The sequence below is a fragment of the Calypte anna genome, chromosome Z (assembly GCF_003957555.1).
Source record: "Calypte anna isolate BGI_N300 chromosome Z, bCalAnn1_v1.p, whole genome shotgun sequence".
In the NCBI taxonomy this organism is placed as follows: domain Eukaryota; kingdom Metazoa; phylum Chordata; class Aves; order Apodiformes; family Trochilidae; genus Calypte; species Calypte anna.
In genome coordinates, this window is record NC_044274.1 from 43,515,916 (window position 1) to 43,588,004 (window position 72,089).

The window sequence follows — 72,089 nt, forward strand, 5'->3', positions numbered from 1 at the left end:
TCTCATTCATAGAGAAAAATAATTAATTTCTCTAGGGAGTAATATAGATATTATACTGTATTCTATTATAAGATTAAAATCTGGATTAATGAAAATTAAAATAGCATTATTCGGTCTTTTCTTTTATGGGCAAAAATGTTTTCATCTTAACTCAAGGTCGAATAATGTTTTTTTAGATTCCTACTAACCACTTTTTCCCCCCCTCAAAAAATGTTTACTCTCTTTTAATGGGGACAAAATTCATATTAGTGTTCTTGAAAGATGGACCAAGTAAATTCTTGTATATGAAGAATAAATGTCATGGTTTAACCCTGGGCCAGCAATTAGATGGCAGATGCTCTCTCTTAGCCACTCTCCCTTCACCTATGGGGAAGAAAAATAAGAGGGAGAGACTTACATGTGGAAACTAAACTATACATCTTTGAAGACACATTAGTGGTGAAATGGAAAATGATTAAATATCTAGAAATATACACAAATATATATGAAACCAATATATACTCCCCCCTAATAATACTCATGTCACCACTGAGGCTGCAGGACATCCCTTCAAAAGTCTGAGGCTGGAGTCCTGGAGTCAGCAGTAGGTGATACAGGAACACATGGATTCAGGTATGCACAGCTCAGGATTGAAGGCAGACAAAATGGATGGAATCCTCTACGGACTCCAGCCATGGGTCAGGGGAGTTTGATCCTCCTGATCCCTCAGATTTATATCAAGTATGATTGTCCTGGTGTGGTCAACTGTGGTCACTTGTCAGGTCTGCTCATACATAGAGAGGTGTGACCCGTTCACTCCCTTTTGTTTCCAGAGCATAATATGTTTTGCAGTAACAAGCAGTGGACCTGGTTCTGCATACCATTCTCCAGCAGTAACAATAAACATTGAGCATTATCAGTCCTAGTAAAATTGATAGAAAGCAGGGTTCTTCTCTGGCTCAAATCAGGACAGCAAAGGACAAAATTTTTATTTCATTTTGATTTAAAAAACCCAATCAAACAAGCAAATAAAAAAAAGTATCAAATCAAATAATATTTTAGACAAACTGATACTTCTTTTCTTAATTTTACTAATTAGTCTCACATACTCTACAAACATTCTTAACCTGAGTAAGTAATTTCAGCCATATTTATTCTATAAAATATGTTCAATACTATTCCATTCAACTAAAAAGATTTAGTCACTGCACTTAAAAAGCTAATAAAGATCCTGTTCTCCAATTTCTCTCATGTTTCTTGTTCTGCTATGATGTCAATGAGCTTGACAGTGTCTGAGAGATGAAATTGCCCTGCAGTGGCTTCTGCAAAGCAAAGTGCAGAAAATTTAGTCTGTGTCTGTAGTTCAAGAGTTCACTTTCAGCAGGTAAACTTATATAAGTGATTGGAGTCTTTATTACTTTCACCAAAAACAGTCTAGTGCCTGGAGAGAGATCTACAGTTTCAAAATAATGCAATAGAGGTGACAAATGACTGCCTACAGAGAAATGAGTGAGATCAGGAAGAGTGTTGCAGATAGGCATAAAATGAAAATAAGTAGCACTTGTCCAAGAGTTTAAAATAGCTCTGAAATAATACACATCACCATTGCCTCTTGAAGATATATGTAAGATTTGAAAGCAGTATTTCAGAGAAACACTTGACTGACAAAGGTGCAAGATTGGATAGACCTTCCAGAAAGCAGAAAAAATGCTGGTTTTTTTTCTCCTGAATTTACAGAGCAATAAATACAATAAGCCTGGAGTCATGAATTTTACTTGTAAGTGACTGTTTGCGAAATCTGACATTTTTAGCACCCTAAGATAAAGGAACTAAGGCATCTTATAGAGCTAGGGACAAACTTGATATTAAAGCTGGCTTTGTGTTGCAAGCATATACAGTGAAGATACCGTTTTGATTGGCACGTTGTAATGGCTCCTTGGCAACTTCAAGCTCTGAACTTTAATATAGCAAATTGTCTAACATACTTTCATATAGTCATTGAATCCAGAATGATTGTTAATGAGGCCTGGGGAGGGTCTGCACACAGAGATTCATAGAATCATAGAATCATAGAATTAGCCGGGTTGGAGGGGACCTCAGAGATCATCTAGTCCAACCCTTGACCCAGCGCAGCAGTTGCTAGACCATGGTGCTGAGTGCCACATCCAGTCTTTTTTTAAATGTCTCCAGGGACGGAGAATCTACCACCTCACCGGGCAGTCCATTCCATAGCCTGATCACCCGCTCCGTGAAGAAATTCTTTCTAATATCTAACCTAAACCTCCCCTGGCACAACTTAAGACTGTGTCCTCTTGTCTTGTTGATGGTCGTCTGTGAAAAGAGTCCAGTTCCCACCTCGCTACAGCCTCCTTTCAGGTAGTTGTAGACAGCAATGAGGTCTCCCCTGAGCCTCCTCTTCTTCAGGCTGAACAGCCCCAGCTCTCTCAGCCTCTCCTCATAGGGCCTGTGCTCGAGTCCCTTCACCAGCCTGGTTGCCCTCCTTTGGACCTGTTCCAGGACCTCTACATCCTTCTTAAACTGAGGGGCCCAGAACTGGACACAGTACTCAAGGTGTGGCCTCACCAGCGCTGAGTACAGGGGAAGAATCACCTCCCTGGACCTGCTGGTGACGCTGTTTTTGATACAGGCCAGGATGCCGTTGGCCTTCTTGGCCACCTGGACACACTGCTGGCTCATGTTCAGTTTCTTGTCGATGCAGACTCCCAGGTCCCTTTCTGCCTGGCTGCTCTCCAGCCACTCTGTGCCCAGCCTGTAGCGCTGCATGGGGTTGTTGTGGCCAAAGTGCAGGACCCGGCACTTGGCCTTGTTGAACCTCATCCCGTTGGAATTGGCCCAGCTCTCTAGTCTGTCCAGGTCCCTCTGCAGAGCCCTCCTGCCTTCGAGTTGGTCCACACTTCCTCCCAGCTTGGTGTCATCTGCGAATTTGCTGATGATGGACTCAATCCCTTCGTCTAAGTCGTCGATAAAGATATTAAACAGAACTGGGCCCAATACTGATCCCTGGGGGACACCACTAGTGACCGGCCGCCAACTGGATGCAGCCCCGTTCACCACCACTCTCTGGGCCCGGCCCTCCAGCCAGTTCCTAACCCAGCACAGGGTGCTCCTGTCCAAGCTGTGGGCTGACAGCTTTTTCAGGAGAATGCTATGGGGGATGGTGTCAAAGGCTTTGCTGAAATCCAGGTAGACCACATCCACCGCCTTCCCCTCATCCACCAGACGGGTCAACTGATCATAAAAGGAGATCAGGTTGGTCAGGCAGGACCTGCCCTTCCTAAACCCGTGCTGGCTGGGTCTGATCCCTTGCCCATCCTGCAGGTGCTGTGTGATTGCACTGAGGATGATCTGCTCCATAACCCTGCCAGGCACTGAGGTCAGGCTGATGGGCCTGTAGTTTCCCGGGTCCTCCTTCCGGCCCTTTTTGTGGATTGGCGTGACATTCGCCAACTTCCAATCATCTGGAATGTCCCTCGTGTCCTGTGTTCACAGGAAATAAGGTGCCCATCAACAGTGGTGCTGTGCACTTGCTACCCTACCCTATGCTTTCCTCTACCTGCCTGCCAATGCAGCATTAAACAAAGTCCTTCTCCTTTGCCCTGATTCTGATGAGCTACTTATCAAGAAGACAAGAATGAGATGATTGTTTTTATTGTAGATGTCTTTTGGGCAAGATCCCAACCTACTTACTTAAAAGTCAAGAATGAAAAAGCCGTAATCCAAACAAACCTGAGATGACAACCCCAAAACAAGATAGCTGATTCTGTAGATTTGTACTATCCTCTGTCCTGCCCTTTTGGATCAAATAATCTTCAAAGACTTCAAATGTGTGTCTATCACATTTTAGCAATTATAAAGTACCATGAAACTGGTGCAAACTGTCATAGCTCCAACGAATTGTACTGTACAGGATGTTTTGCTTTAATGTCCAAGACTATACAGCGATTTACATTTAGTGAGAATCAAGTCCTCTGTTCTTCAGGAAACTGAATCTGTATTTTCCTGTTTGCTGAAATGGTTTTCATTGTTTACTTGAAAAACAGTCTTCCAATGTTATGAGGTGAAAGACCCGCTGAACTACACTTACTATCATGTCGCATTTTGTTCTAGGTCTTGAAAATGCCAAAAAAACCTTCAAACCCAACAACCTAGCAGAAGATTAATTTTTTTAAAAATTTTTTTCTTAAATTTGTGTTTCTTCATTTATAGCCATGTAACCTGTGGTTTCAAGCATACAATGACAGCAGCACTGGGCAATAATGATCACTATCTTAAATTTCACAGAAAAACATACTCTGTGAGAATTATTGTACCATGCTAATATATTACTGCTTTGTAAATTGTCTTTAAAGAGTAACTACTGACATATTTGCTGAGTAGGTGGGAAACAGAAGCTTAGTGCAAGGAAAGCCACTTACTTATTTATAGAGAAAAAACATCTAGCTAATAGCTACTGTCTCCAGCTCAATTTTTTTCTCAAACACCAAAATTAACATCAGTCTTTCTTTTCACTTTGCTGTAGACCCAGCCCTTCATGACTGATAGGAATTCTCAGTACACAGTGACAAATGGCTTACTCTAAGAAACAGAATGTTATAGCCCCCCTGCCAAGCTATATGAGTTATCTTAACAGCTTTGATGGGACTTAACTTTTATGGGTTAATGGGTGAAGATCTGGTGTTAATAAAAATTTGTGATTTTTTCTTTTTCATGTCAATAGCTTCAGAAGTGTTTTTATGATGGTGTATTGGAAATTATGATTGTGTATTGGAAATCAAGACTGAAAGATGTGAGTGAAATGCTTCCTGATTAGAAGAAAAAGAGGTACTTCTTATTAATTTTAAAAGCCATACATTCCCATACAAAGTATTATTTTGCATTTTTTGAGGTACCATAGATCAGATCTTGCAACTTAGTCAAAATGTAGGAAGAAATCAAGGGAAATTGCTGCAAGTGAAATTGTTGATGATGTACCAGTGGCAGGCTGTCCTTTAAGACACCTTTTGCCACTGCATGGTGCTAAGTTTTGACTTACTGAGGGAAATATTTGCAGATCCATTTTGAAACTGAAGTTCATGTTTGTTATTTATGAGTATCAAAGTTCTAGTGACACTTCCTTGCAATGAAATGATGGAGTCCTTGATCAGCACTGGTTGGAACACTGTGTTATGCCCATTTAACATGTCTCAGTATTTTCAATCAAGTAGGATAGTTCCCTTCATTTCAAGATGCAGACTGTTTTATGGTGCTGCTGCTGAGCCATTTGTTCTGAAAATGGGGCAGTGTTTCATTCCAGTTGTGACTGAAGTTGATATATGTTAAGAATTGATGTTAAGAAGTACTGAGTCCCATAACTCTAGTTAGAGCCCTTGGAAATTTCATTACTGAGCCCTCCTGAAAAATCTCACTAATACTTGATAGCACCAAGGTCACAGATGAAATCTAAACTTTTGATGTGCCTGAAAATCTGCAGAGGTTACTCATACTATCCATTACTATATATTATGAACTACTACCCTGGAAAAACTTGTTCCCTTTTTAAAAACATATTAGCTACTGCGATGTCACAGAAACTGATAGAAACTTGAAACATTAATGTCTAACAAGTTCGGAATCCAGTTATAACTTTTCTATACACTTACACCATCTCTTAGCATTTTTTTTGTGGTATAGGGTTCTAGTTGGGTTGTATTTCAAAAGAAAATCTCCCTGAGCAAACTAGAAAGAAATGCTGACTCACCTCCCATTCTGTGGGCAGTTAATAAAAGGCAACATGATGAAATGCTTTTTGATGGTGGAACTGTCACGAGCTGCTCAGAAACCCTGAATTGAATTAAGTTTTAAAATGAGACAGCACACTTTAATGTTAAAGGGGTCTCACTTTGCAGTGAAAAATCAACCATGAAATCTGATTTAACCTCTATGGGTTAAAATTGAGTATTTATATTTCAGGCAAGGATCACAGAATACTTCCAAACATTATGAGCACTAATGTCTCCAATATGCAGAAAGATTTACTGGTATGTCACAGATATCCTTCAAGACTTCATAATATTACTTTTTAACTAGGAGGCTTGTGGTAAAGTCTGAACAAAATGACTGGGCAAAGGGAATGGTAAGGATTATATGTCTCTAATGGGGATAAACATATATATATATATATATATAAAGCTTCAGATTATGTTGAGCTACCAACTGAGTGAAGTATTCCTAAGAAAGATGATTACTGCAAATACATTTTTTTTTAAGTGTAAGTTCATCTTTTTAGTGTGTAATTGATTTTTATCAGACATAAAGCAGATAACATTTAGATATATATTGTGGCTTACATCTATTCATCTTTAAAGCAAACTTGTTGATATGCTTAGGATAGCTTTCTGAAGAAAAAATGTATTTGAAAATTACTGCATTGATGCAGACTTTGCATAATTCTACTTCCCCCTCTTTAACTAGTTACTTTATTGGGCTTTAAATATTTTCTTTTCTTGTGTTTTTGTGAGATTGACCAACCCAGTTATCCTCATTTTATTTAGCACACCATTTCACCAACAGTACACTTCCAGCCTCCTGGAATCTCAAGTAGAAAATTTCCGTCACTGAACTTTTAGCCTTGAATAGAAATAACTATTTCCTGTTTCAAGGAATTGAGCTACTGGCATGCATTTTGCACAGCCTTTCAGCACATATAAAGAATATTTCCTATGTATGTAGAGATAGACTTGGATGCAGGGAAAACAATGACCTCATATCTAAACAAAATATTGTCAAGTGCAAGAAAAGACAGCTTTTGCAAAAATTTTCTCTAGTAAACCAAGAAGTAATTTCTACTAGTAAAAGAGAAAAATGTCAGTTTCTCCACACTTTTGTAGGGCTTTTAGAAAGCATTGCAGCATTTTTAAAGCATTATGTCTTTCATTATTCAGATGAAAGTTCCTCTCTCAATTCACTGTTTAATTTATGCTGCTTCCTCTCATGAGAGTGCAGGTGCATCTGCCATGTTTCATATTGTGTTTTTAAGGCAGGGTGTGGGTGGCACTGTGTTCATTGTTAAATTGATCAACTAATTCGTATTATTCCATTTAGAACCAGTAGTGTAAAATGAAAAAAAACAATAACATCAAACCTGAAGATAAGACTCTGTAGGTGTACAGAAACAAAACCACTTACAGAAGACAATACTTGTCATGCTAAAAGGGTGTAATTTCAAAAGAACATTGAACTAGCTATAGACTTTTTAGTGGACACTGCAGCTAGGAAAGTTTGAAGAAAACAAATGAAAAAAATATAAGGTGCCAAATCCGAATGACAGCTTAAGGAAAAGCAGAATGCATTAAAAGAAAAAAAAAAAAAAAAGACTCACCCCGTGGGCAGATAAAAACAGGTGATAAGATCATTGTCTGCCATGAATGAAACATGGTCAGGAGGGAGGGAAACAGGCCAGGAAGGCTCCTTCAAGAGAAAAAATTAATCTTTTTGATAAGGAAGAGAAATCAATACAAAAGACAAAAAAACTATTGACATTAAATTTGCAAAGACCTTGTAGCATTTGAACATCATCTCAAAATGAAAGCTTAATATTTTCATACTACAGAGAAAAGTCTTCATAGTCATCACTTTGATAGTTATCAAGCTAGACATTTCAAACAATATATAATATGTCTATGTGCAAAACAAGAGGGTTTGGTTCTCACCCTGCATTAAGTATTATTCACATTTGTAGTAACTACTGAGTTAATTTAGATAAAAACATATCAATATGCTCTACTGATAGAGAAACAATATGTATGAGGCAGTGTAGCACTGGGAGTGGCATTCCAATCAGAGAAAAAGAAAAATTCAGTTTAAAGATACCTGAATGTTTTCTTTAGTAATGTAATTACAGTTTTTGAAAAGGTGTTCAATGTAAAAGTTGAATTAGAGTTTAAGCAACACTTGATCTATCACTGACCTTCTACAGCACATACATTTAATCTATAATAAACTGGCAAGACAGGGAAAACTGTTGAGTCTGAGGAAAGCTAGATTGCTTTCTTCTACAGATCACAATATTACCATTATCCAGTATAAAGCTGTAAAGGAACAAGTGTTGGTATTACAGTATTTAAACACTGTAAAATTTATGAAGAGAAATAAAACACTTAAAATACCTTGAAATTCTTGACCCATCTGTGTGTGTACCTCACATATCCAAGAACTCCTGTTACTGCCAGAAAAGACAGACTTGTCAAAGAGACTGTAAGTGAATCTTGTCAAAATGCTAAATGAATCTGTTTCTTTTAAAGCTAAATATGCCACCCTTGATTTTGGATATACTTGCAATTAATACTTGTTATGGCAAGATATGGCACTCAGAGAAAAAAAAATATATAATAAATAATAATAAAAAATAAGAAATAACAAATTATGGAGTTTGCAATTGTGCTCACCAGAACATTTCCAAGGGAGGAAGTTCTCTTGGACTTCTGTAGTCACAGAATGCCCTGGGTGAAGTGACATGATTTTGACAGCAAGAATCCTTTCTCAGAATAGACTGCTCAGATTCAGGAATAATGCAGAAATTTAGATGGTTAGTTCAACAAATATTAAGACTGAATGATAAGATGAACTTTGGTAAGGCTTTTTCACAATGTTTCACTGAATGCATAATTTTTACACCTGCTTCCACAAAGAAATGTCGGAAAAAGAAACAAAATAAATATGTTATCTGTATTTTTTTTTAATTGTTACTGGAGAGAGATAAAAGAAGATTGATCATGATACTTTGTATCATGTTTCAGAAAAGGTGTTTATTAGAAGAACAGGAATTTGGAAGTGCAGGAATTTGGAAAAAATCAATCAGTGTGAGAGGGGCTAGGGCCTGCTACTCACTCGCCTTTTCGAAGGCATTCCATTGAGTATCTAAAGAGGGGTAAGGAAAAGAATTCAGATGCACAGGTGGCTCTCTCCTTCACTTCACAAAGACCTCTTTGGTGAGATGTCCTGGATATAAGACCATGGTAGTGGTACAAGCTTCATTCAGAGCACCTCAGCCCGATTCCCCTGATGTCTTCAAATTGCAACAAACTTGCATAGCTCAACATTAGTCTGAAAAGTTATCATAATAAAAGGCAATTGCAGCTGTTTATCAATGATCAGCAATTTCTGCAAGAAGTCTCTGACATCTGCAAAGTACTAGCACACTTGAATTTTAAAGTCTCTAACACTACAGATCAGAAAGAAAGGCAATTTTCCATTTGAAAGCATTCAAGTCTTTTGATTTTGTGTGCTTTGCTATAAGTATTTATTTCTTCAGACTATTTTTGCTTTAGAGTTGAATTGAATGAGGAGGATACACTATGCATAAGAGAACAGAAATACTGCTTAGGCTCAGCATGATGGCCAATAGAGATACAGCACCAGGGTTAGGCTTTATAATGACTAGGTGTGGATGTCAGTAGCTAAACTAGTTATTGTAGGTTTATTTTCCAGTCATGATAAATAAATACTTTCAGAATGCCATGTAGTTCTTTCTAAAATAAACCTACAAAAACAGATCAGGTGAAACATTTTCTATTTCCCACCATTTCCTGAAATGACAGCCATGCACAGCTAATTGGGGTGTAGAAGACTAAAGGTAGCTAATATTAATTGAACCTTGAGCTCCTTCCTAAAAGTTTAATTCAAAATGTGTTCCTGAAATTTATTTACTATGTACAGTTGGCATGCACTTGTAGGTGTAAAAATTTTTGGATTTCAATTAGACCCTACAATGATCACACAAAGTGAGTCTTTAAAACATTTAAAGTTTTATGTGGGTTTTTTTGTTTATTTGGTTGGTTGGTTTAGTTTTGGGGTTTTTTTTCTATTTAAATGATGTCTCTAACATGAGCTGTAAGAAGTTTCTCTTCAATGAAATAAATTGTTCACGAAGCTCAAATAGTATCTTACTAAGACTAATGCTATGAGTGGTACTATGAGTCAGATGCACTTACGATATGCATTGGAAGGTTATGAAACTAGATGTATGATCCAACTGCAAGAAAGGAAGAGACAAAGTTTTCTATCATAATTCCTTCCTTGAGTTACAAATGTTAATAAAGGTAGAGCTGAACAGCATCATTCATTGGACTTATGTCATTAAAATATTCTTCAGACTGTTCTTTTAGGCACATTTAACTTCCTATGGGCAGCAATTATGACAAATTTGTATTTTACACTGCTGTGAAATGTTAGGAAAGTTACTTCTGTTTTATACTAGATGCAATAAGATTAGATTCCTATGTCCCTGACCTTAAAAAATAGTTCCAGCAAGGACTTTTTTACCAAGGGAATTAATTATCATTATGCAAAATCCATTTATTTCTCAATAAATGTTAGGAATTATGACTATGTATCTTTAAGAAATGAAATATGTATTGTAATCTACACTGTAATAACAGAGAAATTGAAATCAATAAATAATAGATAAATGCCAACAGTTGGGGTTTTAAATTCTTTAAAAACAGGGAAAATTATTGTTGTGAACAAAATGTGCAAATGAAAAAGTATATATTGCTGTTACAGTAAAAGACTCTTATAGGAACATTTAAAACAAATGAGTGTAGTGGGGTAAAAGGCACGTTATTAAAGCATCATGATAAAGTTGACAGTGAGACTGTAATGGTGGTGAAGTCTGAGATCCCTGAGGCAAATCAAATTTGAGTGAGAGACCAAACGGGTCCTCTGCAGGTCCTAGCAGCAGAAGAGAAAAACTATTTGTATTCAGTCCACCATATAATGTTCTAGTTTTTGTTCCTCAGCACACATGCTGCTCAAGACCTGTGTAACTGGAAAACAAATATGAATAATAAATTAATATATGCAGACTCTCTTTCACAGGAAAACAATTTTTTGTTGCAAATGCTCAGGAAACTGAGAAAGCAGACAACTAGGGCATTTCTATCTTCAAATCCAACTGTAAGGTAAAAAACAGGTGAGTAGGTGTTACAGTGATGTCAGTTTAGCTGTTGGCAGGCACAGAGGCTTTTCTGCATTTTCTCCTCCAGTACGTATGTGGTATCTTTTCCTAGGCACTGCAATCTCACACAGATGACACCTGAAAAAGAGGGCATTTATTCAGAGAAACCACTGGAATTTATAAACACTATTTATAAACACTATTAAAATGCAGAGCATGAGAAGAAAAAGGGTAAAATAAGTCACCTAATAGGGTTAGTATAACGTTTGAAACTAAGTATGACTTAGTTTCAGAGAGTTTTGAAAATAAAGATACTAATTTCCCCACTATTTCTTTTATGTCCATATTTTGAATACATGTCACATTACATCTTAAACTCCTGAACACTGGCAGAAATTATATGTGCTCACTATAGATATTAAACATTTAGAGGTTTTCTTGGTCATGTGATGGCTGGTGTAGGAGATTGGAATTCTTACAAGTATTAAGACAGACATGGGCAGGCATTGACACCAGTCATGAGCTTATCTCATGGAAAAGGTTTATTACAGAACACCAAAACAGAAACATTTGCAATAGACTTTTCCTTTAAAAAGTAGGTTAAGCAGTGCAAATTTCTTATTTTTATAAAAGGACATTTGAAAGACAGATCTTTGTTTTATGTCATATGTAAGATATGGTTTCTTTTTCATAAGAGAGATCTCTGTAGTAATCATCATTGACATTGATTTCATCTTCTGGGTGGACAATTTGCACTATTTTATAAGTGACAGAACAGAGAGCCTGGCTAAGCTATGATTACAGGTTGCTTTATATAATTTAATTTAAATCCAGAAATTTTACTATCTTTTCCCTGAACAACAGTCTGATTTTGAGAGATACCAAGAATTCAGACTTCAAACTTTTTTTTCACTTATTAGCTTAGTTTTGTGCTGTTGTTTCAAAGCAGCATTTAGATAAAGTTGTAATGTGTAATTCAGTGAACTATAGATAAATAATCTTCATATATTTTAGGCAAGAATCAAGGAAACCAACCATTAAGGAAAACCAGTCACATTTTGCACCTATGTGAAATGAGGCTGCTTGGGGCTATTTTTACAACGTATCCAGGGCTCATATGTTAGCCTTACAAGATGTCAAATATATGAACAGCATGGTCAGCTTTCAAATGTATTTGTTACTCAGAAAATTAACAAAAATGAAGAGAAAAATAATTCAATTGTTTCCAGAGTAGTAATCACCCCAGAAAAACAAGAAATACTGTAATAACGATAACAGCAACACTGAGAAAAACAAGAAATTTAACTTCTGGTGGAAGTGTAATTAGATTGTTCTTCACCAAGAAAACTGAGCTCTTGCAATGTATTAGTATCAATATATTATCTTCTAATCCTACTATGTGGAATTTGTCACTGTGCCCAAGAATACTTCAAGATCATTAATTCAGTGGGGAACAGAATGATGAACTGTGCTCATTCTACACAAGGACATCATATCTCATAGAAGCAAATGAATTTCTTGTCAAGAATACCAAAAGAAAAAGTGTATTTAATTTCTTATGGGACCTACTGTGAAATAGAAAGACAAAAGTCAGATTGATAATGGCTTGAAGCAAAAAGACATCAGAAGAGGCCAAGACTGACACATTAATGCAAATCAGCAATTCTTGTGCTAAAAAAGTAGCTCCATATATTTCTTGTATCAACAAAAAAATCTTACGTGACTATAAACCTGGAGGGTCAGAATCAAAAGTCTCTCAGTATTTTTAAATCAAATATAAGCTTTAATGAGATACATTTTCCAAGTCAAATGGGAAAAAAATAATTTTTACAATTTTAGGATATGGCATTTAAAAGTTATAGATACTATGAAACACTTAATGGACTTTGGTTTTTTGCTTCTTTTTTTTTTTTTTCCAGTAAAGCCACTAGAAAATGTAAACAATGTTTTTGTATTCCTGAATTCATTGCAGAGGTTGGATTTTTCCAAGACATCTTTAGTTGTGTTGATGAATATATCATAGTTTGCTCTTGCATTGCAACAACTTCTTATTCAAACCCTCCTTGAATCTAAAGCTGCATCAGCCCAGTGAAGGCAAATGTACTGCCTTAGAGAAAATGGCAGTTAGCACTGAGTCCAACAGATCGAATTCTGCAGGGAATTTCTGTTTGGGTGTCAACATAATCTTTATTTATATTTATATATTTATATTTAACCTTTACAGAGGAAAACTTCGTCTTCACAGGAAGAGTAGTGACAATATGGAGAAGGCTGAGGTACTCAACAATTTCTTTGCCTCCATTTTCACTGACAATCACTTCTCACATGTCCAGGGCCCTGAACCTCAAGACTGAGGGAATAAAGCCTTATTAATTTTAAGAGAAAATCAGTTTCAAGTCCTCCTGAGAAACCTGAGCACAAACTAGTCCATTGGGCCAAAGAAGATGCAGCCCAGGGTATTGAAAGATGTAGTTTTCAAGGCACTTTCCAACAAACTTGAAAAAACATGGCAGTCAGGCTAAGTTCACAGTGACTGATGGAAAGGGAAAAGTGACACCCATTTTTAAAAAGGGGATAAAAATGAGGATTCCAGGAAATAAAGAGAAGTCAGTTTAGCCTCCATGCCTACAGAGCAGATCATCCCAGAAGTTATATTGAAGGATATGGAAGACGGGGAGGTGATCAGAGCCAGCCAACATGACTTCACAAAAAGCAAATTATACCCGAGTAACCTTGTGGCCACCTAAAATGAAGTCACTGGACCAGTGAACAAAGGAAGAACAACTGATGTCATCTACCTGGACTTCTGTGAGACCTTTGATATGGTACCCCAGAGTCTTACCTCTAAATTGGAGAGCTGCAGATTTGATAAGTGAGCTGTCACATGGATAAGGAACCCACTGGGTGGCAGCAACCAAAGAATACAGTCGAGAGGTGAAATTACAAACAAAAGCCAGTGACAGCATTGAGTGGTTCCCCTCAAGGATTCAGAGTGGGACTAATATTATTTAACACAGTGGCATTAATACCACCAATGCCCTCAATAACTCTGCAGATAACACCATCTTGAGTGTTGAAGTTGATACACTTGAGGGAGTTGATATCAACTTGAGTTGATACACCAGAAGGACCTTGACAGGCTTGAGAAGTAGACCTATGTGAACATCATGAAGTTCATCAAGGCCAAGTGCAAGGTCTTGCACCTAGTTGGGGAAATCTTAAATGCTGGTACAGACCAGCTGGTGAATTGCTTCAGAGAAACCCTGCAGAGAAGTACCTAGGGAGAAGCTGTGGACTTTAAAACTGAACATGAGCCAGCAAGGTGTGCTTGCAGTGAAGAATGCCAGTTATAGCCTGATTGCATCAAAAGGAGCATGACCAGCAGATTGAGGAAGGTTATTCTCTCTCTTCCTTTACTCCACTATTATAAGAATCCACTGGGAGTACTGGGTCCAGTTCTGGGGTCCTCAGTCTAAGATATGGACCTGTTTGAGAGGATCAAGATAATGGTCACAGGTGATCAGAGAGCTGGAACAACTTTCCTGTAAAGAAAGACTGAGAGAGCTGGGGGGTTGGGGAAAAAAGAACGAGAGGTTAGCCTAGAGAAGAGAAGGCTCTAGGGACACCTTATTGAGGCCTTTCACTATTTAAGGGTCTTATAAGAAAGACTGAGAGAAAATTTTTACCAGGGCCTCTAGTGACAGGAGAAGGGGCAATGGTTTTAATCTGAAAGAGAGCTGATTTAGATTGGTTATAAGGAAGAAATTTTATGATGAGGGTGGCAAAACACTGGAATGAATTACATAGAGAGGTGGATATCAAATCACTGGAAGGGTTCAAAGTCACATTGGAAGGGCTTTGAGTGGCCTAGTCTAGTGAAAGATGCCCCGGCTCATGTCAGGATGGTTGGACTAGGTGATCTTTAAAGGTTCTGTCCAATCCAAAGCATTCTGTGATTCTTAAGATTCTTAACACTTTTTAGACTTCAGTAAAAACAGTCCTATCTATCACGTAGGAACATAAAATATATATATGTATACAGAAATAATTGCATTTTCAATTTTTTACTATTTTATAAGAATTATGAATTGCTATTTTAATAACATTTATTCCCAAACCACTGTAATTATGTGGTGCATCTACAGTAAATAATACTTCTGCTATGGACAACCACCCTAACAAGTCAGGTGTGGGATCATTAAATAGCTTACATATTGCTTTTGATGTGGTTACTAAATAATTTGTTTACTGATAGTGAATTAACATTAACTTAGTACCAAGGTATAGGTATTTTTAGTTTTCACCATCTATACTGATTTCTCACTTAAAAAAATCTTCATGCACTTTCATAGTGTCATTGACTCAAAAGCTTGTGTTCGTTTCTGTAGCAAAAAAGAAAATGGCTTACTTACATCTCATTCATAGCAGTCAGCATAGTTCATTTCATTTAGACAAAGCTTTAAAGACTCTAAAAGAAAATGAAAATCCATATCATGTGATTCTGATGTGATCTCAAGGGAGTAATCCTTGTTTTTAAAATTACAGTTACTAAAAATCCAACTCGCACCTGCACACATGCAGAACAACAAGACATGCACTTCTCAACCTTATAGATAACTTTTCATTGCCTATATGTAAAACCAAGAATCTTTCTTGTAAGCTGAACCTCTTTTTTTATTTCACTTCTTTAAATACTGTGTGACTCCTAGGAGATCTTGAAAACTATAACCTGAGCACATCATTCTAGTTATGTAATCACTTGGCAGCTTTTCAGAGTGAAAAAAGTCAGCTGCCTTCACAGACTAACACATACCTTTTCCTTATTTGTTCTGGTGCTGGCATCATTTTCCAGAAAACTAATTTGGTGTAGATCTTGTTTCATAACAGCTCTGCTATATCATGCTCACTACAGACAAGCCAGTGACTGATAATGATGTCCACTATCTGTTCTACCTTGTTAGTGAATGGTAGGTGCATCTGTTTGTTACCTCAGATCACGATGTTCTTGTGGCTCCCTGCACTGCCCTGCATGACAACTGGGATTTGTGACACAGAGACTTCCTACTGTGATCTGAAGAAGCATTGTCCTCTTTTTTACCCTGGCTGGCCAGACAATCCCACCATACTGCCATCCTTACTGGTGTGATCCTCTTGCCTAGCCCTATGAGCTCTTACCCTGCCTCTTGCCTGTCTCAGAGACGAGCTCTATCTCAGAGAGACGCTTGTTTCCCTTGTCATTCCTTAGGTCATTCTTGTTTCCATCACTTTCCACACTTTTGTTTCTACCCTATTCTACTATTTATCTTTTCACTTGACTGCAGTTTGAAACCTTACTCTTCCATTTTCCTACTTTAATTCTCTTCCTGGGTTGGTCTACATTTTTACAAAAGAACTCTTGTCCTACTTCAGAGTTAATAAATCTCTCTTCAGTAGTCCTTGATTCTCCCAGGTTCTTTGATGATAAAAGCCAAAACCAAGGTTTTGACAGCACTAGGCTGGTGTAAACTGATGATGACACTTATTGATGACAACCATTTACCAAGTAGAATGATATTTTACCTTCATCTTCTATCAGGGCACTAAGCCTAGCAGTACAGGAGGACAGAAAGCTTAGCCTGGAGAAGCATCAGATGTAGGTGAGCCCAAACCATGCAACAGCACCAATAACAGTGCATTTAATGGTACTGGTAGTCTTCCTGCAGATGAGGATTAAAAAAATACTTCTGCTGATTTGTATTGCTCTCTAGTAAGTTTCTTTCTGAAGGCTTGGATCTGGAATGATTGGCAAATCATGATTTTTGGCAGATGATGATTGGCAAAGGTATTTTCATTCTTCTAGAAAAGCTACATTAATTTATAATATATCTCCTCATGAAAAGGAACAGGATCTCACAACAGATTAGAACATGCTTATAAATTTGAGCAAATTACATGGATGCAGAGTATGTGTTTTGACTTTTTTTCTGTGTTACCTGAAAACACTGACATTCCTGATAATTTTCTCTACTGTTCTACTAAGAAAATTCCCATCCATCCTCCAAACATGAACTGAAATAGAAAGCAGTTTAAGTTAGCTTGAGGGTACTGTTGTAAATGAGAAGCATGAGAACCTTACATTCTGCTGCACCTCATGTGTTGATAAAGGCACATCCAGCAGGAGGTGCAGAAGACAGAAAGGTTCAGAAGCCACCCAAATACTGTTAAAATGTACCTAGCTCATCTACTAAGACAAATGATTGGAAAAGGTATTTTATAATAATGCAATCTAGTAGTGTGCCAGTTATGTACCCTCATAGCCGGTATGAAACATAACTATGAAGGAAATGAAAGTTGAAGTAGAAATACCTGTGCTTAAAATTGCCCAAATTACTAGATACATAAATGTGGCAGGAGCACTCCCAGCCCTCCTCACTGTGGGTCTAATAGTTCCAGACAGGGACCATGGTGGCTGGCTTAGTGGGAAGCACATATACTGTTTGTCCCTTATGCAGAGAACCCCCAGTGATATTCCCTAGATACCTGAGCTCACCATAGACCACCTCAGCCAATAAGCCCACTTAGGAGCACTGTGGGACCATATTAAGCATGGAAGGAGAGAAGGGGGTGTGGTCCTCTGTGTTAGGGAAGATCTTGACTGACTTCAGTATGTTAATGATAGTGATGGTAGGGTTAAATGCTTATGGGTAAGAATCAGGGGGAATGCCAACAAGGCAGATATCATGGTAGGGGACTGTTATAGACCACCCAACTAGTGTGAGGAGGTTGATGAAGTGTTCTATAAGCAGCTGGGGAAGGTTTGAGATTCACTTCCCCTTGCTCTTGTGGGAGACTTCAACTTACCAGATGTCTGCTGGAAATATAATAGAACAAACAGGAAGATTCTTGGAGTGTGCAGAAGATAACTTCCTATCACAGATGGTGACTGAGCCAACTAGGAAAAGCTCACTGCTAGGTCTACTGTTTGTGAACAGAGAAAGACTTGTGGGAGATGTAAAGGTGGTGGTTGTCTTGGACAAATGATATGATTGAGTTTTCAGTTCTTGGCAAACTAAGGAGGGAGGTCAATAGAACTTCCTCCCTGTACTTCCAGAGAGAAGACATTGATAAGTTTAGGATATTGCTCAGTGATATCCCCTGGGATATAATCCTCAAGGACAAAGGAGTGCAGGAACGCTGGACAGCCCTCAAGAGGGAAATCCTTGAGGCATAGGAACAAACTGTACCTGTATATCTTGAAATGAGCTGGTGTGGTAAAAGACCAGCCTGGATGAACAAGGAACTTTGGGCAGAACTGAGGAAAAAAAGGAAAGTCTAATGGCTATGGAAGGAAGGGCAGGCAACTCAGGAAGATTACAAAGTTACTGCAAAGTTATGTAGGAAGAAAACTATAGAGGCCAAGGCTCAGCTTGAATTAAATCTGTCATTAAAGTTAATAGAAAGAGTTTCTATAAATATGTAAATAGCAAAAGAAGAGCTAGGGAGAATCTCCCCACTCTACTCTACTTGACATGGGAGGGAAACTTGTGACCGATGACATGAAAAAGGCTGAACTGCTGAATGCTCTTTTTGCCTCAGTCTTCATCACTGCCAATTGCTCCCTGAGAGTACAGATCCCTGAATTGGATGACCAAGATGGGGAGCAGAACGAAGCCCCATAGTCCAGGAGGAAATGATCAGTGCCCTGGTGTGCTGCATGGCTGTGCACAAGTCTATGGGACCAGATGGGATCCATCCAAGGGTACTAAAGGAGCTAGCAGAAGTGCTCACCAAGCCACTCTCCATTATTTATCAACAGTCCTGGAAAACTGGGGATGTCCCCATAGAGTGGAAACTGGCAAATGTAACTCCCATCTACAAGGGCTGAAAGGATGATCTGGGATCTGTCAGTTTGACCTTGGTGCCAGAAAAGGTTATGGAGCAGGTCAGCTTGAGTACCATCACATGGTACATACAAGACAACCAGGTGATCAGGCCCAGTCAGCAAGGTTTATGAAAGGCAGGTCCTGTCTGACTAACCTGATCTGCTTCTACAACAAGATGACTCTCTTAGTGGATGAGGAAAGAGCTGTGGACATTGTCTATCTGGACTCTAGTAAAGCTTTTGACACTGTCTCTCACAGCATTCTTCTTCAGACACTTATGGCACTTGGCTTGGGTATATACACTCTGCATTGGATAACAAATTGTCTGGATGGTTGGGCTGAAAGAGTGGCAGTGAATGGAACTAAATCTGGCTGGTGACCAGTCAAGAGTGGTGTCCCCCAGTGTTTAGTACTGGGGCCTCTTCAATTTAATATCTTCATCAATGATTTGGATGAGGGGATTGAGTGTGCCCTCAGTAAATTTGCAGATGCCACTAAACTAGGTGGCTGTGTCTATCTGGTGGAAGGTAGGATAGCCTTAGAGTGGGACCTGGACAGGTTAGACCAATGGGCCAGGGTTAACTGTATGAAGTTTAACAAGGCCAAATGCCAGGTCTTGTACCTGGGTCACAACAACCCCATGGTAAGCTACAGACCTAGGGAAGTGTGGTTAGAGACCTGTAAGATGGAAAGGGACCTGGGGGTAGTGGTTGGCAGTCAATTTAATATGAGTCAGCAGTGTGCACAGGTGGCCAAGAAGGCCAATGGCATCCTGGCTTGTATTAGGAGCTCAGTGGCCAGGAGGAACAGGGAGGTGATCATCCCTCTGTGCTCAGTTCCGGTGAGGCTGCATCTTGAGTACTTGAGAACTTCAGTTCTGGGCATCTCACTATAAGAGGGACACAGAAGTGCTGGAGCGTGTCCAGAGAAGGGCAGCAAAGCTCATGAAGGGCCTGGAGCACAAGACCTGTGAGGAGTGGCTGAGGGAGCTGGGGATGTTCAGTCTGGAGAAGAGGAGGCTGAGAGGAGACCTTATTGCTCTCTTCAGCTGCCTCAAGGGAGGTTGGAGCTGGGAGGGAAACAGCCTCTTCTCCTTAGTAATCTGTGATAGGACCATAGGAAATGCATGGAAGCTGTACTGGGGGAAGTTTAGTCTGGATGTTAGGAAATATTTTTTTCACTGAGAGGGTTGTCAGGCGAATGCCCTGCCCAGGAGTCACCATCCCTGGAGGATAGTATTTAAAAGGCATTTGGACCTGGCCCTTAGGGACATGGTTTAGTAGTTAGCTTATGGTGTTGTTCAAAGGTTGTACTGGATGATCTTGGAGGTCTCTTCCAACCTAAAACATTCTGTGATTCTGTGATTCCATGATTTTGTTGGATGATGACTAGTACACAGAATTAGCTATATATGCTTCTGTATTTCATACATGAAGATATATAATGGCCCTGTGGCCAAAATGTGAATACAAAAAATAGATGCACATACAGCACCATTACTGAGTTTTCTATGGTACTTTCCTCATAGACTGTATCTATGGGTGACCCATGCCAGTTCATGACATTACCAGTGGGCTTGTGGATTACCCATGCTGGGGGAAGGACATCCCTAAGGAATCAAAGAGGCATGAGAATTTGATCAAGGATAAAAGGATCTAACAGGCACACAGCGTCTTCATCTGTGCAGCCTATCACCTAAGCTGGAGGCATAGCATGCAATGCATACAGAAGGCTCTATAAATGAGGGGGAAAGTGGCTTATATAAGTCCTCATGTAAATGTTTCTGTTCATGTTTTGCTTTTCACAGTTCCTAAGTCCGTGATTGGAGGTTTGCATTGGCTGACAATAAGTCAAATACATTCTTCAACTATAGATTGCTTTGCCTGTGACAGGTGGTGGAAGACCTACATTCAAATGTGCAAGTCTTTAGGACATTGTTTCAAGAATGATTCTGTGAGGAACCAGAATTATTGGCTGCTCTTGAAAAGCTGACGTGTTTTAAAAGTCTATTATATAAAGCCACCAGTTTCTCAAATCTATTTGAAAGAAAAAGCAACAAAACACTTTTGTCAAGAAAGCTTCCTGTCAAAAACCCTGCTGGAATGAAATGCTTCCATCTCAACAAGATAGTAATTTTCCAACAAAAAAATTCTGTTGTGGAAAATATTCCAAGAAAGAGGTAGCCATGAGAATGTATATCTTAAAAAAATTGTGGCTACATGTGGGGGACCATGGGTTAAAGACAAAGAGAAAAAGAAAGAGTTCTGCAAACTGATGGTAACAATGAAAGGAGACAGAAAAGAACTTTGGAACAGCAGTGAAAGGTCTCTGCTGATGACATTGGCAACCCAGTTTTGCTGAGTGACGGATCAAGTGACACAAAGCAATACAGAATCACTCTGTGAAAATATATCATGAGTTGCTAGTGAATAAAGGACATCCTGTGTTTGCCTCATATCATATGGAGATCATAAGCTAAAGATACTCAAGTTCTACTTTTTCAAACTGCAAGTAAATAAATTACAACTATTTGAACAATAAAGATATTCTGCAAATGAAAATAAGGGCAACTATGTAGAAAGATAAAAGGAAAGCCAAACAGACTAATTTCTTATCTTACTAAGAAACATAACAAACGCTTGTGGCATAACAAAGCTTTAAAATTTATGACCGTTGCTTCTGCATCAGATAATATTTGGCTATTTTTTATATAAAGACTTATTTGATATAATGAAAATTGCTTATCTTGCCGTGTCACAAAATGTCAATCTGGATATAAACATAATTTATTTAAATTGCTTCTTTTCCTAATGGAAATATTTGGGAAAAAACTCAGTAATTTGTTAAGTGGAAAAGAGAAAGTCTAACTTGAAAGTATTTGGGTGTTTTAGATCAAATGTTGACAAGTAAATTAAATAAAAGAATATAGCTTGGATTATATTTATACTTTCATGTCCTTAAGTGTGAGGGTGTAGGTGAAATTGTTGATGGTAAGGGTTGGGAGACAATGTGAAATGTTATTACATTTAAGTAATGTAATACTTAATGTAATGCAATACTTTAAGTAACGTAATACTTCCTTTTAAGTGTTCTGTGTGTATGGAATGGTGCCAGCAAGTATAACATCAGTTTTGCTTTTTTCAGTCCTTTTTTTTTCCTGTGCTGACAATTCACAGAAATTAATTGCTTATTGATGTTCTATGAGTGAAAAGGCAGGGAGGGAAGGAGGCAGGGAGGGAAGGAGGAAGGGAAGGAGGCAGGAAGGCAGGAAATAAGGCAGGAAGGAAGGCAGGAAGGAACTAAATGCAATTGTTATATTTTCCTAAGACCACACACTTAAAATACTGCTTCAGTATCTGGAGTAGTGCTTAATATCTGGGCTTCTTGAATGTTGATTTTGTTGTTCACTAGCATGGATATAGCCTTTTTTTTTTTCCCCTAACAATGCTCCTTTTCTGTTTTAAATGAGGAGGTATTGTATGCAGAGAAGTCTACAAAAGAGACTAAGCTGCTTAGGGCTTTGCAAGTTTGCAAGAGATTTACAGTTTCAATTGGTACTTTGTTTCCTGGAATCTATAGATTGAAAGAATATAAAATAAATTATTTTTGCTTGTGATCATTAAATATTCTCAGTTGGTAGGTTCTTTTAATTTTAAGAAGAGCATAACAAAGTGATTTGCAAATCAGTGCCTGGGAATGAAAAGAGGTGAGACATTTCTGTCTGAGTCATCTTCTAAAGTATAATTAAAGAATGGAAAAAAATTGTAACAATAAACTGTATACTGAGCTCCCTCCATATATATTCTATTTCAAGTCATTTGCAGACCTGCAAGTCCCATTTCTACAAGCTGTATAAAAGGTAAATTTTGTATAGATCAGTAATTCATCATATAAAGTGCTCAGTGAAAAAAGAAACAGTGAGTGTGTTGCACATCTTGCCGCATTGTGGGGCTTTTATCCACAACAGATATCTGAAAAAAATATCCACATGTGAGAAGGTCTTCAGATTTTGCATTTCATGCAGCACCAGAATGATGAAAATTTACAGGGTCAAGGCACTAAGCACCTATAGGATACTCCAGCCAGCAAAACATGGTATTCAAAGCATGAGTACTGTACAAAAAAACCACAGGAAATCAATATAGTTGCCAAAGCATTGTATATGTGAAGACAAGAAAAACAAGGTTTGTTTTTCTGTCAAACCTTCCAGCAGTCACTTCACTGAAGAGGAATTTAGTATTTATTTTTTTTTTAATATTTCTTTGTTTCACACCTTTTAGAGACTACTTAGTCCCCTGCCTTTGAAGCCCTGAAATGGCAAAGGGTGTCAGAAAGATATGGATTAGCCCTGAATACAGCAGCAGTGATTGCCATGACTTCTAGAGCTTTTTTTTTACAGCAGCAGACACTTAATGCAGCAGATGTCCTCAAGTACTTGCCAAACTTGTTTCATATTCTCCTTTTCCCCCATTTGTATTCCTGAGGAACTTCTTCTTTGTTACATGAATATATTTTATTTCCATGTGCCTAAAGCCCATAATCTCATGTATGTAGTATTTCAAATACTCTTTGAAGTATTTGACCTCTTTGTTTCCTTTATTAGGCAAGCAAACAAGTAAAAGCAAAACAGACATTTCCCAGGCCTGCTTTGCCCTCACTGAGAGAGGAGAACGACATCAAGTCTCTAAGTGCCTGCTAAAACCTGGGATCTGAGGACGGTTTCTCTCTCTTCTTTGCTCCCCTCAGTACTGGCAACTCCTACGTGAAGGTGGCTGCTGGTCCCCACGAAGTGCAGGGGCAGGGTACTGGCGGCAGGATGTTTCAGGTAGTGCAGAAGGAGGGTGACCTCTACTGGAGGAGCTTCCTCTGGCTGTATCCTCCTGCTGTTCTGTCCCCGAGCAGAGCAGTCAAGCTAAATTGTCTGTCGTGCTTTAAACTTTAAGCCAGGAACAAGGGGAAAGGGAGTGAGTTACTCCATGAGGGAGTAATGTACAAGGTTGGTAAGAAACGCCCTGGGGTGATGTGAAAAAAAGGAAACACATAATTAACAGAACAAGGCTTAATCAGGTTCATTTGCATGTGAGCAAATCAAAGCCTATAAGGCATCATTATGGAGGAAAAAACACAGCCTTTCTAGAAATCAGCATTCTAGGGAGTCTCTGAAGTGCCTGTACCCAGATGCAGCACCGAAATTAAACACAAGGAATTAGAGATCCCTGCAGTTGTAAGGGTTATGATCTTGTTAGTATCACAGAGATATGATGGGATTGCTTCCATGACTGGCGTGATCTATGTATGGATAGAGGCTTTTGAGGAAGAACTGGCTGGGAAGATGAGGGTGGGCAGTTGTCCTGTACATGGCAAAGCAGCCGGAGTGCATTGAGCTCCATTTGGGGATGAATGATGAGTCATTGAGAGTTTTTGTTAGGGATTAAAGAGTAGACCAGTATGGGTGACATTACAGTGGATGTCTGCTACAGGCTGTCTGACCAGGAAGAAAAATTGATAAGACCTTCTTCAGGCAGATGGAAGTAGCCTCATATTCACAGACCCTGGTTGTTATGGGGGACTTGAATCATAGATTCATAGAATCATAGATTCATAGAATCATAGAATGGTTTGGGTTGCAAGGGACCTTAAAGATCACCTAGTTCCAATGTCCCTGCATGGGCAGGGACACCTTGCACTAGACCAGGTTGCTCAAGGTCCTATCCAACCTGGCTTTGAACACTTCCAGGGAGTGGGCAGCCACAGCTTCCTTGGACAACCTGTTCCAGTGTCTCACCACCCTCAACTTAAATAATTTCTTCCTAATGTAGAACCTAAATCTCCCCTTGCTGAGCATGTATTCAATTCCACTGTCCATGCCACTGACTGAGATGTTAAACAGAACTGGTCCAAGTACTGATGCTTGAGGAACACCGCTCGTCACATGTCTGCATTTTGACACTGAGCCACTGATTACAACTCTTTGGGTGCAACCATCCAGCAACTTATCCAGTGAGTGGTTCATCCATTGAATCTCTGTTGTTCCAGTTTAGAGATCAGAATGTCATGAAGGACAGTGTTGAATGCTTTGCACAGGTTCAGGTAGATGACATCTGTTGCTCTGCCTTTGTCCACCAAGGCTGTAGCCTCATCATAAAAGGCCACCAAACTAGTCAGGCAGGACATGCCCTTAGTGAAGCCATGTTGGCTGTCACCAGTCACCCCTTTGTTATCTGCACGCCTTAGCAGAGCCTTCAGGAGGATCTGGTCCATGATATTGCCAGGTGCAGAGGTGACACTGACTGGCCTGTAGTTCCCTGGGTCTTCTTTTTTTTCCATTTTTGAAAATGGGGGTTACATTTCCCCTTTTCCAGTCAGCAGGAACTTCACCAGACTGCCATCACTTTTCAAATCTGATGGACAGTGGTTTTGTAATTTCATCTGCCATTTCTTTCAGGAGCCGTGAGTGGATACCATGAGGTCTCATGGACTTGTTCACCTTCAAGTTCTTCAGGTGGTCTCAAAACTGCTCTCCATCTACTGTGGGGGGATCTTCCTTTTCCCAGCCCCCTGCCTTTGACTACTGTAACATGCAGGGTGTGTCCAGAGTTCTTGTTGGTGAAGATAGAGGCAAAGTTGTCATTGAGTATCTCAGCCTTCTCTATATCTTGTGTGACCAGCTCTCCCATTTCCTTCTGGAGTGGGCTCACATTTTCCCTATCTTCCTCTTATCAATGACATAGCATTAGAATTTTTTCCTGTTGCCCTTAACCCCCCTTGCCAGATCCAATTCTCTGTGCTTTTTCTTTCCTAACCTGAGATGTTGCTTCTCCAACTCCTCTGTACTTCTCCCAGGTAATCTATCCTTACTTTTACACCCTGTAAACTTTGTTTTTACCCCTTAGTGTGTCCAGGAATTCCTTGCTCATCCACACAGGCCTCCTGGCTCTACAGCCTCCCTTCCTCTTCACTGGAACTCCTTGGTCCTTGGCACGCAGGAGGTAATTCTTGAATATGGACCTGGGTTCCTTTACATCCAGGTCTTTATCTCATTCTACCCTACGAACCAGATGCTTGAAGAGGCCATTTAAAATCAAGTGCCATCAGTTTACTTTGCACTTTCCTCACTATTCATCTTAAGTTCTTCAGTCTCATGGTCACTGCAGCCTTGTCTCCCATTAATTTTTACATCAGTCACCAGCTCATCTCTGTTGGTGAGGACAAGGTCTAACAAAGCTCCTTTTCTGGTTGATTCCTCTACCATTTGGAGGTGGAAGTTGTCATCAATGCACTCATTGTGCTGGTGCTTTGCTGTGCAGTCCCTCCTGCAGATGTTGGGGTGATTGAAGTTCCCCATGAGGACCCTGGGGGAAGCAGCTCCTATCTGTCTAAAGAGGGCCTCATCCACTTGGTCATCCTGACTGGGTGGCATTTAGCAGCCCCCCACAATGGTATCACTTGCCGCTGACTTCCATTTAATCATGACCCATAGGGTCTCTGTCAGCTCCTCATCCATCCGCAGATGGAGATCCATGGACTCCAGATGATCACGGATATAGACAGTGACACCTCGGCCTCTTTTGCCTTTCCTGTCCCAGCCAATCCCCCGCTCCAGGCACAGCAGCCATCCCACCATGTCTCAGTGATACCAACAGCATCATAGCCCTGAAGGCATACAGACATGTAACTGGTCTTGTTTATTCCCCATACTTTGTGTGTTTGCCTGTAGGCATTTGAGACGTGTCCCTTTTAAAACAGCCTTACTAGCAGGGCTTATATCTAACGGTATACATATATTCCTATTGGTCTGTGATTTTCTTCCAGGTCCAGAGCATCTGTTATTGGCTCTGTCCCTAGTGGGGTAAAAATTTCTCTTGAGCTGAGCTGTTGGTTTAGCCCTTAGCCCCTTTGCCCTTACCATCCCACCCCTAGGTTCATTTCTAGTGGTCCCAGTTTTATCCCTCCCCACCATCAAACCTAGTCTAAAGCTGTATCAATGAGTCCTGCCAATCCCCGGGCAAATATTCTTTTCCCTCTCATGTGGATAATTTTGCACCATCCTGTGCCAGCAGGTCTGGTGCCATGGAAACATCTTCATGATCAAAAATCTTCCACCTAGGGCACCAGCTTCTAAGCCACCTCTTGATCAGATGTGCTTTCCTATTCCTTTCAGCGTTCTCTGCCAGTAAAGGAATTGAAGAAAACACCACCTGTGCCCCTGAACCCTCTACCATTCAGCCCAGTGCCCCGAAATCACTTGTTGATTTCTTGGGGCTTGGTAATCTTGCCACTGCCCACCTGCATGACCAGTAATGGGTAGTAACCAGTGTCTTCACAGAGCTGGAGGCTTCTCTGTAACATCGCTAACCCAAGCCTCAGGGAGACAGCAGATTTTTCTGTGTGATGGATGTGGACAGGAATCCAGGCCCTCTGTCCCCCACCCCCCTCATGATGATTACCCTCCTTTTATTTTGTGGCAGGGGTGGGGCTGCCCTCACTCTGTTGTCCGCCCCCCCTGAGTCGAAGCCGTCCAGTCTTGGTCTGGAGATGTCCCTTCCCATTCAGGACAGGGAAGAAGCCTCCCTCCCTCCCTCTGTCTCTCTTTCTCTCTCCCTCTCTCCGTGCTATTTTCTCTCCTTTTAAAAATTTCCTTTTGGTTGCCGCAGTTTAGCTGACCCGGTGACTGCACTGAAATGGCAGCTTCACCGGCCTCTGGTGGACAGAGAGCACAGCAGAGCCTAAGAAATTCAAGAGGTTAGAGGAGAGCAGTCTTAACAACTTCCCAACCCAAGTGATACAGAAGATGAGGAAGAAGGTTTTCTGCTGGACCATGCAGTCACAAAACCCAAACCAAAACAGCAAAATAAACAAAACCAAAACAAAAATAAAAGCACAACTATGGAAATTTCTCACTATGTGTTTTCACTGTGTCACAATTTTTATTTTTAATCTCTGCCTTCTGCTAAAAAATTATCTCCCCACCCTTAAGGTACTACTGTCTATTATCCCTGATGTGCATTTTGGAGACAAGGCAGCATCTTGTGTGTGTGCCACAAACGAGGTACTTGTTCAGTAGTTGTTTCACTTCTATCTGAAATTACAGTATGAAATTAAACAGATTGCTAAAGTCAGATTACACATCATCTAAATATTTAAGTCTATGATTTTTCTTTGTATTGAGTCTACCTTTTTATTTACACTTATACAGAACTGTAACACATTTTTGAGATATGATATTTCAACAGATAAAAAAATAGATGTAATGGATTTTGACACTGGGACGCACACCTGTGATAATTTGGTCTCATGATTAATGTTTTTCTACTTCAATTCTTCCACCAGGCTCTAAGGGATACTATGCATGAAGAGTTCAGTCCCATCTGAAGTCCTGTTAGGAAAACAAGTCTGTGCATTGAGCCATACTCTGATCCAGTTCTGCAACAGATAAAAAAGGTATTTCAGGAGTAGTAAAAAAGCCTAACATGAAGCAAATGGAAGAATTCAACTCACTGCATCTCAACCAAAAGCAAGCCACTGTTCCCCACTCCCATTTTATCTAATTATTGAGTGCAATTTCTCAGGGGACAAATAGATGTTGAGGGTTTTTTTTATGTAGTGAATAAACAGATTATATGTAACCAGACAAGGTACTTCTTAAAATGAGGAATCTCTTCCTTCAGGATCACGCTAATCTTGGAAAATGTGTTTAAACAAGTGCAAAGTTCAGGGATCAACATAGAGGAAACTCAACAAAACAAAAGAAGTGCTTGCAGGAACACAACACAGAAAATTCACAAGGTAGTAAAGTGCCCAGGGAGGAACCAAGTGGAAAAAATACAATTTTGATCCCAATCATTAATATTTCTGTGTTTTAAATGGCACTTATATTTGCTCCTTATGTTTTGCTTGGTGGTTCCCCAAAAGGACTTTTCTCAGTAAAGTATAATATATTTTAAAAATAGAGTACCTCAGACAAAACTGCATGAATTTAGGCCATAGTGTTTTCAAATTTATTTATAGTGTACGTTTACATAGACTCAGATAAGGGGACTGAAATTTGGTTCCGATGATCAAGGACTGTACAGGTTTGGCTTAGGATAGGGTTAAATTTCTTCCAAGTAGATTATGTGGGTCTATGTTTTGGATTTGTGGTGAAAGCAGTATTGCTAACACTGCAAGGGATGTTTTATTTATTGCAGCAGTGCTTTCACAGAATCAAGAGGCTTTTTTGCTCCTTGTACCATCCCACCAGCTAGTATTCAGGGGGTGCAAAATAATTTGGGGGAAGACACAGCTGAGACAGCTAACCCAAACTGACCAAAGGGATATCCCAGATGATACTATGTCATGACTAGCATGTAAAGCTGGGGGAAGAGGAAGGAAATGTTTGTGGTGATGGCATTTGTCTTCCCAAGTAACTATCCTTATATGTGTTGTGGCCCTGCTTTACTGGAGATAGCTGTACATTTGCTTTCTGATGGGAAGTGTTGGATGAATTCCTTGCTTGGCTTGCATACATGGCTTTTGCTTTATTATTAAACTGCCTTAATCTCAGACAACAAGTTTTCTCATTTTCACTCTTCTTATTCTCTCACCTACCCTACTGTGGGAAAATGACTTGGAGGTTGTGTGTTAGAGGCTTATTTGCCAGCTGGGGTTAAACCATGACAACTTGTCATTAGAGGACAACTGTGGGTGGCTTGCTTTGTTGCAGGGGCACAGCAGCCATAAAAAGTTTTAGCAAATACGTGGGCCTTTGGATCTGGCTCTCCAAGACTCTGTGTAGCTTCAGGCCCACCTGGCACATCTGGGAGGCAACCTTTATCTTAGATGCCTGGAATCATGCTCCCTTGTGGATCTCATAAATTTCATGGATCAGGTAATACTGTCTTTTAAGTTGAATTTTTGCTTTTTTTTTTTTCAATTTGTGGTATTTTCCCCTGTTCTGTGCCTCATTTTATAAGAGCCTTGGCCTTTCTGTCAGTTTTCTGGAGACTGTTAAGCACTAGCCTGGGGCTAGTAAGTGTCTGGAGTCCTTTCCCTCTTCTCTTCATTGCTTCCTCTAATCCTGCTGCTGAAGTTTTCACATGCCTACACCTACAACTTCCCTTTACCATTACACATACATCAGGTAAAATCATAGACAGGAAATTCTGAAAAAGAGTTAATTGAGCAAATTAGTTATGAATTGACTGGAGGATGTCTCTGGGAGGCATACTGGTTCATTTTCAGGTGCCTTGTACCATTTCAATGTAAATGTTACAGCACTGATTTATGTTCTATTCTGAGCAGTATTTTGAAAAGGAATATGAAATCAGGAAAATACGTATAGAACAATCTTTCCAGAGCTTTCTTCAGGGATTATTTTGGAGAGGAATTTTAGCTGAGAAATTCAGTAATGAAGCTTGCACAGAGTTACACTTAATAGATTGCCTTTTTCTAAGTTGCCTTACTTTTCAATAGTCCCCAAAACAAAAACTGTGAATTCAGGGCACTGTAAATAAGGAACAAAATGCCTGAATATAAAGAAAAAAACCCCACATCAATGGAGAAAACATCAGTAGATGTTAGAAAGGTGGTGGACAGAATAGATTAAGTATAAAAATGTTTAAAAGTACTATTACGCAAACTGTAAATCTTTCAGTATCTTAATACTTAGCACACAGTTTTAAATACATCTTTATTTTATTTAATTCTCCAGTAGTTGATATTGATTACTTTAGAAGTAATGCTTTATTGAAAACAATATTTTTTGTCTTGAAATATAAAGCATGCTGTTAACAGGAAAATGTGATTCAGGTTTGTTAACATGCTTGTTTGCTATCAAACAATGTGATTAGAATACTAACTCACTGTAAGTGAAACTTAGGTGATTCCTTTAACCTCAGGGAAGGTGTATAGTCACATAAAACTCGAGCAAACCCTATTCAACTACTTCAAAGAGACATGAATGTTAAAATCTGTATTTAAAATTTTCTTTATTACAATTTTTAAAACAAGTTTGAAGTTACATGAAAGTGTTGCAAGTTCCACACTGATTCAATGGTAGCTAACACAATAAATTTGTACTGTTCAGTTTGCATTTTATATTCTTTATGTTGGAGTAATTTGCTGATCTACCTGCACGATTTTTAATCTCATTATATTACTCAAGCATAATGTCTGCATGAAACAGTGGTTCCACAGTGATATTTAATCAGAAGGTGCATTATTTTCATACTGTGATTGAGTATCACTTGTACTGAAAATTGTGATTGTGGATGTACTCCATTGCAATCAGAGTGTGTTCAATATGAAATGTAAAATACTTACTGTGTAATTTACAGGCTTGGAGTAATTGCTGTTTTTGCTGCTGTGGCACTTTATTAATGTTCTTTACTTCATAATGTTAATTTACATAATAACATACCTTTAACAATAGATTGTTTGTTGTTAATTATTTATTTATTCTGAATTCATTAGTTGTAGGCCTTCTGATTATAATTGTCCTGTAGCAGTGAACAAGATAGCCACTACAAACCATAGCTTTCTTAAAATCCCTTCATAAAGTGAATTGAAAGTCACAAATAAACCCCTTGTTGCACCACACACTGCCCTTAGCTAAGGAAAAAGATTATAAGATTAGAGAAGAAAAAAATATTAGGGATACTTATATTTTCAGATATAAGGAAAACATTTTGATACCTTGTAGACTGTGGTGATAGATAATTCAGAGAATCACAGAATATTAGGGAGTGGAAGGGACCTTGAAAGACCATTGAGTCCAATCTCCCTAACAGTGCAGGATTGCTTAGTGTAGGTCACACAGGAATGTGTCCAGGTGGGTTTCGAATGTCATCAGGAAAGGAGTCTTCACAACCTCACTGGACAGCCTGTTCCAGTGCTCTGTCAACCTCACAGTGAAAAAGCTTTTTCTTACATGTATGTGGAACCTCCCATAGTCCAGCTTGTACCCATTGAGCATTGCCCCTTGTCCTATCACTGGGCATTACTGAGAAGAGCCTGGCTCCATCCTCCTGGCACTCACTCTTTATATATTTATAAGCCTTAAAGAGGTCACCCCTCTGTCTCCTCCAAGCTAAAGAGCCCCAGCTCCCTCAGCCTTTCCTCATAAGGGAGATGTTCCACTCGCTTCAGCATCTTGGTCACACAGTGCTGGACTCTTTCAAGCAGTTCTCGGTCCTTCTTGAACTGAAAGGCTCAGAACTGGACAAAATATTTCAAGATGTGGCCTCACCAGGGCAGAGTAGATGGACAGGAGAACCTCTCTCCACCTACTAGCCACACTCTTTCTAATACACCCCAGGATGCCATTGGCCTTTTTGACCACAAGGGTACATTGCTGGCTCATGGTCATCCTTCTGTCCACGAGGACCTCCAGGTCCCTTTCCTCTGTGCTGCTCTCTAACAGGTCAGTCCCCTTCTTGTACTGGTACCTGGGATTGTTCTGTGCCAGATGCAAGACTCTATGTTTACCCTTGTTGTATGTCATTAAATTTCTCCCTACCCAACCTTCTAGCCTGTCTAAGTCTCACTGAATGGCAGCACAGCCTTCCAGTGTATCAGCCACCACTCCCAGTTTTGTTGTTATCAGCAAACTTGCTGACAGTTCAGTCTGTTTCTTCATCCAGGCCATTGAAGAGTATGTGTAATGGTATTGATCCCAGTACCTACTCCTGAGGGACTCCACTAGATACAGGCCTCCAACTAGACTCTCTCCCATTGACCACAACTCTCTGTCTTCTTTCCTTTATCCAGTTCACAATCCATCTCACTGCCCAATTACCCAGACTGAATTTCCTCAGTTTAGCTGTGAGGGTGGTGTGGGAGACAGTGTCAAATGCTTTACTGAAATCTAGATAAACCACATACACTGCACTACCACCATCTGTTCCCTGGTTTTGTGTTAATAAAAGGCTATCAGGTTGATTAGTCATTACTTCCCCTTTGGAATGCCATGCTAAGTACTCCTAATGACCCTCTTGTCCTTGATATGCCTAGACACAGTGCCAAGGGTAAGATGTTCCATCACCTTTCCAGGGATGGAGTTGAGGCTGACTGCTCTGCAGTTACCAGGGTCCTTCCTCTTAGCCTTTTTGAATACTGAAGTGACATTTGCTTTCCTCCAGAGCTCAGGCACCTCTCCTCTTCCCATGACTTACCAAAGATGATGGAGAGTGGCCCAGCAATGACTTCTTCCAGGTCCATCAGCACCTGCGAGTACATCCCGTAAGGACACATAGATTTATAAATGTCCAGATTGCTTAATTGATTCCTAACCCAGATCTTTGGTCAAAATCTGAATCTGAAGATCCTGGCTCACTGGGGACATCCCAGACGATTGGAAGTTGGCGAATGTCACGCCAATCCACAAAAAGGGCTGGAAGGAGGACCCGGGAAACTACAGGCCCATCAGCCTGACCTCAGTGCCTGGCAGGGTTATGGAGCAGATCATCCTCAGTGCAATCACACAGCACCTGCAGGATGGGAAAGGGATCAGACCCAGCCAGCACAGGTTTAGGAAGGGCAGGTCCTGCCTGACCAACCTGATCTCCTTTTATGATCAGTTGACCCGTCTGGTGGATGAGGGGAAGGCGGTGGATGTGGTCTACCTGGATTTCAGCAAAGCCTTTGACACCGTCCCCCATAGCATTCTCCTGAAAAAGCTGTCAGCCCACAGCTTGGACAGGAGCACCCTGTGCTGGGTTAGGAACTGGCTGGAGGGCCGAGCCCAGAGAGTGGTGGTGAACGAGGCTGCATCCAGTTGGCGGCCGGTCACTAGTGGTGTCCCCCAGGGATCAGTATTGGGCCCAGTTCTGTTTAATATCTTTATCAACGACTTAGACGAAGGGATTGAGTCCATCAAGAGCAAATTCGCAGATGACACCAAGCTGGGAGGAAGTGTGGACCAACTCGAAGGCAGGAGGGCTCTGCAGAGGGACCTGGACAGACTGGAGAGCTGGGCCGATTCCAACGGGATGAGGTTCAACAAGGCCAAGTGCCGGGTCCTGCACTTTGGCCACAACAACCCCATGCAGCGCTACAGGCTGGGCACAGAGTGGCTGGAGAGCAGCCAGGCAGAAAGGGACCTGGGAGTCTGCATCAACAAGAAACTGAACATGAGCCAGCAGTGTGCCCAGGTGGCCAAGAAGGCCAATGGCATCCTGGCCTGTATCAAAAACAGCGTCACCAGCAGGTCCAGGGAGGTGATTCTTCCCCTGTACTCAGCGCTGGTGAGGCCACACCTCGAGTACTGTGTCCAGTTCTGGGCCACTCAGTTTAAGAAGGATGTAGAGGTCCTGGAACAGGTCCAAAGGAGGGCAACCAGGCTGGTGAAGGGACTCGAGCACAGGCCCTATGAGGAGAGGCTGAGAGAGCTGGGGCTGTTCAGCCTGAAGAAGAGGAGGCTCAGGGGAGACCTCATTGCTGTCTACAACTACCTGAAAGGAGGCTGTAGCGAGGTGGGAACTGGACTCTTTTCACAGACGACCTTCAACAAGACAAGAGGACACAGTCTTAAGTTGTGCCAGGGGAGGTTTAGGTTAGATATTAGAAAGAATTTCTTCACGGAGAGGGTGATTAGACTATGGAATGGACTGCCCAGTGAGGTGGTAGATTCTCCGTCCCTGGAGACATTTAAAAAAAGACTGGATGTGGCACTCAGTGCCATGGTCTAGCAACTGCTGCGCTGGGTCAAGGGTTGGACTAGATGATCTCTGAGGTCCCTTCCAACCCGGCTAATTCTATGATTCTATGATTCTATGATTCTTCCAATCCCATTCCATCCCATCCTATCCCATCCCAGTACTAACTGGAGTTAACAATGTAACCATTACATCTGATTTAGTCTGAGATTGAAGTGTGAATGCCAACACAGCATGAACAAACCCCTTTGCAAAATCTTTGCTCTGGACAGTCAAAACCACAATGAAAACAAAAAGAGAGGTCTGTGCTAGCTTTGGGTATGTGTTGAAAATGATAGCCTAGGTTCAATGTGACAGCTGGTTTGTACAAGCCTCATGGTAGCATGTGTCCTCACATAGTACAGTCACATCTACCTGATTACAGTCAGGCACTTCTGCTGTGAGGTCTTAATCTGACCGGTAAGGTTCTTTGATTAATAACAAGGACAGAAAATTTAGTTCTTGCAGAAAAGTAGTTTCCTTTGTGTACAGTTTGTGGGTAGATTGTAGATGTGTTCTGGTCTACTGTGAGACCTGGGGCAAGAATTTCTCTCTCTCTAACATGTTCAATAACCAAAATGTAGGCTTCTTCAGGGGCAAAAGATATCAAAGAACTGCGCTTTAACCCCTCTACCTATGTTGCTTACAATAAAGACACGGTTTACCTTTTAATTTGAAAAAAATTGTTTTTGGTATGGTATCCCACTCAAACCATAAAATAACATCCAGGAGAGCAAATGTATGCATTAAGTATTTTGTGTTTTCAGTGTGTATTTAATTTTCACATGAAGTCACAATTCAATATATGTGCATCCAAAGGAGTCCAGCAGTTCTATTTAGTAAAGCATGCACTAACCTTGAACCTAAATGATCAATCACTCTTAGAATGAGCAAGCTGTATAATGGGATTCAGTTTGCTGGAAAACTCAATGTTACATTTCTGAATTAAATATTTCAGCAATATAAAATATCTGTATATCATAATTGTAAACTGCTGAGTAAAAATTCCCCAGTAAAAGAATATCTTAATTTTTTTCCTGTTGGTAAGGAAATGTATGTCTGGGAACTAATGAAACATCACAGCATTTCCATGAATAAAATAATGAATCTTAGATGGCTATAAAATGGCAGACTACTAAAATAATTCTAGATTTATTCTGTACTAGTAAAGTTTTTAAGATGGGTGATGTACAGTAACATCAAAAACTACTGATTTTTTGGTTTAAATTTTTTTTTTTTTTTTTTTTTTTGTAAAAGCAGACATATACCATTCTAAACTTTTATTCTGGGCTCCTCCAGTTGTCTGTATTTAAGGAAGAGACAGATTTTTCTTAAACTTTTTTACCTCTCAATGACATTCCTTTCCATGCTATCTCGTGTTCTGAGGGGGGCAAGCCATTTAATCATAGGTCATATGAATATTCTGACATTTAGGTTCCTAAGTATCCCTAAGATAGCATAAGGGTGCCATCATATATTTGGTGTATTGCAATTCATTTTTATTTTAAGTCATCTTAATTCCATTTCTCTATCCATCTGCTCTGTTATAGCTGGCCCTTTAAACGGTAGGTCTGAAATTTGTGTTAAATTCTATGTATGTGTTTAAAATATAACACAAATACATATATTTATATATGGTGGATTATCTACTTAGAGGAACACTGTCAGCAAAGTTTTTAGGAGTCCTTTTGCATCCCATGCATTCTGATTCTCCAGGAGAAAGAGTGGACCATAATTTTCAGTGGACAACAGAAGACTACAAGGACATTAGTAATGACTCTGTGCATAGTTTTACATATCTTATAGTTGCAAAAGAACACAGCAGTGAGAGCTTTATTGTGTTTCATACCTTATACCAGTGGTGTGTGATATATATATATATATATATATATATATATATATGATATCATAATTACGCTATACCCAGCTAACTTTGTTCCACAACATGTTTTCTATACCTGCTTGTTTTTTAAGGACAGTGGCTTGACTATGGGGGAGGTATGAAATTAAAATGACTACAAATTGCAAACTACTTTGAAAAGCTGTGTCTTCATTTTGACACTGTACTGGTTTTGGCTGAGGTAGAGTTAATTCTTTTCATAGTAGCTGATATAGAGCTATGTTTTGGATTTGTGCTGAAAATAGTGTTGATATCACACTATGTTTTGGTTATTGCTGAGCAGTGCTTACAGAACATCAGAGCTTTTTCTGCTCTGCAGATTGCCCTGCCAGTGAGGAGACTGAAGGTGCAAAACTATCTGGGAGGGGACAAAGTTGGAACAGCTGACCCCAGCTGACCAAAGGAATACTCCGTGACCATATAGATATTTCATTCCATCATTCTCTGCAATAAAGCTGGGAATGATGTTGTCAAGAGGGCTACTGCTTGGAGACTGGCTGCATATTGGTCAGCTGGTAGTAAACAATTATTTTAATTTGCATCACTTGTATTATTTTCTTTTGTACTTGGGTCTCATTTTGCTCGCTCTCTCTCTCTCTCTCTCTCTCTCTCTTTTTTTCTTCTTCCTTTTCCAGAAGCATTGTAAAGGTTGTTATTATTTTTTAATTTCATTTTAATTATTAAACTGTTGCTATCTCGACTCATTATTTGCTCCTGGAGTCTCACTTTTACCCTTCCTATTCTTCTCCAAGCAAGAGGGGAATGCTCAAAAGCATCTTTAAAGCAAAACTTATTAGTTTGATGAGAGGCTGAAGAAACACATAACTGTAGGGGACAATTTCCAGCTGTGATGGTTAACACTTGTAACTGCACTGGCTCTTCATCTTCTCCTTAGATACTGCAGTACTTAATAAATTCACTTCCTTTGGCTGTTTTCTTGCATATCAGTTGACATTTGAGTGAGTAGTTCCCCTGAACAAATCTATGGAGAAATGCCTAATGCTCTATGTACAAATAAAAGCTGTAGAGCTGAATTCATGTTCAGTTTTAAAAATTGGAAATAGTATCATCATAAATGTAATGGTTAAAATTTAGACAATTTCCTCAGGATTGCTTTTATTTTTGTTTGTATGTATTTATTTATGTTTTTTTTTTAACCTCTGTACAGTTTTGATAAAATTGTGCTTATTTTATTTCATATGAAAAAGGTTATGATTGTTCTCTAGTCCCTGGGGTCCTTTTCCAGTAGATGTTGTGTGACAAGGCAAATTATTGTTGCATCTGTTTTCTTTATATAGTTCTATATTTAAGACACAGTCCTGCAAAAGCAGTTTACTTCATCTAAGCTGATCATGAAGTAACTTGAAGATTTTAAGTATTACTAGTCTATTTCTTATGGATTTGAAAGCTAGAATTACATAAGCTTGCTTTGATACATACAGAGAAAATGTGAAAAATATTACTGTGTTCCCATGCTCAGTGCCATAGCAGTAGTGCCTATTTAAACAATTTTAAAGCACTCTTTCTGTTGTGGACACCCACATTTGCACTCTTTTCACCCATGTTGGCACAATTATTTGTAGGTCTGTAGAGCAAATTCTATGAAGAAATAGAATTCATTAAAATAAATCCAGAAAAAAAATCACACAAGTGGCCAGATGTATTATTGTTTTAAATCCATCTCTGCTGATACAAGTTGCAGTGCATCAGTGGAAAGAATAATGTCAGTAGGGTTATGAGGGAAAGCTGCTGTAGTGTGAGGGCAGGAGGTGGGAATACCTTGGATGGCCCCCTGTCTGTCTGAATTTGGGGAAGTTATTTACACTGTCAAATGTTGTGCTTTGAAATACAATTTTATCTTTAAAATATACCTCCTCTCATGTAAACGTGCTTACTTTAGATTGAATCAGCCTTGTGCATGTATATGCATGTATAAGGTTGTTTGTGTTTTCTGTGCTCACATAGTTTTTTATAAAGGAACTCTATGAGATGGGGAAGAGTAGAAAGTTTTCTGATAAATTGGCTAGGCAAAAAAAAAGTAGGAGACAAGCTAAGAAAGGACAATTATGCAAAGCCTGCTCTCTTTATTGTAGGTATATATATGAAGATAAAAGTAGAAGATTTAATTAGTTTCCTATTAATTTGAGAGTTTAAGGATGAATACATTTTGGTGTAAAGCATGAGGATTTCACTGCTTAACTTTTACAGGTCTCATAGAATTTATTTATTACTCCCAGGACAGTCAATTACATTGGCTTTTTAGCACAAACTTCCTGAACTGTAGCAATTAAAGCTGCATTGTAGTAGTCACAGTTCACTATATATATAGAGTAATATAAAATTTACAGGAACACTGATGCCTATAGCCTGAATTCCACCAAAAATATTTTGCTTAATGTTTGGTATTGTATAGCTGCCTGTCAACTCTTAGAGGCAATCAAAGAGAAACTCTGGACACAGAAACAACTCATCTGGATGTGGTTAGCTCCTTTAGGCTTTAGTCTTTTCACCACACTGTCTTGGTTGGTTGGGAGTGGGATTTTTATTTTTGTGGTGGGTTTTTTGAGGTTTTTTTGCCTTTTTTTAACTTTTGTTTGTTTGATTGTCTATTTTATTTTATTTCATTGCTATGGGGTTTTTGTTTGCTTGTTTTCCCAATCATTTTTTTCATGAAGAAATATACAGCTGTTCTTTCTCTAAAACTGCTTTCCTAGTTTGTGCTTCAACAAGTACTGTCTGAGCCTTGGAAAAATGCAACTATTTTATTGCTAAGAATTTCAATGTTTTCCATGCATTCAGCTGAAATTAGGTAAGACAGAAACCGGAATTATATATATTCTCTTCATAGGCAGTACTTTTTGTTCTTTGTGCAGCTATTCCACAGCTATAAGATATTAAAGAACTTTGGTTTATAACCTATTTTTCCTGTGACCACTTTATTCCAGCTGGTGCTGGGGAGTGCTTCTGGGAGACTCAATTTTTTCCTGCATTTGATTTCCTTGGTCCCTGTAGACTCATATTTCTTTTTACATGTAGATCTTTGTTATCTTTATTGTTTTACTGGAGCCATCACTTTTTTGCTCAAGGTCACAATCTTACTCTTATTTTGGCTGTGTGATACTGTGCTACATAGACTTTCTGCCTTCCCAATAATATTTAGACCTTACAGAAAATAGTTTCGACTGAATTAATATCTGCTGGTACTGGAAAATTACAATACAAAGGAGAAGCTGAACACAGACGAAAAACAGGGGAGGAAAGGGATGTTTAAAGCCTAGTTAAAGCCTAGCACTGAAGTAGTCTATATTTTTTCTTCAAACTGGGCCCAAGAAGACAGCCTCCTCTGTGCTTTAGATACAGTCCTCCAAGTTTCAGAAGTATCTCCTCAGTTCAGCTGAACTATTGTGGTCTGCAGTTGAGAAATGCTCCAAAGCTGTATTTGTTTGCATATCTTACCCTGACACCATCTTTTTAGCCATGTATAGGCTTTTCCTACATACATTCTGATCCCAAGTATTTCTGCATTTTCCTTATTTCCTTTCACTTGACCATCAAACCATCACATCCCATTGTGCAAAGCTAGTAATATTGTACTTATTCTGAATTTTGTTGTTCAATTAGTATTTCAGATCTCCTGTTACAGGTGTGAGAAAGAGGAAGGGAAGTAGAATAAACAGAAAAATAACACCAGATTTTGTGCTTTGGCACATTTTTTTCACAAGGCTTTTTTTTCATTTTTAAACGCTATTTTAAAAAAACATCATTAAAATGTATGCATTATGAAACAGAAAAAGTATAGTTTACTAGTTCAGCATCTCTGCTTTGCAATGGGCTACTCTTGCTTATGTTATAGGAAAAGTTTAAGCCTTGATAAATTGAACAGTTTTTACCTGTTCAAAACAAACATAACGAAAAGTTATAATTTTCAGAGGGAAAAAAAATGAAGTTTTGCAAAATATGGGTAGACTATATTGTATCCATTTACAGGAGAAGCAAAACTGGCAGGGAAGAGAAATACTGACTCCCAAGAAAAATGTTAAAAGAAGAGAGAATGTTATACATGCTTACACTCTGGTGATTTGCCTAGTTATTTGTCAATATCTTACATTGTCTTGATAAAGCATTTGTCACAGGGTTGGAAAGCCATTAAAATACATCAAAAGCATGGTAAAATAATAATAATAATAATAATAATAATAATAATAATAATAATAATAATAAGTACTGTAGAACAAAGACTAGGCCACATTCTGTTTCAATGTGCTTGCAGCACATACTGAGATGCAGGATTTGGAAGAAAGCCTAGCAATGCTTTTTATTTTTTTAAATTTGACAGATAAGAGACATTCAGGGGCTAATTGTGACTTCTATGTTAATTTGAGTTCTCTAATGCCCTGAAGAGCTTAAGTCAAGATCCAGAATTAATACTAAGATGAAGGTTTGACAAGTAGCATGTTGGAGTTATGAAGACAAAGGAGATGATCCAGTGGACTGGGCATATGTGGGTGGCAGATGCTGCAGCACCACAAAACCACAGCATGGCTGGGGCTGGCTGGCACATCTGGAGACTGCACAGTCCCTCCACCAAGCAATCAAGGTCAATAACAGGATGTTGTTCAGAGCCAGGCCCAGCTGGTATTTGGATATCTCCAAGGATGGAGATGTCACACCCTCTCTAACTTGTCTGTGTCTGTGTATAAGCACTGTCAGAGTATTAAGGCTTTGTTCTGATAAAAGTGTTTGAAAAAGAACCTGTAACTTGAGTTCAAAGCATGAGTGGATTCCAGAGCTGATGACTTGAAAGCAAACATAATTCAGCAGTCGGTGTAATATTTAAGGCACAGTGTAACATGCACACAGTTTTATGTGTGTGTGTTACAACTGTTCAAATTATTTTTCTGCTGTTAGTTAATTTACTTATAGCTCCAGTCTATTCTGTATCTCTGGTTAAGGATAGCATACAATATAATGTGAGCTAGAAAGAAAATAACTTTATTCCCTTTCTCCTTTTCTGACTTCTGCTTATACCACAATTCTATCTGGTCTGTATGTGTGAGGGATTTATGAGTTCTGTAAGGTACCATGAAGTACTCTCATTAGCCTTGAAAACTTAACACACAATCACTGCTCATTTTTCTGAGAGTCATCCAAGGTTTATTTTTGGCAAAGTAAATTCATTCCTCTTGCTGCTAAACAAGAGGTTCATTTTTGGTTGACTCACGTTTTGATGTATTATAATCTTCTATAAAAGAGTATATCCAACAGAATGTTATGTTTCATGGCAAATTACTAGCAGATATTTGAATGAAAAACATTCACCTCTTTGACTGTATTGGAGACTATGGACTGATTCAGAGCTTCTACACTTAAGACTGTTTGCTACACAGTGGGGAAAAAGGAGATAATTTAAAACTACTCAGGGTCTATATGCTGTATGCAATCTTCCTTGCATGTTGACATGCCAGCTATCACACCTTAATAAAAACAGCAACCAGCTGCCTAGGATGCCATTAACAGAGCTAAAAAATCGCTTGTCTTCTTATTATACTCACAGAGGCTTAATGCCTTGTGTGATGTTTTCACAATATGAGTGCATTGCTGCATAGGAGGTGCTAGATCAGAAACTTGATGCATCAGGCACCTCTCACAGGGAAAAACAGCAGAAAATAAGCAGAATTAGCACTGAACCACACTTGACTAATCAGAGTCTACCCCATGCTTAGCTGGTCTTAAATAACCTGCAGAATTGCTTAAAGTTATGCTGATTAATATGAGATGAGGAACTGACCTGAAATCTTTGCCTAGGTAGCAGTGGAATGGCATTCTGTGATGCTGCTATAGCAATGAAACCATCTCAGGATGGATATGTTAGGCAGCATTACTTTCTTGTTTATTGTTTTGACTTGCTCTTCAGTTGCTGAGAAGGAGAACAGAGGTCAGTTGTAAAACTACATATTTGATTTTACTTCTTTTTCTTGGAAGGGTTTCTGTCTTGCACCACATTCATTAAAATAAAAACAAAAAAACCCAAACAAACCAAAAAACAGTCTAGAAACTATGAAAGTTAGTTACATGATGTTTTGTCAGCAACTTTTAAGTAGAACTCCATATAATTTACTATAGTTAAGCTGATGTGAACTGCAATGGTTCGGTTTATAACCGTTCCCTTTGAAACAATGCTTTCTAGAAATAATGAACTTAATATTTCTTTTTGTGGAGACAGAACAATGAAATTTCTTGTCATAAGATAAATACCTCAGAGTGTGTTTTCCTAGCTGGGCCACCATTTGTGGGAGGAAGTTAGCAGAACTTAGAGTGACAGATATCCTGCATAGTCCTCTATGGAGAATCTAAGAGACCAGATTCCACAACTTACCTGTCCATACAGATCTCCCACTTCACGGTGCTGTCTGTGCCAGAAGTTTTTTGGAAGCATTTTGGTTCCCACTCTTGTGTTTTTGCAGCAGTCTCATTTCTAGTCTATCAAATCAGTCTGTGCATTTGTCTTGTATCCCTGTAAGGGCTTAGCAGGTAAAGGATGTCATACATATCATTATTCTCCAGACATGCTCACTAAAGGAATGTTCATCCAAATAGACTACTGTTTCTGTGTCATTGCATGAACCAGACAGAGTAAATTAAAAATAAATTATGCTTACTCAACATTCAGTGAAAGAGGAGTACACAGCACACTATGATATTAGTACTCAAAGATCATCCAGTGGAGTATTTGGTAGGAGACAATTGTTCATAACAATTTGTTCATTAGTTCTCAGGTCTCCCTGCAGTCATGGGATGGTTTAGGCTGGAAAGCACCTTCAGAGATCATCTAGTTACCCCCTGCCACGGACAGGGCTACCTTCCATGAGACCAGGTTGCTCAAAGGCCTGTCCAACCTGGGCATATATCTTAAAACCTGCAAAAGAGTGAGCTGAACAAGGGGTAGTCATACATCCAGGCAGCAACGAGGGCCAGCAATGCATTTGGTGGTGTGAGCAGAGCATGTCCTGGACTGGATCTCTTGCCCTGTGGTGAGAGACTCTGGGGCCCATTCTGGTTCAGACAGTTTCAGGGACATGCAACATTAACCCCAGAAGGGGATGAAGGAGGGGATGGAGGATGAGATGGAGGGGATGGAGGACATGCAGCTGGGCTTCACGGGGGTGCTTGATGGCAGAGTGAGAGGCAGCAGCACAAACTGAAACATGAGTTCCTCAAGCTGCAGGTAGGGAGAAGCATTTTGCCCATGTGGATGTCTCAGTGGTGGGACTGGAGGCCTCCTCAACATGAACTGTCCTGTGACACCATACCTTCCAACTCCAAGTGCAAGTGGTTTGAACACTGCCTATGTTTTACTCAGTAACAAAGTATAAAATAAATAGATGTCAAAATATTACCAGAAATCAGGTCTTCTACTGAAGTACTCTACTGTGAAGTCACTTTTTTATTTCTCTTTGCTTTTTCCTCTTTTCTTGCTCTTATACATTGATTGCTTATTTCCATTATAAGCAAAAGCATTTTCAACAGGAGGTGTTGAAAATAACTTGGTTAGGGTGGTTTTCATAAATGTTTTTTCATCTCTGAAAGAAGGGTTAAATCCCCTCATAACAATAGTGCTTACAGATGCATTGAGAAGCTTAAAGGATTACTAAAATTTAAAAAATATTTTTTTGAGAAATATCTTTGTATGTATCCTGCTAAACTCTGACATGGACAGTATTAAGATAGGAGGCTTTTAGAAATCCTACTATACAGAACAGAATAAACCCAATAAAAACTAATTCTTCCTATTGAAAATGGTTGATTTCTTTCATTCTGATCGTTGGTTTGGTTTTTTTTGGTTGGTTGCTTTGAGGTTTTCTTTGCTTAGTTAAAGCATTTTATTCCCATTTCAGCTGCATTGTCTTCACATAATTCTATGAAGCACAAAATAATTTTCATTTTCACACTGCATATGTGCAGATAAGTTTAAATGTTATTTTTTAAATCTTACTGGAAACTTTGGTTTTCACAATATATAAGCGAATTTATAAAGAATAGATGATAATTTTGGTGAATTTATATTGTATTCTTTACAACATCTCCTTGGTAGGCAACACATCTCAGCAGAATGATAAGCTAAAGCTGTCCTATCAGCTCTGCTCTACGCCTGTCTCAAACCCTTTAGTACTGACTTTTCATCAAACCTGCCACTAAAAATCAGAAAACCGGAAAATGTTGGCCTTAGATTAATTGCACAAAAGCTTCAAGTAATCCAGTGCTGGGATAACCCTCTACCCCTCTTTTCTATCTAACGCTTTGCTTAATTACTTAAAATTTGAGAAGATTCAGAACAGGTGTGAACATCTGACCTAAAGCAGCTCTGGTCTTTGTTGCAATATGATTATTCTGAATCTAATCTAAATGAATACTTTTAGATATAGTGGTAAGTCTTGCCTAGCTGCTGCTTGAGAAGTTGATTGAATTCAGTGTTCCATGGAATCCGATATCTTTAATTCTAATACTGCTAGCATATATGTTACTATTCATCTGGCTTAACTATGGTGAAGTGCCACGCTTTTCTATTCTTCCTGTAACATTACAATATTCTAAGTAGAAAGGAAAGATGTGACCTACTAACATACCATTCAGGGAATTAAATACTCCTTGTCTGAATATGTTTTTTTCTTGCATAGAAACACTGGGAGACCATATAAATGGAACAATAAAATTTCTCCTGCAACTGAAAATATAAGGTTAGGTCATTCAACACTAAAATGTGAGGACTGGAAACAGATGGACTTCAAGGATTTGGAAAAAGATTGTTGGAAGAATTGTATACTTTGTTGTACTTGTTGTTTTATTGCTTCATATTTTTATGAGTTGTAGAAAATATTTTAAATGACATAATAATTACCACCTCCATCAGTGTATGGAGGAATATGTATTCATATTGTAAAATGTGACTTGCATTTTCACAGTCAGAATATTCAGTTTAGTAAAATTAACAACTATGCAGTGGGATTTTTTGTACTGGTGAAGATGGTGAAGGAAAACAGTAATTTTGTAAGCAATTTTCTGTAGTGTTTTGTTTTTTGTTTGTATGTGTGTTCACAGATGGCCAGTGTTCAGCAGTAGATTATTCATTCTCTTTTCTTCATTCATTCAAACATAAGGAACTAAATTTGTATTTTTCTAGTTCCTTATCACAGAGTATTCCTCCCATCTTTTGATAAGTGAACTGTTGTAATACTTATATTGAATTTTCTCTAACAAAAACAAGCAAACACAAAACCAAAACCAATCACCAACAAGCCCCATATTAAAAATAAATAAACAAATAAACATTTCAAGTCTATGGATATTTCTGTTTTTTTAACATGCAATATTTTTTTAGAGATAAAAATGTATACACTATGGCAGCCTTTTATTAAAGGGTTGTGGAGGGTTTTTGGGTTATGTTTTGGGGTTTGTTTGTTTGTTTGTTATGGGTTTTTTATTTGGTTGTTTTTTTATGTGTTACTTCCCCAGAGCAATTATACTGCAGTGAATGAAGAAATCAGCTGCCTAAATGAGAGAGATTTTTAAATGGAAGACTATTACATGTCTTACTTTCTTGTCTACAAGATATATATCTTAAAGAAAACCTTGAAGCTCTTTGGCAAAACCTGTCAGTTTTTGAAAAATATATTATATACTAAATATGATATTTTTTACTTCATCGTCTTTCTAATACATTGGATATGAGCTCTGTGAGTAATATACTATGTAACTTCTGCTTTTGCCATTCATCTTTAGGAAGAATTGCTTTGTGAGATTCATCAGAATATTGAAATATTGTAAAAACCAAGGTAATTCCATGTAGCTCATACTAATTTGCTAAGTTCAATGGTACGACACATTTCTTATTCAATTCCAGATATTAGTATTCTACTAACTGCAAGCTGATGTGGAAAATCAAAATGCAACAAAAGTAGTCTTTCCAAAAACTAAGAGCACTTAAATTGATTGGATATATTAGTTTAGGTTAATTTTTGCAGAGAAGCAGCTCTGACTTGCTGAAGCATCTTCAGTATCTACTTGTGAGTAGGGACTGAACATTTGTTTTACACTATGGGGTAACTCCATTAGTCAGGCTGATACTGCATTGTTTCTTGTTCTACAATGATTAATGGCATATCTTTTTAAAGTTGTCACCCCAACACTGAAACAGAAAATTTCTCTGGTGCTGGGTTGGGGTTAGGGTTAGGAAAGCACAAAAGACACCTCCCAAATTAAGAAAATACCCAAGCCCTTTGTGACTCTCCTTTAGAACCTATTCCAACAATTCTGAACAACTTTGTAAGGATGTATTCTGCTTTTCTTCACTCCCCTGCTCTGGTATCACTGCAGAAAGTACTATGTATTCTATCATTTGCTGTCAGTATAAATTTAAAGCAAGTCTCTGAAAACACAGAGCCTAGCACTACCAAGGAAGAGAATGCAAAAATATGTGGTCTAAGATGATGGAAGGCCAAAGCAGACAGAAAAAATTGGAGCTAGCAGTGTGTAAAGGGATAAAGAGTATATGCAGTAAAAGAAAAAATGATGCAGAGCCTCTAATACTAGGCTCTATCTTATGATTCTGAAGACCAAAGAGATTCTAACTCCTGCATGGTCATCTGATAGAATATTACTTTTATTTTCTCTCTCTAGCACTAAAAACAGTAAACAAACTTTATTTGTATATATTTCACTCTCTATTTGCACTAGAAGCAATCAGGGTTCTAAGCTTTGACCAAAGAATGAATGTACTCTGCTTTCAACTAATGTGAAAAGCCAGAAGGTGGCAGTTTTAGACCATTTTGAAAAAGGTCTGTCAATGGTTTTGAACATAACTAGACTCCTACTGCATATTCTGCAATTCAACCCAGTATCAACCTGAAAAATAGTTTTAAATTATTTCTTTGCTAATATAGTAATGAAATACAAAGGATCTTTCTTCACAAGAGTGGTAAATCCAGCCCCATTTAGCTTTAGTCGAAGTACAAAGCCTATTACTGAGAAAAGAACAATTTATTCAGAAGCTCCTCAATTTATTATATATAAATTTGGAGATAAAATGACTAGGTTTTCAGCTAAGACGTTCCAATGCCTTTGGAATTTATGAGGGCAACAGCAAATCGTTCTAGGTAGGCCTAGAGATCACAAATGGTTCTTAATTTGCTCATATGTTTAAACTCAATTGTTTTTCTCCATTTTTTGTTTCTCTAAGTCTTACTTTTTCAGGCTACAAAAATGTTTGAGAAGGGCCAGTACTAAAAATAAATTCAATAAAACAAATTACTCACATAAATCTATCAAATAGAGTTGATTAAACAGAGAGGCAATAAACCTTGCTTTCAAGGAGCATGGCTTGCAAAAGGTGATCAGAATTGGAGAGCTTGAGGAGGTAATGGGTGAAAGCATTTTCAAACAGCTTGATATCTAGATGAAGACCAGTGACAAGTGGTGTTCCTAAGGGGATGGTACTGGGTGCTGCTTAACATCTTTGTGAGAGACCTGAATTGAGTGTTCCCTCATCAGATTTTTTGACTACACCAAGCTGTGTCATGCAGTCAACATGCTGGAATGAAGAGGTGACATCCAGAGGGACATGGAGAGGCTTGAGAGGTGGGTCCATGCCAACACCATGAAGTTTAAGAAGTCCAGGTGCAAGGCCCTACACTTGGGTTGGGGCAATCCAAAGCACAATTACAGGTTGGGTGGAGAATGAAATTAGAAGAGCCCTGAGGAGCAGTACTTAGAGGTGCTGGTTGATGAGAAGCTCAACATGAACTGGCAGTGTGTGCTTGCAGACCAGAAAGCCAGCTGTATCCTGGGCTGCATCAAAAACGTGTGGCCAGCAAATCAAAAGTGGTGGCTCCTCCCCTGTATTCTGCTCTTCTGGCACACCAGCTGGACCACTGTGTTCAGCCCTGTGGTGCCCCAGATAAGAAGGACATGAAGATGTTGAAGGGGGTCCAGAGGGTGGCCACAAAGTTCATCTGAAGGCTGTAGCCTCACTTCCATGAGGAGAGGCTGTGAGAATTGGGGTTGTTCAGCCTGGACAAGAGAAGGCTCTAGGGAGAATTGGTATCAGCCTTCCACTACCTGAAGGGGTCTCCCAGGAAAACTGGGGAAGGACTTTTTACAAGCCCATGTAATTATAGAACAGGGAGAAATGGTTTCAAACTGAAAGAGAATAGATTTAGATGAGAAATTAAGGAGAAATTATCTCCTGAGGGAGTGGCAGGACACTGGAAGAGGTGGCCCAAGGCAGCTGTCAATGCCCCCATCCTGGAAGTGTTGGGCTGGATGGGGTTTGAGTAACCTGGTCTAGTGGGAGTTGTCCCTGCCCATGGGCACAAAGACTGGGACTAGATAATCCTAAGCAATCCCTGTCAACCAAAACCATTCTCTGATTCTAGAATTTGGTTCAGTTTACAGACAATAATCCTTTGTTTAAGCAAGACAAGCTATTCTTTTAGAGATGCAAGCATAGTGTGCATCACTAGTATGGGTTTCAGTCCTGAAATGTCAGCAAAAACTGCAATGAAATCTCTAACTTCACAAAGGAGAAGCACACACTTGCAGGACTGGGGGATGTGCTAGGGCACTTTCACCCTACAGCTTCTCCTACTGGTGAACACTTAGTACTATGCATAATGTACTATATATAAAAGACACTGACATACAAACTAAGATTTATAAAGATGTGTGATCCAGAAAAAAAACCCCAGCAACAGAAAGAATTTCTGACTTTTCATATAACTTTTGCTAGAGGATTTCTGTCTTTATAGATATCTGAAAAAAGAACCCTTAAAATAGAACTCCCCTGTGCTCTCCTTGAAAACTTTTCCAAAGGACAAGTGACCCCTTTTTGTTCTCACTTTACACTACTATCAGTAGAGAATAATATAATAATTTAAGAAACTCAAGGACACACAGTAAAAAAGTTACTAAAAAGTGTAAGAAACAAAGAAAAGAGAACAGCACATATTCAGCTCTGAGGTCAAATTGAACTATAGGGGAAGAAAATAGGAAACTAAAGTTCTGGATGTTAGAAAACGTGAAACTTTGATGAACTGAAGGAATCATCAGTAAAGTCAATTGGACTGAAGAGCTGAGGGACCCAAATGTGAGAGATACCTGGCATTTATTTCAGTTAAATTAATAAAACTATTGTGGGAATTGTATTACAAGAAAGTGAAAATTACAGGGTGGGTGTTAACCCGTCTGAGAGAATAATCAGTTCCAGAAAGTTATTGTGAATAAGCAGAGAACCTTTAAGGATTAAAAAATTAATAATTAATAATAAATAAATAAATATATATACACACATATATATATTCTCTAATAGGCAAGGAGGTGAGAAATTAACTGAAAACTTGTGGACCTATATTTGAGGGTCTGCACCTTGATCTAGCAAAGTTAGAGACAGCAAATCAAATGGAAACAGTTGAGGTTCCCAAATGGAACCTCAAACCTTAAAGTGAAATTGGAAATGGAAAGGAAAAGGTTTTGCAACATTTTGAGGAGGGAGTAGAGTATATATATAGCTCCAAGGCAAATCAATAGTTTTCTCAAGGTTTTCAAAATGAAGAATCTCTTAATCTTATACAGAAATGCCATATGGATGCTGGCAAATTCGAGTTTTGCTATACCAGAGACAGTGTGCAAGATTTTTCTGCTTCCTCCTAAGACTGTGTATAGACAGTAGTGCACACTAACAACACGTAATTGCCCTTTGTCTTCTGGATCATCTATTCTAAAAGTGGATAGAAGTTCTGTCAAGATTTTTTTATCCTTTTCAGATACTAATTTACTAGATTTAAGTTTTCTAACAACATCCTCATTTAGTATCATGCAGTGAGTATGACAGTGTGTTGTTTCCTTATACTTCTTAGCAAATTCAATAGTGCAAATATATTAATTTTTAAGTATTTTGCTCCTGAAGTGCAAACAATGGAAAATAGTCTCCATTCATAGACTTCAGTATTCATTTATAACTTGTGCTTATAGGTAAAAGTTACCTGTCATTCAGAACATCTGAAGATTAAATAAGAATTAGGCTAATCAGAGTAGAAATTTAACCAAAAGCTTACTTTCTTCCCTGTGGCCTGTTCACAGCTTCCTTCCTCTCCTTCAATAACTTTTGTTTGTTTTTCTTATTCAAACCTTTCTTCTTCTGCTCCAGATATCTATGGAAACCTTGTCAGCTTTCTGCTTTTATGTTGATCACCTTATGATCCTGCTTTATTGAGGACTTATTTTTTAAGCATTGGTACTTTCAGAGTTCAGGTTATCTGAGATACAGGTTATCATTATAATCCCTCTCAGAGAATTTGAGCTATGTCATCTCAACAGCATTCATCATAGTTTCTATTGAAAATATATTTACAATTTTCCCTTGAGTCAAGTTTGTTGACATCAGTGTAAACTTGATCCATCAAGTACATAATGTACTTGGCACACTTCAGAACAGAGCTCATTTTTAAGTACAGAAAATACAAGCCACAGTGAATGCTGGAAGTGAAAGATGATGGCCCTGATAAAGGATGCACATTCAATTTAAATGATTTCATAGCTTTTAAAATGTTCATTGCAATTTAAATTAATTCATAGCTCTTAAAATGTCCATCACTGTGAACCCAGTTGAGTCTCCTTTGTAAATAAAATTGTTCTTGAGGGTCTGTAAGGTTGTAGGAGCTTATACTTACTAAGAAAGAACAGATTCATACCATTGAGGACCTATTTACTTGTCTCTGTCTTCTCTGCATATGCTGGCTTGGATTAAAATCATCCTAGTATAAAAGTGCCAACACAAAGCTTGGTTTTGGATATAGTGGGGCAGAAAGACTCAGGGTAAAATTTACCTTCCATTAAATAAGATTTCTAATTGCTGCAATTGTAATCCAACACATACAATCAATTTATGTTCTTTATTAGTTTTAGGTCTTTTGCATTAGGAAGACAAACAGGATTTTGCATAAAGTAATACTTAAAGTCTGGGCTCTTATTTTCTATTCAGAAACAAACTTTAGGGGAGTGTGTATGTTCAGCTGAAATCCCACCAAAAGAGAAGACTTTCTTTTAGAAAATGCTTCCAGGAATAACTTCTTGATATTCATGTGGGGTTCGGATAGTATGTAGAGGGCAGCAAATTGGACTTCTGAAAAAAGATAAAAATTAAAAATTACCCTGTACTTGTTATCTCACTGGACTTAGCAGAAAACCAGCTGCACTTGTCAATGTTCTTTACATAAGATAATAGTTTTACCACAGCAAAATTTCCAGTTAGCAGGAAGGGAATCATGCATTGTATATACCTTGTATACCAAGATTTTCCTCACTAAATGGAATTCTTTCTCAAAGTAAAACCAAAATGCAGCACCCCAAGATATGCATATTAGGGCACTCAGCCCACAGAATTTCCCTTATGGTTTTAACATTTGTCATTTGGATCAACATTTTACAGGATCAAGGTAGCTTTGTACATCTATTCTTGAATAGCATGGTGTAATTCTTGGCAGCTTACTTGAAGGTGTAGCCAATTCTTTCCAGTCATTAGGCAATAAAGTTCTACTTTTTCTACTTAGTCAAGAACAACTTGAAAAATAAGTAAAGGAGAGTCTACATTTTGATGCAGGCTTTTTTTTTTTTTTTTTAAGGTAGTGCACAGAGGAACCCTGTATAAATGTGTGTATAAGTGTCTTGAAGAGAAATGCATCAAGGAGACTCAATTTAGAAAAATGTAGATACAAACCGGTAAATGGTTAATATGAATGTCTATCCAGAAAACAGGCAGAGAATAAAGTGTTAAATTCATGACCACTTGCTGGTTCATAAGCTTCTGAAAACATTGATATTCATTATTCACCTAAATCCATATCACAGTTTAACACTCGCCAGCAATTAACCAAATGACAGATGCTCTCTATTAATCCCCCTTCCTGACAGAGAGAGAAGAGAGAATAAGGGAAAGAGACTCATGGGCTGGAAACTAAACTAGACAGCTTTAATGAAACGGTAATGATGGAAAAAGAAACATAATTAAATATATACAAATATACACAAAAGTGACATCATGTTCCTTCCCCTTCCCCCCCAGTAACGCTTACATCACCCCCGAGACTGCAGGAAGCCCTGAAAAAGTCCCAGGCTACTGGGATCACAGGCAGATGAATAGACAGAACCCTCCCAAGATGCCTATTCTGGGTGAAGAAGCAGGAAGAAGAAAGGGGCTTGACCCTCATGATCCCTCAAATTTACACAAATTGTGATGTGTTTGGGATAGAATACTCCATTTGCTCAATTTTGGTCACCTGTCTTCTCTGCTCCTCCCTAAAGGAAGGATGCAGGTGTGACCCCTTTACTCCCTTTCTCTTTTTGAAGAACAAGATGTTCATCAAAACTGAGCAATGTCCTTGGTTCTGCATTCCAGTTTCTGGCTGTAACTGTAAACATCAAGTGTGATCAGTTCTAGAAGCAGAGGCTGACTGAGAAACTTGCTGTTAATTTCAGCAAGTGCAGCTACTTACAAGAGACAGCTGAAAGCAAAATTAAAAGATACAAAATTCTATCCTGGCCTAAACCAGAACAATCCACAAACCTGAAATCAATGTAATTCCAAAATCTACTGACTATAGCACTCATTTTTAGACTCTAGGTATGGGCTCATTTCAGGAATAATCGCCACTGGAGTTTTGAGTGCTGAAACTTCAAGTCTTTTTATAGTCTACTGGAAATAAATTAAAGCAAAGCTACCAACTGAGGTTCCCATTTGGCTTCACAAGGTATCACAGACTGTGATGATTTTTAGGGCATATATTTACTTGTGAGTAATAAAAGACAACCTAATCCAGTCTGCTATTTCAGCCAGAGTCTCTGTACAGCTTTACTTCACATCACCAACAAAAATACACTTAAGCCCCATTAAATTTCCTTATTGATCCTTATTCAGTTCTTCTTTTGGTCTTTATGACTATAAACATTATCCTTTCTCCTTCATTTAGCGATGGTGGGGATATATGTTGCCTCGAAGGCAGTGGATCTGCAGCTGCTGAAGCAACTATCAGATGATTATATTATATGTAGGAAATTGGCCTCAAATGACACTCTCAGGGTGCTCAGGTTATCTTCATACTTGTCACTTGAATGAATACAGCCCTAAATATAATCTATTATCTGTTCACATCCTCATTGTTTCAAAAATTTATCCTACTTGTTTATATTTTACTGACTTGGCCATTTGTGCAAGAAAATGTGAAAAAAAAATTTTTAGTACTCATACGCAAGTATAGGAGGCTGTTTTTTTGAGATACCTGGTATGCAGGTCCCTGTCTTCACTTGAGCTGCCAGCACTAATTTGCCTTCGAAACAAAAATTTCATGGTGGACCATTAACTCTGATTTTTCTGCATGACACTCACTCAGGCTATTCTTTCCTATCAAGACAATGACTTTTCTGACAATCAAAGATGTTTCTGCCAACTCACTAGCAACAGTGTGTCAAATATAGATACTATAAAGCCTCTCCCCCTATTTTTGCTTTTTACCTGGTGTCCTTTTTGGAATTCTAATTTTTATTGTTATATTTTTTTAAGATTCAAGAAGAAATTTTGATCTTGAAGAGGGAAGAGGAAGATAAACTTGATTAAACTGTCAGAAAAAAGAAAAACAAACAAAAAACCTTTAAAATATTTTAAGATTATATGACACTTAAAATTGTTTTCTGTACTTGCTGGAAATTTCATTCAGTTTCCTGTGGAAACTAGGTAGAAAAATGTCACTGGTTAGATGGGAAATGCATACCCTACAGAAAGCTTTTAAAAACTGTCAAAGATTGTATGTCAGTGACTTTGGTGGGCAAGAGAACAATATCCAGAAAGCTTCTGGCATGGATTTTCTCTCATCATCCATCCTTTCCACTTAGATGTTTCTTCTCCTGTTGGAGAGGGAGACCTAAACCCTAATAGCTGGAAAAACACATTTGTACAGATCCACAGGTGTATCCTTGTGAACCATATTGAACTCTAGTATTTAAATCTAGTATTGAACTCTAGTATGTGTAAATAATTTATTTACCTATTTAGTAGCTAATTTTTGGGGGGAGGAAAAAAAAGAAGTTGTTTTTTGTTTTGTTTTTTTTTTTTTGTTTTTTTTTGGTTTTTTTTTTGTTTTTTTTTTTTCCTAAGGAAAATAATCAGACTCTTAATTTATGAGATTCAGAAGACATTGTGTGCTGGTAGAGTTTATCTGTAGATGTCTCCAAAATCTCCTGTTTTCCTTTAAAAGATATGTGTGTTTGCTTTTTTCAAAGTTCTTTTAAAATATAGAAATACATTAAGCCATTTTTATATTAGCTAAAAATTAGTCTTCCAACATTTGATGCCTGAGATATCTGCCTCACTTGGGGAAAATTGACACAAATAGGATAACACAGAAACTGTTGGTAAAGTTGTTAAACAAGTTGGTATTCATAATCATTTAATTAGGAGTGTTATCTAGGGAGGCATCATGCTAATATACATTGCTGCACTGGAGAGGAAGAAATAAGCTTCCAAACAAAATATTTTTAAAAAAGAAATAAAAATAAAGAGGCAAAAAAAAAAAAACGCATTAATTGTTGGAAATGGGCAATATCAATGGGTATTATGGGAGTTACATATAATCACCAAGAAAAAAAACCTTGAGGTACATAATCACCCATAATCTGTGAACTTTTTGAAGGTAACATTCTACATGAATAGTGAGATTTCTTTATAATTTTTAATGACAATAAGAGAAACATAATAGCCAGAAGCTATGGGATGATTTTTAGAATATATAGATTTAAAAATTATAGATTTTAAAATAGCATGAAGACCAGGTAGGAGGAAGGCTGAAGGGAAGATTTGTTGTAGAAATTGGCTGCAACCATTGTAATACTAACTATAGTATCTGAAAGAATAGAATATTTCAGTTTAGCCCCAGGTCTATGATTATGTGTTTGCTACAAGAAACTTTTTTTTAATATGTGTTTGTCTACAAATCCTATCTACAAACCCAGTCTTCAATCCAGTAGCACTGTATATAATAAGAGAAAAAAATCAATCAAAACTGTATTATCTTGATGAAACACCAGCTTTGAAGAATTACATGTGAGAATCTCCTAAATGACAGGATTTGCCTCACAGAACAGTTATTATCTCAGATGTAAGATTACATTCACTCAAACATTTTTATTTTACTCATTTTTATTCTTTACAATTACATCTCCCATTAAGAATTCTGTAATCTGGTGATGAAGTGATTAATTCTGAAACCTCTGAATCCTGTTTAAGACATTAATCATTTTGTGATAAATTACCTTAAGGCTTATTTTTCTTCAAATTTATGTTTCTACTGCCTCTGTTTTCTATCTCATTTCTGCCTCTGCATGAAGAAGAAAACACCTTAGGTGTAAACCTATTGCTGAAAAAATTCACAACATCTCAGTCAGAAAGTTTTCTACCCACAGTGTAATGAAAGAATTGGCAGTTTTCTGTTCAAATTTACTTCATCAAGTGAAAATTCTAAATTTATACTAAAAGTAAAAATTAACTACATATGCAAGCTTACTATGCTTCTAATTAGAAAAAAATCATGCCCCAAATTAGAACTAGAGCTCAGTAGTTGGTTTTGGGTTTGGTTTTTTTTTTCCAAATTAACAGAGTATGGTTTTGATTTGCATGCTGCAGTTGTTATGATCTGGTCATTTTTACTAAAGACATTTTTTCACAAATATTGTGCAATACAGGATAATATTTGTATTAGTATTAATACACAAGAAACTGATCTGGCAGGATCACGTCCAAAGTCTAACTGTTAAAGCTAGATAGTTGATTGAGATAAAGCAGTTACACCCTGCTGAAATGAGTCAGATGACCCTACTCAGTGCTGGTGAGGCCACACCTTGAGTACTGTGTCCAGTTCTGGGCCCCTCAGTTCAGGAAGGATATCGAGGTCCTGGAGCAGGTCCAAAGGAGGGCAACCAGGCTGGTGAAGGGACTTAAGCACAGATCCTATGAGGAGAGGCTGAGGGAGCTGGGGCTGTTCAGCCTGGAGAAGAGGAGGCTCAGAGGAGACCTCATCACTCTACAACTCTCTGAAAAGAGGTTGTAGCCAGGTGGGGGTTGGTCTCTTTTCTCAGGCAACTCTCAGCAAGACAAGAGGGCACGGTCTTAAGTTGTGCCGGGGGAGGTTTAGGTTGGACATTAGAAAGAATTTCTTTACGGAGAGGGTGATCAGGCATTGGAATGGGCTGCCCAGGGAAGTAGTGGATTCTCCATCCCTGGAGATATTTCAAAAGAGACTGGATGTGGCACTCAGTGCCATGGTCTGGTAACTGCAGCGGTAGTGGATCAAGGATTGGACTTGATGATCTCTGAGGTCCTTTCCAACCCAGCCAGTTCTATGATTCTATGATTCTATGGTAACAGCATTGTTCAAATGCGAAGTTCAAGCAATTTTCTGTATTTTTAAACCTAGTCTGCACATTCACCTGAAGAACTAGGAGATACCAAGTTCTGCTTCCCACTTCATTCTGTTGTCTCTGTTTTCCCTGTTGCTCCTCCTCCCCCACCTTTCTTTCTGAATTAATTCTTGTATGGAGTCATATAGTGCCAGTCAGTGCTGCTGTATGTAGAACAGATTTGGTTCAATCATCTCATATAGCTTGAGAAAATAGGTTTAATGAGAAAAGGTAACTAGCAGAACCAAATGTATGCTATGTTGACTTACAGAGAAATAAACAAATTGTACTAGATTGCATGATAAAAAAAAATAAATTCAAGTTTATTAACCATGTAATTAATTGAAAAGCTTCCAAAAGCATTCATTAATAAGCATCACTACTGAAAAGGGGGTTTATTAATGAGGGAGATTTGCCTTTCAAAAATATTTTAGAGAGTCAACAGGAAAGATATACAAAATATCAATGGGAAAATGCCTTTTCAATGAGAGAATATTAATCTCAGAAAATTGAGATATTTTATGAGTTTAGTCATTTAAAGTTTTCAAAATGAGAGACTGAGGAATGGCAGAAAGAAAACAGAAGGTTCTAATTTGCTCCTTAACAGAGAAACACCTCAGCAAAAAAGCAGCTGTAGCACAGGCTTAGATGAGTTAGAACAGGACCTGCATTGAATCTGATTTACACTGATTGCATCAGTGAGCATGCCTGACCGCTGGTGCAGGGACATACACTACCAAAATAATCATTGTTTAAATCCCATGAGGAATTGTCTTTCCTGCTCTCTGTGCTCTTGTGCTATTCAGAATTCATTGCCTCCCAAAAAACAATCCGGAGCAAGATGGAAAGCATCTTTACACATTACTACATGATTAAATTGTGGTCAGTGCTATGCATACCTATGTTCCCAATTCCTTCTCATCCTATTTGAAAAAAAAGGATGTGGCAAAGCAGAAAGAAATATTGAAAGGGTAAGGAAACCACATGTCTTCCACACGGGGTATGAATAAAGAAACTAGTGAATAGATTATTATTTTCCAGTCCAGAAAATATAAAGAGAGAAGTAAAGGGACAGCAAAGCGTGTGTAGCTTAGAAAAGTCTGTCGTCTCTTCACATATGATCAAGTGTGGACATCAGATAGGACTAGAAAATATCAGGTTCAGAGCAAACAGGAGGAGTTGCTTCTTCGTGCTGTTATTAGACATAAGTGGTGGATTTCCTTGCCAACAGACATTTCAGATGCTAAAAAATAACATGGGTGTATAAAGTGTGATGAGAGAAAATCATGTTGAAAAAAATTCAAGGGCTGTTATATAAAATGACAGCACGTATCCGGATCAGGAAGCACTGGAAAAGAGGCTTTCCAGAGGGGGAATATTTTTGAGAAAAAGCACCATAGTTTTGCCCTATTCTTGTGTTTTCTCAAGCTGCCTTGGTTAGAGAAGCTAATGGGCTAGAAAGAGATTATGGTTTATGTGGTTGCCCTCACTGTCTGCATGACTTGGCTGCTTACAGCAGAAGTGTCTTACTTAAGAAACAACTGCAGCATTCAAATCAGAGGCAAAAAATGTAAACCCCATTTTTCACCTTTGAGAGCAAGTGCTGCTCAGTCACCAGGTGATTTACAAGCAAGAGTCACTATAAACTTTAAGAAAAGATAACAAATACTTTCTCTATTAAAAAGTCTCAATAACTTTTGTTACTGCTGCAGAAAAGCAATACTGCCATCACTACTACAAAAAACAGATGACTATATTAAAATGAGTTCTATAGACTACTTGGAGCAGAAACAATTAAACTAAACCAGCCAGCTTAAATAAGCTTAATTCTGATTATGGCATTTTTGTTTTATTTTGTTGTTTTTTGTTGCGTGGGGTTTTGTTTTTTGCTTTTTTTTTTTTTTTTTTAATGAGGATTGAAACCCCATGAGGTTTGCATCCTACAAAACAGTAGAGATGTCAGGTATTCTGCATTTCCCATAGGTGCCTTGATTTTCAGAGGTGTTCTTCATTGGCCTCTCAGGAAAACTTCTATGAGTTTAATCACTTAGCCAATTAAATTTGCACTTCAGTTTTTGACTTCAGAATTTGAAGTTTTTTGTAGGAATATTTATAGAATTTTTTGAAATGAGAGTTAACATTAAAAATTTCTCATATTTTGACAAAAAATTATATATTTCCTGAATAGAAAATAGAAAAATGTCCAAAAAGCAGAAAAAGGCAAACCAAGATAGGAATAATTTTTTTTTTTTTTTTTTTTAAAGTAAAAACAGAATGAGAAGATATAGAGGACTTATGATTCCAGAATGGCCAAGATGTGTTACACTCTTTGCTCATAAATCAAAGGGTTAAAAGCTGCAAAGGCTTCAATATCGTGGATAGCTGCTCAGGGACAGGAAAATGTCAACCTTTCTATAAAGTTTCAACAATATTCTTCTGTTTCTCATCTCTCATGCAGGCATTATACTAGTCATTCAAATCCCTAGTATGTCTAGGATAGCGACTCTTGAACAGCTTCAAAAACACTGGGTCAAAAAAAAAAAAAAAAAAAAAAAAAGAATAAAGAAGAAAAGAATGGCTCAGATCTATAGTTGGATGAGTATCATGCAGGTTTCTTTGGTGTCACAAGAATACCCCCCACAGAATATCAACATGTGTGTTCACTTAAAGGAGAATGGACCAGCTTAGTAAAACTGTGGGGTCAAAGATCAGTATAGCATCAGCCAAATATTAAAAAAAAAAATAAAAAATACAAAATACAAAAGTATGCTATACAACTAAATTTCTTTTCATTCAAGATTCCATCCATTTTTAAGAATATTTTTATTATTTTTATTTATTTTTATTATTTGTATTTTTCTACTGGCTTTCCAGGGGAGCATAGTAGCTTATACTTAGTCTCCAGGGAACTTTAAGGGATGTTCAGAGGAGTAATATGAAAAACAGATTGTAAAATCTAAAAATCAATGTCTTTCAAAGCAGAGATATACAAAGAAATATGTCCTCTCATAGTTTTCTAATTTTTAGTATGATTTTACAAAAGACATTGGTTACTGGCTGATGTGCATGTTTCACTGATGTTTAATCAAACTTGGATCTCAGCAGAAGTCAAGTAGGAAAAAACAGCTTTATTCCAAGTTGTTCATGCTTCAGAAGTTACCATATGCAGGGCAAACAGAATAATAACATGAATTTCAATCCAATTCTTTTTCACATATAGCCTAAGGATCACTGGAGTAAACCATTCTTAATTAAAAACAGAAGTGTATATCACTAATAGTCATCTGTTTCTGGACTCTCAGTGAATGCCTAGTTAATCTCATCTTTCAAATCCTTTCCTCTTAATGTTCAAAATGTATCCTGATGAAAGTTTGTTTTCTTAGGAGTTTCAGTTACCTTTATGGTGAAAATGATATTACTTCTAAACTTTTGTAGTTTAAAAACTAGAAAATGTTTTAAATTCTAAATATTTTCAAATTATTTCCCTTATTTTTCTTCACAATAATTGAAGATAAGCCTAAATCTTCTAAAAAAAATTAAAAGAAAAAAAAAAATCATCAGGTATATGTCTTTTGCCAGATTAATCAATATTTAACCTCGTAACGCTTTCTCTTCCTGAACTAGAGATATACCTTAATATTTGTGTCTAGACCTATGGAAAACAATGGATATTTTCAAAACCTTTTAACTTGTGCTCAACTATAGTTTCACTTTATGCAAAAGCAAGTTATATTACAGATAATAACAGTAGCAAGGTGCTTAATATTGCTTCTGTCTCTGAAGCTCATGTTTTTCTTATGTAGGAAAAAAGTCTTTAATTGTTCCTGACCAACAATAATAAAAGATCTTACAAACAAGTGAGGAAAAAGAACTGAAGAGTAACAAATACTGCTGCCTGATTTATCATTTGGATTTACAGCCAGTTTGTATAAACAAGTTAAGTGAGTGGCATTATGAAAGAATGGCTTGATTACTATTAGGTGAGACTTCTCTCATGCAATTAATAGCTTCACTGTGAATATACACAGGTATATATCCATAGGGATGTGTGTGAAGATATATATATGTATATGCTAATGTATGCATTTTACATGGATACTGATTCTGCATTTGTGAGCGGAATACCAGCTTGAAGAGCGTGCATCTTGGTGTACTGCTTTGCTCTGCTAAACTGGAAATTAAGGATTATACAGATATTAGCTGTATATTATGCTACTAGCTAGAGCTGGTGAATCTTTTTCTGGAAAGTGCATATAATGCTACATGTATGTATTTTCTATATGACTGTTCTCTATAAGGGAAAACTTGTGATCCTATATTGACTTGCAGGCGTAAAAAAAAAATGTCAAAAAGGAACTTCTTGCATTCTCAAGTTCTAATTAAATCACTGCACTATTCCCTAGACCACAGAGCATTGTAGCCAGTCCCTTATAATGGAGGTTAACTATTTGTACAGTGAATTATGTAAGTACCATAAGAAATAATAACATATAATAAAATATTTTGTGGAATACAATTAATAGTTTATGGCCAAAGCTGCATTTATTTTAATAGAAAAGGATTACCATTTTTTACCAAGGATTTACCAAGGATTACCAGGATTACCAATTACCATTAGGTGGTAACCAAAATTCAGTACATTTACTTTTTGTATCTGCAATGCTAAAGTCTTACCTTTTTACTGAAAGGGATCACGTATCTTTGAAATAAGTGTGGTGCTTTTTTTCCCAGTTTATATTGCTAGTAGCAAAACCCTTCAGAAAATGGAACTATTCCCTCGAATGAACTATTTTTTAAAATGTATAACATTTTTATTATGTCAGCTAATTGCAGAAGAATTAAAGCTACAAAGCTGGAATTCCTAAACAGGTAGTTTATAACCACATATAGAAAGCAAACAGATAATGTGCTGTGGTGCCTTCTTATTTTCATTCATGTATTCAAAAATAATTCACACAGTAGTTTAGTAGCTGACCTGTAGCCCAAGAAGCTCATAGAAGGCAGATTTAATTCAAAGCTTGCTTAACATTGGAAAGAAACAGCTTTGCCTGACTTGAAAGGCAAAAATTCCTATACCTTCCTGACTAGGTATAGGAATGGCATCAAGGACCTGTTACAATTCAAATGAAGCTTCACTGACAGAATCATAGAATTATAGAATAGTTTGACCTTTAGACATCATTTAATACACTTCACCATAGAAGGAGAACAGACATCTTCATCTAGATCTGTTTGCTCAGAGCCCCATTCAGCCTGGTTGTAACTCAGCAGAATATCTGAAAATTTTCTCTTTCACGGACCACACATGACAGTATCCACAGTGGTTAAATGTTCTGTTTTGATTCATCAGAATTAACCTGCTGAGTGTATTTCTTGCCAGTTAAACCTGTCCATGTATTAAGTGTTTTTTCTAGTTAAATAAACACAGCATGATAGGTCTGAATGGGGAGCCTGTAATGCTTTGTCACTGGCTGTAGGATCCAAAGTTGCATCGCTGTGTAGCTTGCAGAGCAGCAGAAGAGGACCATGTGGGTGGGTTGTTCACTCAAAAGCTTTTCTCACTCTGGTGGCTGTGAGAGAAGGTAACACAAGCTTTCAGCTGCCCAAGCTGAGCAGTGCATTGGGTCAGAAAAAGAGGTCTCCCAACAATTCCCATTCTGGGTGCACAATAGCTTAGGGCACTGCCTCCTAGAAAGAGTGCTTTAAGCCAGGGGACCCTCACATATGCATGTTTCAGGGTTGCATCACTCTGCATAGGTGACAAACATTGAATTAGTGAATGTGGAAGTGATAGTCTACCTGTGCCAGTACAGCAGAAAACATTCTGCTTATGAGATATCACGGCAGCAGTAGCTCTACAGAACCGCCTCCTTTATAGATCATGGCTAAAATTGACCTGAAGTTCCAAATATTTCTCATTTTCTGAAATGCTGATTTGTGCCATTTCACTGTCAAATCTTTCCCCTGAAGGAACTTTTTCTGCACTTTAGTATTTGGAAAGACTAGTATGTCAGATCCGCCAGTCTTGTAAAGAAGCATAATGTGATCTGTCATGCTGGGTAAATGTTCATTAGTTCAACATGCAGTCTGGGAAGGCCAGACTGTACACCCACTGCACTCAGTAGTGAGTAAGAGAGAGATATATATAGGGGGTACAAAGACTCAGAAAACTGTTATGATGGTTACTGCTGTGAAGATCTCTAGCATGACAACCATGTCTTGCACTTTTCGTAGCAAAAAAAATGCATGCCTGCATTTGAAGCAAATATTTGGCTATTATTATGAACTGTTGCTACAAAATATGCTAGGTCATATAATCAGAAAGATGTCTGATGAAAAAATAGACTCAATCAAAAAGAAATTTTTAAAAGTACTTAGAAAATCAGATTCCTTGTAACATCAGAATTTCTAGTCCTCTTCACAGGGATTTAATGACCTCATAAAACCAAAAGATTATTCCACCCTCAAATGACTAACATCAAGTTCTACTTTATGGCAAGCACCTTTATCAGTTTTCCATTCTCATGATTTTTAGGTGGGTTTCTGTTTTTTGTTTGTTTGTTTGTTTGTTTGTTTGTTTTGCATGGAATGAAACAAGGCCATCATTTATTTAGGGAATTTAAAATCTGACTTTAAGATCTTATCATTATCTTTGCAAAAGATGCAGCCAAAAGTGTTGGACAGTAAACAGCTTAATCAGAACAGCTTAATAAAGAAATCAGGTGGCTGTAACTGCATTCCCATGTGAGTCTGTGTGGTGCTTTCCCCCCTCTTTGTGTCTGTTCTCCCTTTGGCTCTCCTACTGTACAGTTATATTTTGCTAATGAAAAGAAGCTTTTCCAGAGCAGTATACGTTTTCACCATGGAATGCACACGTGTACCACAGAGCATCCCCACACTCAGACAAAACAAGTCAGAACAACTCTGCCCTACTTCAGGTACAATGAAATCCTAGCTGAAACAACTGTCCCTGAAAGTCAAAACCTGCTAGAGAGCTTGTTAAAACAGAGTGAGGCTGAGAGCTGGAGAAAAACATCTGACTATGATAATTAAAGATGAAAAAGAACCCAAACCCATCAACAAATATATTAACAAATTGCATTAGCTGATGAAAAGCACTTTCACCAGAATATTTTCACTCTGCTGTGTTCCAAATCATGTTGGCAAAACTATTAGGGTCTCCGAATTGAATTGTTGATTACTTATTGGTTTTACATTACTAATTGATACCATTTTATTTTAAAGCTGGGTGAATATAAATAAAAAGGTATCCCTTAAAGTTCTCTTTCTACAGAAAATGACATACTAAAAGCACATGAAAGAGTGGAAGAGTTAATTAGAACAGTATATTTCAAATGTCTGTCCTATCACAGATACAACAAAAATATGCATATGGCATACAACAGCTTGCTTAAAACTGAGAATTTTTCACAACAGGGAGGGAAAAGACAAAACCAAAGCCAAAAGCAGACCCACCCTGCCAAGGTCTTTATCATACTATTTGGTGTTACACTAAAGACACATTGCTCACTATTTCTTCCCTTTACCTTTCAACCTTCTCACTTCTGTTGTCCATAGCAACAGGAAAAGCATGTTAACAGAATTTTAACATTGCCTCAATTTTAGAAATGCCAAAAATGATGTTTCCAGGAATATCTGGGGCTCCTTTTTTGTATATTTTTTCAATGTAATTTTTAGTTATATGTTCACATTATAGTTCTCTAGGGGCATCTTTAATTTGGCACAGGCTTATTCCTCAAAAATAAAAATATCTTTTTACTATTTTAACAGATGTGTATCATCTGGTACTGTGTCCAATGAGTAAAAAAAAGGTAGCAGATTTCTGCTCTTCCTCTCCCCAAATGAATCACAGCACAAGCATATTTGTATGTCTCTAGAGTAAGTCTAGATATATAGGTTTAATCATAATTTTTCCTAGGAGATGAAACTGCTTTGATGAGGAAACCTGAGTCAAATCATTTGGGTGTCCAGGGAAAACTTAAATAGCTTGCATGAATCCAGGCTAAGCTTCATATGTTTTAAGCTCTCACTGATTCTAATAACAATAACAGTATCACAGAAAGCTTTGCTCTTAATGTAACACTCTGTGCTGATGCAGCAGAAAACCAGAACCAGACAATTTGCCTTTATGCAAAGTAAATCAAATAGTGAATTTTTTTAAAGATAATGGAAACATTTCTTTCTTCTTCTCCACTATTTATCAACAGTCCTGGAAAACTGCTTGCAGTAGATTGGAAACTGGCAAATGTAATGCCCACTACAAGAAGGGCTGAAAGGATGATCTGGGGAACTACAGACCTGTCAGTTTGACCTTGGTGCCAGGACAGGTTATGGAGCAGGTCAGCTTGAGTACCATCACATAGTACATACAAGACAACCAGGTGATCAGGCCCAGTCAGCACAGGCTTACAAAAGGCAGGTCCTGTCTGTCTAACCTGATCTCCTTCAACAACAAGATGACTCTCTTAGTGGATGAGGAAAGAGCTGTGGACATTGTCTATCTGGACTCTAGTAAAGCTTTTGACACTGTCTCTCACAGCATTCTTCTTCAGACACTTATGGCACTTGGCTTGGGTATATACACTCTGCATTGGATAACAAATTGTCTGGATGGCTGGGCTGAAAGAGTGGCAGTGAACGAAACCAAATCTGGCTGGTGACCAGTCAAGAGTGGTGTCCCCCAGGGTTTAGTGCTGAGGCCTCTTCTCTTTAATATCTTCATTAATGATTTGGATGAGGGGATTGAGTGTACCCTCAGCAAATTTGCAGATGCCACTAAACTAGATGGCTGTGTCCCTCTTACAGTGAGACCTGGACAGGTTAGACCAATGGGAAAAGGTTAATTGTATGAGGTTTAACAAGGCCAAATGCCAGGTCTTGTACCTGGGTCACAACAACCCCATGGTAAGCTACAGACCTAGGGAAGTGTGGTTAGAGACCTGTAAGATGGAAAGGGACCTGGGGGTAGTGGTTGGCAGTCTACTTAATATGAGTCAGCAGTGTGCACAGGTGGCCAAGAAAGCCAATGGCATCCTGGCTTGTATTAGGAACTCAGTGGCCAGCAGGAATAGAGAGGTGATCATCCCTCTGTACTCAGTTCCGGTGAGGCTGCATCTTGAGTACTTGAGAACTTCAGTTCTGGGCATCCCACTATAAGAGGGACACAGAAGTGCTGGAGCGTGTCCAGAGAAGGGCAACAAAGCTCATGAAGGGCCTGGAGCACAAGACCTGTGAGGAGTGGCTGAGGGAGCTGGGGATGTTCAGTCTGGAGAAGAGGAGGCTGAGAGGAGACCTTATTGCTCTCTTCAGCTGCCTCAAGGGAGGTTGGAGCTGGGAGGGAAACAGCCTCTGCTCCTTAGTAATCTGTGATAGGACCATAGGAAATGCATGGAAGCTGCACCAGGGGAGGTTTAGTCTGGATGTTTGGAAACATTTTTTCCCTCAGAGGTTTGTCAGACATTGTAATGGCCTGCCCAGGACCATGGTGGAGTCACAGTCCATGGAGGTTAAATACCCTCGAGGTATTTAAAAGACATTTGGACATAATTAAAAATAAAATTTCTTAGCTCCCTAACTTATAAAAAAATTTACTTTCAACAGAGGTGAGGTACTGGGCTGCCATTGTTTACACTAAATGGGAAATGAAAGCCAAGTGAGAAGGGTGAATGAAGAAATGCCAAATATACAAGATATTAAAACCAATAGAGACCTACAACTCAACACACTTCCAAAAGTGTTCCAAAAGGCAGAGGCTGTGTTAAAATTGAATTTAGGAGTACAGACATTCATCTGGGTGTGAGGAATTTTCTAATTCAACTTCCTGCACTTCAAAATGATACGTGCTACCAGATACCTATGGATTGTTGAAGCTTATGGTGTCGGTCCAGGCCTGGACTGGATGACTGTGATTCTGTGAACATATTCTGTGATTCTGTGGTTCTTCAAGGTGACAATGAAAGTGTAATTTATATATACACATATATATATATTATAAGCATTTGATGTTAGCAGACAAACTGGATTTTTCGGAGTAGCAAATGTGGCTAAAGTCAAAATTATTCTTATTCTGATTCTGATTCTTATTCTTACAATAGACATCCCATGATTACTAAAAAGGAAAAAAAAATTATAAACAGAAAAAATGTGTCTCTGTAACTGGAGTTCATTTACTTTTTTTTATATCAAGGAAAAAATATCAGCTTGATCAGTCACTAGAATATGGAAGACTGTAGTTAATCTTAGGTTAATTAGATTTGATGTTAAAGTTTTCATAAGATTATGTTTTTCTTGTGAGCCACTTAATTATAGGAAAATTTAACTCTATAGTTGCATTTCTATAGAAACATGCATTAGAAATCTACCAGATATGTAAAGTTGACCAAAGTTGTAAATTGTAAAGCCACTACTGTGTCACATGAACACAAAAACTTTTATCAGTAACCTAAGTATAAACACTCTAAATTCTGTTGCATCTTGTAGGTGTTTTTAAAAACCAAACTCTGAACTGACAGCAGTAAGACCAGGCTGTTAAAACACATTTAGAAACTGAGTTTCATACAGAATGTGACAGTGTTTACCCAAAAAACAAATCCTCACCTCCACACTGTCTGAGCTGACTTCCATTGAAACTGGCTTATAACATGAAATCCTCCTTTTTGTGTGTTTACAGATGGAATGCAATGTAAATGGTAACAAGTTTAAGCCAGCGTTTTTATGTTGACTTTTGTTTGTTTGTTTGTTTTATGATTAAGACATTATTGCTTTTGGGTATTCTTTTAAAAGTGTCTACTGATTCTAATTAATTTCCATTTCTGTTATGACTGTGAATCATTAATTAAAATAATGAGACTGCTTTCCAGGACATTTGATTAAAGAGGGATTTATGTTCTCTGTTTTTCTTGATCCTAATCTGTCCATACTGTATACTTCCATATACTCACAGTCTTCTCACAAAAAACTAATTTGTGAGACTGAAGAAAACTGTGTTTCTATTCTCTCCCTGTACTGAAGTTGTGGATCACTTTAATGTTATCCAAGCCTTTTCTTCCATGAATAATTATATATTGAAAAAGTACATTCTGGATTTATATCTAAAAGTCATTCATTCCTGAACATATTTTTTTTTTTTCCCAACATTCATGTTCTATAGAAGTCCAGAGTTTTAGGTTTTAGAGAAGCATTGCTTATTCACAGAGTTGCAAGAGGAAAGAGAGCATCTGAGATAGGTGGGAGATAGGTAAACAAAAAGGCTTCAATGTTTGTAGAAGAGAGTGTTGCACTGAATTTCTATTTTTTTCTATGTGAACAACTTACTCTGCTCATACAGTCTAATAGGGTTCCAAGGTCACTAACAGATTTTCTAAAAGCATATACACCTACCAGGTCACAACCAATGGGAAGCCCTGCGGAAAACAGAAATATGCTCAGCTCGGTTCTTCTCAAAAAATTAGGCAATGGGCTATAAGATTCATTGTAGCATTTCCCCTCATATAACATTAATACCTGTGGTCCTCTGTACCTACTCTATGCTTTTTCACAGAAACTAGAGGAAACAAAGGCAACTGTAGAAGACAACCTTGTAACAAACAGTTAACTACAAAAGAGATTTATTATTGGGTATTGGTCTTTTCATTCTCTTGAGGACATGTAAGAGAAAATTCTGACTAAGCAAGGATTTAATATATAGTGCAAAAACAGTCCCCCTGTGAGGGACTGGAGATAATCAGCATACATAATATTTGCTAGAAGATATACAAGTCATTGTTCTAATGGAAGTGACATTTCCTTGGAAAACAATCAATGAAAAATTTCTAAATTTAAAGATTTCTTTTAAAATACAATTTTACTAACTAATTCCCTGTAGTGCTGAGGACTGATAATCTGTACTTTTATACAGCCTAGCAGTTCTAATATATCTGCTACTTTCTCAGAAGAAACATATGAGTTGATCAATTCCATTTGTAATTACATTTGGGAAAAGGGATTATGGAGACAAATATACTCTGCCGTTTTATTCCTATGTGTCTAACATGAAATTAATCACTGAACAAATCTTTCCCATGGTCCTAAAGTATTGATCAATTTTAATCCTTTTCCAAGTCTGCAAAACCTAGTCCCGACATCATGGTCTTTAAGAACACAAAATGAAAGCATTAGCTTCCTGAAACAATTTGTTCTCATACTCTTGAGATACAGAGTCAGCATATTATTGGATACATATGAGTGTCATAATTAGTTATGTAAATTGATATTTCATATTTCTCTTTCACATTGCTCATATTACATTTTATTTAGAATGGCACACTGGAGGCATTCCTTTAAGTACTAAAGTATGTCAAATGTGCCCCAGATACTACGTCCTATTCTACAGTTATTATAACTTTAATAGGGTCTTTTCAAGGAGAAGGAAGTGCATTCCTTCGTTTAAGAGGGCATCTTCAGCTATCCCTTAACATCAAATAGCTTGACCTAAAAATGATAAAATGCTAAGTTTACATCCATCCATGTGTAAATTGTATACACATCAGAACAAAGGTTTCCATTATTATAGATCTGACTCAAAAGTTAACTACTGTTATTTTTCATCTGTTCACAAGCCTGTTTCATTCAACTAACAGGACATAAACTTCTTTTTTTTGGCTTGGTAAGGTACATAAGCATCATTTCCCACTCACTGGTGCTTACAGAAATTTTAACATTTATAAATTAAAAAAAAAAAAATTAAAAATTCAGGGTGCAAACAAGTATAAATAAATGTCTAGTTCATTCTCATTCAAGACCTGTTATCACAAGAGGAAAAGATTAATGCCTTCCTTATAGTAGCAGCTGTGAATATATTTGAGTATTACTATCTGCACTTTGATTCTTTTTTTCTTTCCACAGTGTAGTGCCAAGGTGTCTGAGCTTTGCTTACAGTTCATATTTTCTCAATCCTAAAATCACTTGGTTTGATCCCAGAGAAGACATAAGGTCTGCTACACACAGCAGACAAATTTTACATAGTAACATTACCATGCTGTGGCTCATCTTTTATGCAACGCTAGCAGTCTCAAGTTCCGAAGAGGTAATGTATGGAAACTGGTGAAAAGACCATACATCAATGGGCTTTTGGAGACATGAATTTTGTGAGATTAACATGCAATTTGAGTTGCCTATGGTGCAATGTAGTATTTTCATTAGCCTTATGATAGATCAAGGAAGGCATATATTTAAACTGATTTTCCACAAACCCATACTCAAATATATTTTCAGCTTTTTCCAGAAACAAAGTGTCCATCTTGGGTTAGTGAAGTGTTGTTTTGGAAGTGGGGGACCACAGGGGTGGCTTCTATGAGAAGCTGCTGGAAGCTCCCCAGTTCTAATTCTGGCCATGCCTCTTCCCTAGGCTGAGCAAATATGTTAAGTTGGATGTGCCTCGGCAAGTAAAAAATACAAGAAAAGGGAAATGAAAGTGCAAATATATATAAAAAAGAGACCTGCAGAGCAGAGGAAAGGAGGAGGTGAGAGAGCAATGCCAGAGAAAAGACACCAATGTCAGTGAAGAGGAAGGGGGAGAAGGTGCCCAAGCAGAGATTTCCCTGCAGCCCGTGGTAAGATGACAGCTGTAACCCTGCAGCCCATGGAGCAGCACGGTGCAGCAGTCCCTGAAGAAGCACGGAGAGGTAGATGTGGATTTGTGGCCCCTGAAGTGTCACAGGTGGGCAGATGTGAAGCAGCAGCCTGTGCAGGACTGCAGGGTGGGGCAGATGTGTATCTGCAGCCATGGAGGACCCCGTGTCAGAGGAGGTGACTGCTCCTGAAGCAGCCATGACCCTGTGTACAGCCCAGGCTGGAGCAGTCTGTGCCTGAGGGACTGCACCTGTGGGAGGGACTCATGTCGGAGGGGTTCCTGAAGGACTCTCTCGTGAAAGGGACTCCGTGTTAGAGCAGGGGAAGAATGCTCTGCAGCAATTCCTTGTCCTTCTTGTACTAGGGAGCCCAGAACTGCATACAGTACTCCAGGTGAGGCCTCACCAGAGTACAGGGGGGGGACCACCTCCCTAGCCTTGTAGGTCACTATCTTCTTAATTCACCCCAGGATGGCATTGGCCCCCTTGGCTTCAAGAGGAAATTGTTGGTCCATGTTTAGCCTATCTACCACCATGAGTTGCAGGGGTTTTTTCCCCAGAGCTTTTTTTTGCATCAGATTAGCCCCTAACCTGTACTGGTGCATGTGGTTGTTCTTCCCAAGATGGAGTACTCTACACTTGCTCCTATTGAACTTCATTAGGTTTCACCCCACCCAGCTCTCCAACCTGTCCAGGTCACACTAATGACAGCACAACCTTGTGGTATGTCAGCCACCTCCCCCCCCCCCACCCCCCTCCCCAGTTTTGTATCATCAGTGAACTTGCTAATGATACACTCTATCCCTTCATTCAGGTCACTAACAAACATACTGAATAGGACTGGACCCAATTTTGACACCTGAGGGACATATCTATCCATAGGCCTCTAGTGGGACTTAGCCCCACTGACCAAAACACTCTGGGGGCTGCTCTTCAGCCAGTTCATAATCCATCTGCTCAAGATTGTGGAGTTTGCACTCACTTACACTCACCCTGACAAATAAAAATTATTTGTTTCATTCCCAAAACAGACACTCTTCAAGATATCTCTTAGACAGATAGGGCCTCTGCCAGGATGACCGACCTGACCCCAGGCTCTGTGGCATGATTGTCTTCAAGCAGAGAATTTATCTGTCATTCACTGGCCCCACTTCTGGTGGTTTGATGAGCACTATACTATACTTTAAATAATAGACCCACATATAAGTAATTTCATGTTGGAATTTGACTTAAAAATCTTGAAACACTAAGAATTCTAAATTGAAAAAAATATTCACAACAAGAGCCATTATAGTGACATTTCAGGCTCTGTATAAAAAAAAAAAAGAAAAAAAGATGTAAATTTTTAACAGAGCTGTAGAACCTAAGCCGACCACAAAACAGTTTTTGAGGAGTTGAAGACCTTTCAATCAGCCAAGAACAATCCATCTTGATTTTTATTATAGAATTATAGTTTCATAACATTGTTTTGGTTGGAAGAGACCTTAAAGATCATTGAGTCAATTATCCACTACACACTGCCAAGTACGCCACTAAAAATATCACCAATGTTCCTAAGCACCAAATTTACATGTCTTTTACGTACGTTCAGGGAAGGTGACT